Source organism: Chlorocebus sabaeus, chromosome 10 (assembly GCF_047675955.1).
Source record: "Chlorocebus sabaeus isolate Y175 chromosome 10, mChlSab1.0.hap1, whole genome shotgun sequence".
NCBI lineage: Eukaryota > Metazoa > Chordata > Mammalia > Primates > Cercopithecidae > Chlorocebus > Chlorocebus sabaeus.
This window is the reverse complement of record NC_132913.1, coordinates 86059648-86131736: the sequence shown is the minus strand read 5'-3', so window position 1 is coordinate 86131736 and position 72089 is coordinate 86059648.

Here is a 72089-nt window from a genome sequence, read left to right as displayed (position 1 = left end):
TTCCACTATTGTGCTTTTTCTGTTCCAGGGTGCAATCCTGGATGCCAAGGTTGCATTTTGTTGTTATGTCTCTAGTTTTAAAAATCTGTGACAGTTCTCCATCTTTCCTTGTTTTCCATAGTCCTGATGCTTTTGGAGTGTCCTGATCAATTATTTTTTCAAATGTCCCTCCATTTTGGTTTGTCTGATGTTTTCTTATAATTAGATTGAGTTCATGAACTGTTGAAAAGAATATTACAAAGCGATATGCCCTTCTCAATGCATGTCAGGTTATGCTTAATGTCAATACGTATACTGAAATTTTGATAGAATGTTGGCTTTAGGCACTTGGTTAAGGTACTGTCTTCCAAGATTATCCATGGTAAAATTAGTATTTTCCTATTTGTAATTACAATTTTTTGCATATTGTTTGTATATTATGGAGACTATGAGAACATGCTGCTTCTGCTTAAACTTTTGCTCACTAAATCTTGCAAAAATTAGGTGAATCTTGTCTATGTCTATTTCCTACATCATTTATTACTGTACCGTACTAATAGCAATTTTCTATTTAAAATTGTTCTTCTATATTTATTAAGTGGAATACTTCTATAGGAAAAAAATTTTTTTCTCTTCCATTTGCATATTCAGTTATTTATTTAAATCACTATGGTTTAATAACATATTCAGTTATTTACTTTGTTTTGCTCAAATTGTTGTGACGTTGACTATGATAAATTCTTTCATGTTGGGCACTGCATAGTTCAAAACTTAGACATGCCTCATTATTTTTTAGCACTTCTTTTCCTGTGGTACTTTTAGTTATCTCAGACTTATTTTATAATTTACCTTCTCAAACTCTTGAATCAACCAATTGTCCAAGGATGTCTGTTCTATTTTGTGAAGAATGTTATTTAGGAACCAAGATCTAGGTGGCATGCATATTCATTAGTATTGATATGTCATTGATCCAAGTCCCTCAGTGAATAGAGTTAGAAAATATATGTCTACATAATAAATTATGAATACACATTTTATGATTATTTCCTTATATATCTGTACACATTTTTAAAAAAATTATGAGTTCATATTGGTAGTGTTTATCATCAGCAGATACATATGATAAATTTTAAGAGAGCATTGTGACTGAGTAATGAATTGAGAATATGGAGCTGGAAAGAGATGTGCAAAATCAGATCACACAAATTGGCTTGAACACACCATAGGGTTTATTCTGTTAATCCAAGTATGGTGTCATTGATGGTTAATTTTAAGTGTCAGCTTGACTGGGTTAAAGGTTATCCAAATAGTTGTTAAGGCATTATTTCTGGGTATGTCTGTGAGGATGTTTTTGGAAGACATTGGTATTTAAATCAGTAGATGGAGTAAGGGAGCTCCACCCTCACCCACTGTGGGTGGGCACCATCCAATTAGTTTAGGGCCGAGATAGAACAAGAAGGCAAAGAAAAGGCAAATTCGTTCTCTCCTCTAGAGCTGGGGCTCCATCTTCTCTTGTGCTTGGGTGTCGGAAATTCAGCTTCTCTGGCCTTTGGACTCTGGGACTTGCAGCATCAGCTCTTGGGGTTCTCACACCTTCAGTCTCAAACCGAGAGTTATGCCATTGGCTCCCTTGGTTCTCAAATCTCCAGACTTGAACTGAGCTATGCCACTGGTTCTGCAGCTTGCAGATAGCATATTGTAGGACTTCTTAGCTTTGATAATCACATAAGCCAATTCCCATAATATATTTTCTCTCATATATCTCTATATATGTATATATATCTTATTGGTTCTGTTTCTCTGCAGAATCCTGATTAATACAGTCCCTTTTGGTAAATTTCAATGCATCCTTAAAAGTAATGTGTATTTCGCTATATTTTTGATAGAGTTTTCTATAAGTCACATTGGTTGTTAGTATTCATCTTTATCCTTACTGATATATCATCTTTTTTTTTTGATCACTCACAGAAACAGTACTGTTGAACTTTCCAACTGCAATTGTACATTTATTTGCGCATTTCTTATGGTACTATCAGGATTTGCTTTATATATTTGAAATTCTGTTATGGACTGTCTATACATTTAGGAGTGTTATGTATTCATGATGAATGGATCCCTTTTCCTTTATAAAATATCCTTCTGTAACTCTAGTAATATTCTTTGTTCTGAAGTCTACTTTGTCTGATATTAATTTAACCACTTTTTAATTTTTTCAATGATTATTATTATTTACATACAACTTAATCCTTCCTTTGACTTGACCCCATCGCCATACATATATATAGTGTGTATATCTATAAATACAAGTATATCTATGTATAGTAAATGTCTTGGTCACAGCATATATTTGGATTTTGCTTTACATAAAACACTAACAATCTTTTTCTTTTAATTGGAATGCCTGAATTGTTTTCACTAATGTAATTATCAGTATTCTTAGTTTTCTGTCTATTGTATTGTATTTGTTTTGCTTTCTCCAATATCTGTTCTTCATTTCTTTTTTCCTTTTCTTTTTCCTTTTTTTTTGGGCATGCTTTCCTTTGGATGAAATGCATAATTTAAGACTCATTTTTGGCTGGGTGCGGTGGCTCACGCCTGTAATCCCAGCACTTTGGGAGGCCAAGGTGGGCGGATCACCTGAGGTTGGGAGTTCGAGACCAGCCTGAAAAACATGGAGAAACCCCATCTCTATTAAAAGTACAAAAAAATTAGCTGGGCGTGGTGGTGCATGCCTGTAAGCCCAGCTACTCAGGAGCTGAGGCAGGAGAATTGCTTGAATCCGGGAGGGGAGGTTGTGGGTGAGTCAAGATCGCACCATTGCACTCCAGCCTGGGCAGCAAGAGCGAAACTCTCTCTCTCTCTCTCTCTCTCAAAAAAAAGACTCATTTTTAAAAATCTCTATTATTAACTTGTTTAGCTATGTTAGTAGCTTACTGAAGGCTTCATAAAATATATATTTATCTTTACAGTTTTTTTAGGTCTCAGTATTTTATTAGGATAAGGAATCAATTTACATTTTAATTAATTAACTAAATTAAAAAATGTATATGTTTGCTGTCCATAACATGATATTTTGAAGTATGTATACATTGTAAAAGGTTAAATTGAGCTAAATAACATATGCATTCTATGTTCACAGTCTAATTTCAAATAATGTTTCTCCTATAACTCTAATATAGGGAACATGCAATAATATAATTCTATTTTTTCCTCTTATTCTTTGTGTGCCTATCATACATCTTAGTTCGATATGACAACAATTCATTGTTGTTTTTCTTTAAAAAGTTTATCTTTTAAATAAGCTTTTTATAAATGAGAATTTTTTAAAGTTTATTTACATATTTACTATTTTTATCATTTTTAATTCTTTGTGTTGATCCAAGTTTCCATCTGGTACGATTTGCCTTCTTCCCTAAAAAATTCATTTAGCAGTCCCTTCCTTACTTTTCCTGTAGTGTAGATTGACTGATGACAATTGTGTTTTAGCTTTTGTCTGTCTGAAAGTCTTTATTTGTGCTCATTTTTGAAGGATATTTTTACTAAATATAGAATTCTAGGTTCACAGCTTTATTTTTTTTTCTTTTGGAACTTAAAAAATATCTTTACATTGTTTTCTGAATTGCATATTTTTTGTAAGAAGTCTGAATTATCTTTATCTTATTCTACCTGTTTAGTGTCTTTTTTTCTCTGCCTACATTTTTAGTGATTTCAGAAGGAAACTTTGCTTTTACATTCAGTAACACATAATTACTCAGATTACTAGTTAGAAGAAACTTCATTAAATAATACAAATAAATTATAATTTAAAAATTAATTTTGTAAATGACACCTAAAGGAAAATAACGTAAGTATTGTCAATATAATCTTTGAATCTTATTTGACCTATAACAATATTCTCTGCCTAATTTTAAGGGTTTCTCTTTATCACTTGGTGTAGTTATCTTTGTGTTTATTCTGCTTGTGACTTGTTTAGCTTCTTGGATCTATTTGAGTATAATCTTGAAATTTGAATAGTTTTTAGCTACATGTTTTAAAATAGTTTTTCCTTCTTCTTTCTCCCCTGTGGGTCCTCCCATGTTGTCTACCTGAGTCCTCCCATACCATCTGCCTGAGACTCCAATTATATATGTATTTGACTGCTTGATATTGTCCCATTGTGGATCTATTTATTTCTTTAAATCTTTATTTTTCTGTATCTTGGTTTGGATAGATTCTAGTCCTGTGTCATCATGTCCACTAACAGTATCTAATCTGGTATTCATATTAAGCAGTAACATTTTTACTTCAAAATTTTATATATCTCGAACAGTTTGATTCTTTTTCTATCCGTAATTTCTCTCCTAATTCCTTAATTACTTGAGTATATAAAGCATACTTATAGCAGTGGTCTTAAAATCTTTGTCTGGTATTTCATCTTGTTTGTTATTTCTTGGCCTTTTTCTGTTGATAATTTCTTCTTAAGAGTTGCATTTTCCTATTTCTTGGCATGTTAGACATCTTAATAATAATATTATCTAGCATCCAAACAAACATTATTATTTGACTGCATTTAGTTATATTTCTTTAAAGAATGTTGCATTTTGTTTTGGTGGCTTGTTATGTTACTTATAGATCAGTTTGTTTTTTTCAAGGCTTGTTTTTAAGCTTGAGTAGCGTGGCTCTAAAGCAGAATTTACTCTAAGATAGTCTAGCCCTACTACTAAAGCATGACCCTAATGAAACCTTTACTAAATGCCCCACATAGTCAATTAAGATTCTACTTTCACTCATATTTGCTTGAACATCTCTCCACTGTATGTGAGCTTTGGAAATTGTCAGTTTTTAGTTCCCCAGTTATTCTTTGCCTGGTCTCATAAAATTTAGCCCCATAAATGGATGGATTAATATTCCTCCAACACTCAAAGCTACCCCATGTAGATTTTTGTAGCTCCATTTTTACACAGCTCTTTCCTCTCCCAACCTCTGTCCCACAGCTTCCTGTTACTTCAAGATTTTTTCAGGACAGTAATAGAGTGTTACCAAACAATGGGTAAATAGATCTCCAATGATACATACCAAGAGTCAGTGTTGGTGGAGAGTTACTTTAGGACATAGCCATAGGAAACAGTAGCTAGTATCTAGCACTGGCATCAGTACAAGTGGGAGCCCCATCCCAGCGATAGAACTAGCTTCAGATGTAACATGACAATCATGGACACCTTCATGTGGCTTTACGTGTAGCAAAGGACCCTGGAGTTAACAGAAGCCAAGAAGAGCTCATGCCCTACAACTTTGAGAAGTAAGGGGCAGACATACTGGGAACCTCTTAAGAATATATGAGACAAAAATACAGAAAATTGAATAAGTATGCAGACATACACACACACATATATGTATTTAAAGAGGTACTTTTCTATAGGGCCATCTATTTCAACCATTGTGTCATATATGGACAGGCATATATGAAAGTTTCATTGTCATAAGAGCAGTACAATCTTAAATACTGTCACACAGAAAGGTTTTGGTAGGGCCTAGTTTTTAATGCAAATGTGCATAAATTTGTTGCAGAGACTTATCTAATATATTCTCTCCATCTGCAATAACAGAATTATTACTGGGCTGTGATTTCTTCAATATAGTACTTTTCTCAGCCCTCTTGCAATTAGGTATAGGTTTGTGATTAATCTCCCTTCAATAGAATGTAAGTTTAAGTAATGTATAACCTTCAATACTTAGCCACTAAACCCTCCCACATGTACTACTCCATGAGCTAGAATGGTGTAAACTTGGAAGCCACATGTAAAAAAAAACAGAGTTCCCATTAGTGTGGGGATTCTGAATGTTTGTGTCTACTCCATGTTTGGAGTAGAGTTGCAGTTCATACAATACTTACTATCTGTAATATACTGTATAGCAGTTTATGGATCCCATGTAAATGTATATGATTCTGTGACCTTAAAGAACTAACATATCAGAGATGTTTGTTCTATGGGAAATATCCTTCTATAATGTATTACTCTATCCTCTGGATTCTCAAAGCACTTGTTTCATAATTCTATTATAAAACTTACTGCCTGGTATTGAATTTATCGACGAATATTTTTTCTATGCTATAACATAAGGTACATGGGCACGGGGACATTTTCTTTACTTATCATCCACTTACTGTTTCAAAAATTATTTCTTGGCCTACTTGCTATGTGCCAGACACCTCACTGGTCACTGGTAATACAGTGAAGAAAACAGATGTAGTGTCTTCTCTCCTGGTACTTAAAATTGAAGAGGAAAGGCAGACAATAAAAACAGAAATCAGTGAATTAGTAAATCATAGGGAGGTGCAAGAATTTAAGGGAACATATTAGAATATTTCAGTATATGGCATATTCATGCAAGGCTGCCAGGAGTAAGCCATACCTGAATTTTGAAGAGTGAAATTGAATTAGTTTGGCAAAGGGATGCAGAAGGGTTAAGAGTATTCCAGGCAAAGGCATAGATGTGTAATAAAAAAGACCAGACTTCCCTTTGTATTCTGGCAAAGGATAAAAATAAATTGAAGTTGCCAGACTACGGTGATTTTAGTGTGGATGGAAAGAACATCAGGTTTAAGAGAGATTTAGGAAGAAGACATGACCGAAATTGAGAATACGCAAGAGAGAATGTTCAAGAATGATCCTTGGCTTGGAAGATTGGGTGTGCTTAGGACCACTCACTGAATTAGGGTACGTGAAAGGAGCAGGAGGTTAGGGTGACCAGTGCAGATGATGATCACATGAAAAGTTTGAATTGCTTGTGAGACACCTAAGTTAAGACACTCAGTAGGCATTTGGATACGAAAAGCTGGCCCTTCAAAAGATGGTCTGAATTAGAGTTATCTATTTGTCATCATTCGTTGGAGGATTGCAACTGAGGCTGCCGTACATGTGGGTAATATCATTCATGAAGATGAGGTAGGGCATAAATGGAGGAAAGCCATGGTTAGAATCATGAGGTACAATAACATTCAAGAAACAGAAAAAATAAGCCCCAAAAAGCATTTCCAAGAGAGAAAACATTTATTTCACGGTAAGATGAAGGAAGGAGATGCTTTAGTTGCAGGAAGAGAAGTAGTTCTGGGGGCCCCTAGTGGCAGGAGTATGGACTAGGGGTAGAGGTCACATGAGTGGATTCCAGGTGGGAAGCAGACATTAATTGGACTAGAGGTATGCCTGTGTTTCAGTAATTAAGTGTCTGAACCAAGAATCTATTGGCTGAACATCAGTTCTGGATATAGAAAGTATATAGCTTGAGGATTAGTAAGTGGAAGCATCTATCAAGTGAGAAGCCATAAACTTAGTATGCAGGAGAAGAAGGGGAAGAACAGTGCTTTGAATTAGGTGGGGAAATGTTTGAAATAACCACTGTGGAGGTCAGCAGAGAGAGATAAGAGAAATCGATTAGGATTTTGGGGCAGTGATATAGTTTCACTGAATGTGTTGATAAGTTAATTACTACTACCTATATATACCCAAGTGCTCAATACGTTCTTTGTAGTAACACTGTTTTCACATATTATTTATGTGAGAAATGTATATACAATATCTTTTTTCCTTCATAGGTTTTATGCTCCATGTGTGTAGAAACCACAGGGAGAACAACAGAGAGATTAAATCTCAAGAGTCATCTTTCCTGGGTTAGGTCCCTTTTTGGGTTTCACCAGCTCAGAGACTTGGATAGGTCACTTAACTTTCTTCATCTTGAAAATGTAAATAATGCAAGTACTTCTTATATGGGATTGTGGTGAGAATTAAGAAAATGTATGCGTATAAAATACCTGGCCACATAGTGTTAGCTATTATTGTTCACTGCTCTATCTCTAGTACCTGGAACATATCAGGCCTTGTAATGTACATTTGTGGAATAAATGTATGGGCAACTGAATAAATTAGTGCTGGCAACAAATGGCAAGGATTGAATGATTTCTTTTTCTTTACTGAATTAACAACTTAGACATGGATGCAAAAAGTGAGAATGATTAAATTTTTCTAGATTTAAGGTTTATTTCAAATGGGCTTACATTGTTCAAGGCAACTGAAGACACTGGTAAGAGAGGGGCTGAAATAATGGATTGTAAACTGTAAGTGGGGCTGAGAAAGCCCTGAAGCCTGGAAGGGTCCTAGCATGGGGCTGGCCGCCATGTGAATACTCAGCCAATGTCGATGAAATGTGGGAATGTAAACTGTGGCAGAGAAAGTGATATAATTTGTGAAAGAATAAAATCATGTGTTATACAAGTATTTGCAATCCTACCCCTTTTCTTCAAAACCCCTTCTAAGAATGGCAGATAGATCCTAGATTTTCCTTGTGGCTTGTTTGTTGTGGTAGTGGTGATAGTGTTTGTTTGTGTGTTTGTTTTTCTGAGCTGAATGATGGATGTGAGGACACAGGACTGGAGAGGTTTTCAAAGAGCTACATGGTTCTGTTAAGTATTAAGAAAGGGACCCCTCGGGAAGATCTCTGGGAATGAAGAGGCTGGAGCCCATGAGGCAGGAAGGTGGGGTGGCAGAAGGGTGATAGAAGAGACGAAGTGGCCCGCAGCTAAAGGGGGCCTTAAGGACCCAGGGAATAGGCAGGTCTCATGGGGATTTTTATATTGCATGTGTTTTGTTATAAAGTTTTGCTGAAAGATGTGATATACAAATTTCTACTCTAATTCCTTATCAAACATCAGTCAACTCTTAACATCCTCTAAGGTCTTGTGGCACTGCAGTTACTTTGAGTGGGATGTGATAAAGGTGGAGTCCTTCTTCAGGGTGAGGATGGAACAGCATTCAGCACATTGCGTGGCATCTGAGTATTTGCAGGGTGTCCACGAATCTTGTCAGAATGAATAATATCTTAACAAGGTAGATTAAGACGTCTTTGATGGCATTATATATAGTCTATTTTTCCACACTTATGGAAGTACTGTCATTTAACTTTGTGTGCTCTTCATATAGTCTTCTATAAGAGGATCAAAATAGCTTAAACTATTATTAAACATTACTGAGATATTATGCCAATTTTAGAAATGCCTTGTCTATGAATGTTTTCCTAGTATTTTGTTATAATGTTAGGTGAACTTCAACAACTTTTCAGAAACAATGTGTTAAGATTTCATTTTTTGTTGTCTTTGAGTTGGGTGAATGTGGCAGATGTCCCTTGTGTATGCACGTTGGGGTGGGGGAGGAGGAGGGTGGCTGTTCCATTACACAGCTACGTCAGGGCGATGGCTCAGCAGAGCTCATGGAGAAAGGGTGTCTTGTGGGGACTCCCTGTAGGAGCAGCAGCTGCATGAACACACAGGAACCACGGCCTCTAGCAGCACTTTCCCCTTCTCAAAATTCCACCTCCTTCTTTGTAACCATTTTTTTTTTCCAGAAGCTTCTTGTAAAAATTCAAAGAACAATTCCTTCTGCCAAACCTCCCACAAAGACTCATGCCTAAATTGTCAGTTAACACTTTTGTAGGGATTTCCTGACAATCAGTTAAAAGAAAAAGTTCCAAGAGAGCTAGGTGCTGGGGAGTGAAACTGACTCTCAGGGAAAAGATGGCTTGCTAATTTTGCCAGAAGCTGGCCTCAGCGGTTAAACTCAGCTGGCCATCAGGTACCAACCCATGGACAAGTATATAGCATGTGTTCGTGGTTCATTCTTGAGCTTCTCTTTGTATACATGTTCATTTTTACTTTCCTTACCTTTCTCAGATGTTCACTTAAATCACCTTAATATGAAGGAGTGTGTGTGTGTGAGTGTGTGTGTGTGTGCATGCGCGAGCGCCTGCTAACCTTTTCTTTTTTTAATATCAACTTTTCTTAAAAGATGGTTCAGGTAATTTTTGATGCACCATAGCTTTTTCTTTTTATTTTCTTTTTTTTAGTCTTATTGAGATACAATTTACATAAAATTCACCCATTAAAGTGTAAAATTATATGATTTTTAGTATATTCACAGATATGTACAATTATCACCACTGTCATATTTAGAATATTTCAGTCACCAAGAAAAGAAACACATACCATTAAGCAATTACTTCCATGTACCCAGTCTCCCTATCTCTAAGCAACTTTCTGTATCTATAGATTTGCCTATTCTAGACATTTCATAAATGGAATCATGTTATATGTGGTCTTTTGTTACTGACTTCTTTCACTTAGCATGTTTCCAAGATTCTTACATATTACAGTATCGTACTTAATGTTTTTATGGATGAGTATTATTACAGTATATGGATATATTACATTTTGCTTTCCATTCCATTCATTGATGGATATTTGGGTATCTTCACTTTCTGGTTATTGTGAATAGCACTGCTGTGATATTTTTATATGAGTTTTTGTTGGAACTCCTGTTTTCAATTCTTTTGGGTATATACTTCAGAGTGAAATTGCTGGGTCATGTGGTAATTTTATGTTTTAATATTTGAAGAACCACCAAAATTGTTTTCTACAGTAGCTACAGCATTTTACATTCCCATTGGCAAGGTGCAAGAGTTCCAGTATTATCACTACTTCATTAACTCTTATTATTTTCTTTCTTTCTCTTTCTTTCTTTCTTTCTTTCTTTTTTTCTTTCTTTCTTTTTTTTTTTTTTAAAAAATGTTATTATTATAGCCACCCTAGTGGGGGTAAGTGGTATCTCATTATTGTGGTTTTGATTTGCATTTTTCTAATGATAAATTATGTTGAGCATCTTCATGTGTGTGTTGACCATTTGTGTTTCTTCTTTTGAAATCTCTAAGTCCTGTGTCCATTTTAAATTGGGTTTGTCTTTATATAGTTGATTTGTAAGAGTTATTTATATATTCTAGGTAATAGACTCTTATTGGATATATAGTTTTCAGATATGTTCTTGAATTGTGTAGATTGTCTTTTTCACTTTTTGGATAACATTCCTTTATGCACAAAAGTTTTTAATTTTGATGAAGCTCAATTTGTCTATATTTTCTTTTGTTACCTGTGCTTTTGGTGTCAGATAGAAGAAACTATGGCCAAATGGTGAGGTTATGAAGATTTATCCCTATGTTTTCTTCTAAGGTTTCTGTAGTTTTAGGTCTTAACATTTAATTATTTGATCCATTTTGAGTTAGCTTTTGAAATAGTATGAAGTAAGAGTAAAACTTTATTACTTCACTTGTGGTATTCAGTTATTCCAATGCTATTTGCTGAAAAAACGATTACTCTCCCATTGAATTGTTTTGGTAGTCTTGTCAAAAATGAGTTGACCATATAGGCATGGGATTTATTTCTGAATTTTCAATTCTATTCCATTGATTTATATATATATGATTATTCTAATGTCACATTGTCTTGATTACCATTGCTTTGCAATTAAGTTTTGTTATTGAGAAGTGTGAGTTTTTCAGATTTTGTTCTTTTTTCAAGAATGTCTTGGCTATTCTTGGTCCCTTACAATTTCCATATAAATTTTAGAATTAGCTTGTCATTTTCTACAAAGAAATTACCTAGATCTAATAAGTATTACATTAAATCTATAGACCAGTTTGGGGGATATTGCTATCCAAATCGTATGTCTTCTGATTAATGATCATGGGATACTTTGTTAAGTATTTTCTTCTTTTTAATGTTATTATAAATTGATTTTTTCTTAATTTCTTTTTGGATTGATATTGCAAGTATAAGAAAGACAATTGATGTTTGTACATTGAAACCAAATTCTGCAATATTACTGATCTTGCTTATTCTATTTTTTAAGTGAGTTTCTTAGGATATTCTATATACAAGATCATGTCATCTGCAAACAGAGGTAGTTTTACTTTTTGTGGTTCAATTGCGAAGCCATTTTTTTGGTTTATTTTCTTATTTGCCCTGGCTAGAACTTTAGTACAATTTTTAATAGAAGTGGTAATAGGACATTCTTCTTTTGTTTCTGATCTTAATGAGAAAATATCCAGTCTTTCACCACTAAATATGATGTTAACTGTGGGTTTTTTTATAGCTATCTTTGACCAGGTTGAGGAAGTTCTCTCCTGTTCCTAGCCTGTTGAGTGGTTATATCGTAAAAAGATGTTAAATATTGTCAAATACTTTTTCTGCACCTGTTGAGATGATTACATGATTTTTGCTTTTTATTCTATTGATATGGGGTATTACATTATGATTATTTAACTAATCTCACACACTGGGGTAGATTTTGTCTTAGCAGTGGTATGTAATTCTCTTTTTTTTTCACTCAGTTTGCTAACATTTGGCTGAGGGTTTTTTGTGTCCAGATTCATAAGAGACATTGGACTGTAGCTTTCCTTTTTTGTGATGTCTTTAATCTTCTTTTCACAGTAACACTGGCTTCATAGAATGAGTTGTGAAGTGTCCCTCTTCGATATTTTGGAAGAGTATACAAAAAATAGGTATTAATTCTTCTTTAAATATTTCATAGAATTCAGTAGGAGGTCATCTGGACCCCTATGTTTTCTATTGTGTGAGTATTTTTTAAATTACTAGGTTAATCCCTTTACTTTTTATAGGTCTATTGATATTGCATTTTTTTCTTGAGTCAGTTTTGGCAGTTTGTGTGTTTCTAAAAATTTTTCCACTAACTCTCTGTTTTCTAATTTAGTAACATACAATTGGTCATAGTATTCTTTTATAATCATTTTTATTTTTGTAAGATCAATAGTAATATCTCTTTTTTATTTCTGATATCAGTAATTTATCTTCTCTCTTTATATTTTGGTCAACCTAACTAAAAGTTCATCAGTTTTCTTGACCTATCCAAAAATCAGTTTGGTTTCATTGATTTTCTGTTTATTTTTTTTTCTATTTTCTATTTCATTAATTTCCACTCTTTTTTTTTTTTTAATATTTCACTTCCTTTATTTGCTGTAGGGTTAGTTTGATCTTTTTTTCTAGTGGTTTAGGTTGAAGCTTAGGTTATTAATTTGAGATATTTCTTTATTGTTAATATAGACACTTAAAGCTACAGTTTCCTTTAAGAAATACCTTAGCTACATCATTCCATATGTTTTGGTATGTTGTGCCTTTAGTCCCATTCATTTCAAAGTACTTTATTATTTTCCTTTTGATTTCTTCTTTGACCTGGCTGATAATTTAGAAGTCTTATTTAATTTCCATACAGTCATGAGTTTCCAAATTTCTAATTCTGATTTCATTCCATTATGATTGGAAAACAGCTACATTATTTTTATACTTATAAATTTACTGAGGTTTGTTTGATGGCCTATTTGGAGTATGTTCTACACACACTTGAGAAGAATGCATATTTCATTGCTGGTTAGAGTGTTCCATAGATGTCTCTTAGGTCCAGTTGGTTTATAGTGTTCTTCAACTCTTTTGTTTCTTTGTTGCCCTTCTGTAGTAATGGATAGATAGTAATTCTATCCATTACTGAAAGAGGGATATTCAAGTCTCCAACTATTATTTTTGAATTGTCTATTTCTCTCTTCGTTTCCTTCAGCTCTTGCTTCATGTGTTTTGATACTGTGTTATTAAGGGAGTACATGTTTGTAATTCTTATATATTCTCAATGGATTAGCCCTTTATCATTATACAATGTTTCTTTTTATCTTTAGTAAAATGTTTTCTTTTAGTCTGTGATCAGTATTGCCACTCCAGTTTTCTTGTGGTTGTCACTTGAATGATATATATTTTTTAATGTTTACTTCCAATTTATTTGTAACTTTGAATCTAAACAGTGTTTCCAATAGACAGCATAGAGTTGGATCGTGGTTTTTTTAATCCAGTCTGACAATCTTTGTTTTTTTGTTGGATTGTTTAATCTATTTTGTTTGACTATCACTTAATCCATTTAACATTTATATTAATAAATATAGTTTACTAATTATACATAAATTTACTTGTGCCATTTTACTTTATATTTCCTTAGTATTGCTGTGAAGTTTACCACTGAGAAATAAAAATAAAATCATAAGCTCCCTGCAACTGACTGAATGGACCTCCTCTTGGCTAAGGGGACTCCAGAGAAACCTTAAAAACTGAGTTCCTAGCCAAGCTGGGATGGGAGTCAGATACATATAAATATACCCCCTCCCTCCCTAAGGGCCATTAGGCTTACTTTCCTAAGGGTTAAACAGAACCCAGCCCTTTTGAAAGCCTTGCCAGGCTCCCCTCCCTTTTTGCAGTTTCAACACAGTAATTGACCAGCATTTCTTCTTGATAAGGGACTACTACCCATAGAATGGTTCTGGCCAGTCTACAGAGGCTATGTACTGAGAGCCTTCATGTCCTCTGCTTCACCTTTTGACTAATAGGGTCTAATTTAATGCATTTAAATATTCAGTCTCCACCCCCAAATGATCATGGGATACATGTAACATGCATGTTTGTTTATTATGCAGGTACATGCTCTCTCTTCGTGAATATTAATAGCTTCTCCTATAACCTATTGACTGTGTATATATATTTAGCTAACTCATTCAGCAGAAATTACCTTCTCGCTCTTTTCTGCCTCAGAGTGCCTGCTTTTGATTTCTGCTAGAGGCTACACTTTCCATCTTGCAGATGGCCAGCTTGCATACAAAAACTCTTTATGAGAAATAAAGCTCTTCTCTCCAAATCTATGAAACTTGTGATTCTTCAGTTAACACCCTATGCATCTTAAATTATGAAAATTAGTTTTATATTTATACTATCTTCATTCCAGTGAGATATAGAATCACGACCACTATTTAGCAGTATTCCTCCCCCCACCTTTTTTGGTATTAGTATTATTATTATTATACCTATCTATTAATGTTATAACCACAATGATGCATTATTATAATTATTACTTGTTATAATGTTTTTGTCTGTTAAGGAAGCTGAGAGAAGATAGAAAAGCCATTATATCCTTATTAGCTTTCATCATATTAACCTATTTAATTAACATTTGTGGTTCTCTTTGTTCATCTATTCCTGTAGATTTAAATTACCATCTAGAGTCATTTCTTTCACTAAATAAAGCTTTGCTTCCACTCACTTTCTTTGTGCTTTTATTAGCAAATATACTACATTTCTATATATTATATACTCCACAAAACATTAAGTATTATAAAATTGTTTTAAAAACAGTTAAGAGTAGAAAGGAGAAAATTATACTGGTATATTATTTTCTGTAATTACATAATTATCTTCACTAGTGCTGTGTGTTTGTGTGTGTGTATCTAAATTATTGTCTGCAGTTTTCAGCCTGAAGAACTTTCTTTAGTATTTCTTATAAGACAGGTCATCTAACAACAAATTTTCTTCATTTTTGTTTATCTAGGAATGCATTTTACCTTCATTTTTGAAACATAGCTTTGCTGAATAGAGGAGTCTAGTTGACAGGTTTTTTTTTCTTTCCTCTGAGCATTCTCAATGTTATCTCACTGTGTTCTTGCCTCTGTTGTTTCAGCTGAGAAGTCGGCTGTTAACTTTACTGGGTTCCCTTGTAATTGACAAGTCATTTTTTTCTTACTACTTTCAAGATTTTCTTCTTGTCTTTGGCTTTCAGCATTTTTACTATAATATACTTATGAATCTGTTTGCATTTATCCCGCCCAAAGTTCATTGAGCTTCCTGGAAGTACAGATTGTTGTTTTTCAATAAATTTGGGAAGTTTTCAGTCTTTATTTTTGCTCCTTTTACTTTCTCCTCTCCTTCTGGTATTCCCATTATGTGTATGTTGGTGTGCTTATTGGTGTTCCTTGTTTCTCTGAGACTCTGTTTAATTTTCTTTATTATTTTTTCTCTCTGTTCTTCAGCTTGCATACTCTCTATTGATCTATTTTCAAGCTTATTATTTCTTCTGCCAATTCAAATTTTCCATTGGGACCCTCTAGTGAATTTTTCATTGTAGGTCCTGTACTTTTAAAGTCCAGACTTTCTATTATTTCTTCATAATTTATATTTCTTTATTGACATTATTTATTCAATGGGCTATTTTTATTATATATTTCTTTTGCTTCTTTAATTATGCTTCCTTTAGTTTTTTGAACATATTTATAATGGGTATTTTTAAGTCTTTGTTAAGTCTGCCATTTGGTTGCTCTCACAGGCAATTTCTTTTGCCTGATATGTTTCCAGTATATGGATCAGGTATATATCTTTGCATATCTCATAATTTTTTGTTTAAAATTATATATTTTAGATAAAATTTTGTAGCAACACTGAGTATTGATCCTCTTTCTCATCTGAGACTTGTTGTCATTTGCTTGTTTTATTATTTAGTAATTAGCTGGATTATTTTAGTAAAATTTATTTTCCTAGCAATGTTAAGCCTCTGGTGTTGCTCCTCAGCAGGGCGCAGTCAAGGTGTGACCATCACACTCTAGGATGATGGTGGTTTTGCCAGGTCTCTCTTTGATTGATTCTTTAACTACATACAGCTGTTAACCTCTATTCAATTGCCAGATGGTTGATGTATTTTTTTCCAACAGTAGCCTGGGGCATAAATTGGTCTACATACTAATCTAATCAATTTGGGCTGCCTAGAAGGAGTAGTTGCACAGGTCAGTGTTTGATATTTGTTTATGTCTTACCCTGGCAGGCTCCTCCCAGCTTTCTTTTTCTCAGGTTATCAACTCCCTCTCCTATTCCCCAGCAAAATTTCTGAGTCGTGGATTTGGAGTTGGAGTTGGAGATAGGGTATAATTCTCTTTGAGTGGCATCCCCACTGTAGGAACTGAGGTTCAGTGACAAGAGTAGTCAGTAGCCTCAAGTCTTCTTGGCCTGCCTCTTCTGGTGTGAAATCACTGTTATGGGCCAGGTCCCTGGTATTTTCAGTGGCACTGTGTCTAAGATAAAGCCTTGATCCTATCAGTGGGGGCTGGGTAGAAAAAGGGCACCCCTACTTCTCAGTCATGCTTGCCTGGAACTTAGCCTCAGCAACAGGTAGCTGAGGGCAGGATGAGAAATGCTGAAATCATGTAACGAAGATAGACCTTTGGCTGGTACCTGAGGTGAAAGAAAGCCATATTCTTGGCTGTATCAATCTGGAGTGAAGTTTCCATTTCATTGAGTTGAGAATCTCCACAGTTTTTGAGAGCACACTAAGGCTTAAACATCTACATATTCCATTTCAAATGAAGTCAGTTTCTCTGGCAAGAGATTAGGAGTGTCTGCCCTAAGGCCTGTTTCTATCCCCACTCCAAATCTCCCAGCCAGAGCTCTGGAGGTAGAAGTAGAAACAAAGACACCTTCTTTCCAAGTGATAGGCACTGCATACTCAGTGGAGGGTGGGGCAATAGACTGAAATCTTTTTAAGTATCCTCTCTCGGTATAGATAGACCATCCTATATGCCAGAACAATGACAATGGCCTTTCTTGCTTAGGAAAACAGTCCTCTGACTAGGAGATGTAGAGAGAGAGAAACTGTGCTTTTGGCCACACCTGTCTGGAGTGGATTTTCTATCTGGTTGAGATGAAAGATAGGAAGGATGGAGTGGAACCTTGTTCAAAGACCGCATAATTTTACCTTTAAAAGCTATAATAGATTTTCTTGAGTAAATATTTTTTCACTTCCTACATGACCCAGGACCGTTTCCAGAGACTTTAAGTTGTTGTCCTTTTATAATTTTCACCAGTTTGGCATGGGAATGGCTACATGGAATTCCTCATGCCATCATGCCAGAAGCAGAACTCTGCACCATTGGGTTGTTTTTGTTGTCGTTGATGTTTTGTTTTGTTTTTGTTTTTGTTTTGAGACGGAGTCTGGCTCTGTCGCCCAGGCTGGAGTGCAGTGGCCAGATCTCAGCTCACTGCAAGCTCCGCCTCCCAGGTTCACGCCATTCTCCTGCCTCAGTTTCCGGAGTAGCTGGGACTACAGGCGCCCGCCACCTCGCCCGGCTAGTTTTTTGTACTTTTTAGTAGAGACGGGGTTTCACCATGTTAGCCAGGATGGTCTCGATCTCCTGACCTCGTGATCCGCCCGTCTCGGCCTCCCAAAGTGCTGGGATTACAGGCTTGAGCCACCGCGCCTGGCCTGTTTTGTTTTTTTAAATAGAGTGTTTTGTAGTAGTACAAAAAATTTAGGCTTTTCCATAGTAAAAACAAATGATTTTGGTTATTACGTGTGGTGGACAGAATAATGACCCTCTAAGATATCCATGTTCCATTCCCCAGAACCTGTGAATATGTCACCTGACATGGCAAAAGGGACTTTGCAGATGTAAATATGGGTATGGATTTTGAGATTGAGAGAGTATCCTGGAATAGGTAGGTGGGCCCAATCTAATCACACTACACCAGAAAAGTAGAGGACTTCCTATTCCAGTTAGAAAGATATGTGATGACAAAAGAAGAGTTAGAGAGATGTGACACTGATAGCTTTCAAAATGGAGAAAGGGTTCCAGGAGCAAAATATTGTGGGTGAAGCTGGAAAAGGCAAGGAAACAGATTCTTTCTGAAAGCTTCAAGATCAGTACGCAGCCCTGCCAACACCTTGATTGTATTTAGCCCAGTGAGACCTGTATCAGATATTTGACCTATGGAACTATAATACATTTGTATTAAGTCATTCTTACGATAATTTGTTATAGCAGCAACAGAAATGAATAGATTTCAAAATATTTTTTTCTGTAATGCCTTAACAAGTACAAAAGGAATTGTGTGCTGCTTTCACAAACAGTAAGTGAAATGGAATATGTGGCCTATGCATTTAAATAGCCTGGTAGAGTGACCGCTGTGTAATCAGAACCCAATCCTCTATAGCCCCTCTGAGAAGTTCCGTAAGAGGAATCAGCATGCTCAGAGTTGTGTGATAGCTCTGGTAACAGTCCCTCCTGTCCAGCCTCGCATTGGTTGTCCTGACTTCTTGCATCCTTATTTGAGCACTGGGTCAGTGTTTGACATTAACTTATGATTTCCTGTAATGCTTTTGTTGCCATGACCTAGTCTCTTAGATTAGTGCTTCTCAGAGTGTGATCTTCAGACCAGCAACATCAGCATCACCTGGGAACTTGTTGGAACTGCATATTTAAGCCTTACTCTACCTACTGAATTGAAAGCTCTGGGGATAGGCCCCAGCAACATGTTTTAACAAGCTCTCTAATTAATTCTGATGCACGTTGTAGTTGAAGAACCAGTCTTAGATCATAAAGCGAAATTTGAGCCATTCACTTTATTTCCTGAACTGATTCTTTTTATCCTCAATTTCAAGCCTATCTAGCTCCATACCACCCTGGAAACCACTGAGCAAATGAACAATACACTTACAGATATGCTAAGTGTTAAACAGTCTCAAGATCTGCTCATCCAACAGTTGAAATCTCAAACAAGATTATTACAGACTTACTCTGTGCCCTGAATTTGGTGCTGGTTTTACTCCATTAATGATGGCAATCAGTACTTTCTTTCACTTGATCTTCTTTATGAGTAACAGCATATATATGTCAAGCTGGTGGAATTGGCTTGACAATGAACTATGTGGCATTGGATCGGATGACTCTAAGTAAGGATCATGTGCAACACCTGGTTTCAGAATTGTCTGATAACCAGCTGAACAACACTTTCTTTAATCGTGCTTGATTGCTTTAGACTACACAGTCAGATAATGCATATTTCAAAGCTCAATAAACAACCATTGATTATAAGAGAATATGCAAGTTTAGCAGTAATTTTTAATTTATTAACTTTTTTGAATAAAGTGCAGAGATGGAGGAAATGATAAATGAACTCTTTTTTATTACATCTGGCCTACTTTTAACTCATGATAGACCCATGTGCTAGGTTGTCTATTCAACAAAAAAATGGGGCTCAGCAAAGTTAAGTGACTTGCCTTATGTCACATAACTAATAAGAGATGGGATCAGGTTTGAGAGTGCTTGATCCCAAACCCTATGATCTTTTCTTACAGACTCTAAAATGCAGAAGAATGGCAATGTGAGTGTTTTTAACTTTTAATTTTGAAATAATTTTAGATTTACCGTGAATTTATAAAATAATGAAAAGTATAGAGTGTTTTCATATACCCTCCTCCTTGGAGCAGCCTGAGCTAATGTAGAAAGTCCCTTTAAAAATGATTAATAAAATGATTTAAATAATAATTAAATATTACATGATTAAAAAATAAAAATAAATTAAGCTCAAAATCAAGATGGAGAAATCCATTGTAATGAGAAATAGAGCTTCCTCAAAGTGAGAGAGGGATTGGGGCTCAAAAAATTCATAGCAGTATAGAAACCAGATATATGCCTTCAAGTTCGTGGCCTTAGGTTTTAATTTCTATTTAGGAAGAGTGGTACAGGACATAAGTCCTTGAGTTATGGAAGTAGGAAGGATTTCTTAATAATGAATGTAGGACTAGAGAATTCTCTACTGCAGGCTTTTGGAGGCAATTAGAATGCTTGTCGTTCATCTAGAACTTTGGATTAAAAAAATCATCCACTAGAAGGTAGAATACTAAGCCAATTTTCATCAATAAATAACAGCTCCTAGACACAGTAAGTACTCAAAATTTGCTGAATATTGAAACATTGTACAAAGGGACACTCTTCTCCTCCATTCCCAAAGACTCCTGTGAGTGCACATTTGCAATGAAGCAATACATATGTCACTTATGACAAGTACCAGAAACCTCAAGGCATCTGCTTCCCAAATAAAGTTGCACTTGGCCTTCATTTTGCCACAAAGTAAAGAGGTGTGTGAGTCGTTTCAAGGAGCACGATGCCACTGAGTGGCATTTGGGAGGCTAAGACCTGGCAGACACTGGCAGAAAGGCCCTGGTACTCCCTGGCTTGGCTGGCAGCTCCGTGCCTCTGATTTCCCAGCAGATGAGATGTCAGAGTCTGTGGACACGCACAGGGAGGAGCAGGTGTTGACCTCTGATCCACAGTCTTCTGGCATATTTCCTGTTTTTCTTCAATTGAAAAATCATTTATAGTAAATTGTTAACGTCCTCCTCATTCCATCCCGTCCCTAATGACACCTGCCGTTAGCCAGGGCTTCATATGGTACCACACAGACAATTTTTTCCTGAGAGAGAAGCAGAAACGTTACCTTTAAAGTTTGTCATATTTTCTATTCCCATATCTTAGCTTAGAGCATGAACACTTGCAGAATTATTATTATGTTTGAAAGAGAGACATGCATTTATTTTAATGTAGCAGAAAAATCCAGAGTTCCAGATGGAAGAAAACAGCTTCCTGTAAGGCTTGGAATCTGACAGACCTGAGTTTGATCCGTATCTGTGCAACTTCAAGCAAACTGCCTAACAGCCCTGAGCGTCACATATTATCTTACCTGTAAAAGAGAAATAACATCTTCCCAGTATAGTTGGCTATTACTATAATATATATTATTAATTATTATATAATATAATTAATATATATATAAAGTAATATATGTATAACTTGTACACTGTTTATTAAAATAATTAATCTTTGCAATAGTTACCTTTCTCTTTTCTCCTTTTCTTCTATCAGAGAATCTTCATTGGTTCTATAACTGAATTTGATGCGTTCCTTATTTTGTTTTGTATGGTACACTGCTAGTGATCTTCATGAGATGGGGAAGGTGAGGACTAGACTTCATTGTTTCTTCCTCTGTGTAGTTGTCTCTGGGATGAAGTTATTTTCTGTCCATGGTCTTTAATGAGGATGATCACAGGATAATTGAATACCCATTCACTATCTGTTGTGGGTATTATACATTCCACCTTTTCCTGAGACAAATCTTACTGCCCCCAAAAGAGTGTTTGCTCCAGTTGCTATTACTGTGTAACAAATAACTCCAAATATTAGTGTTTTAAAACAATGGCAACATTTATTCTGCTCATCAATCTGGAATTTGGATAAGACTTGTTGGGGATAGCTCCTCTCTGCTTAATCTTGGGTCATTTGAGGTAGCTTAAAGGATGATGGTTTGGATCATCTGAAGTTTAGTTCCTCTTGTGTCTGGAGGTTGATGCTGAGAGGACTGCAGCAGTTGGAATATAGAATAGGTAGGGAGCCGCAGGCAACTCTCTCTACCTTTATGTGATCACCTCAAAATAATCTCTTCGGGATGGCATCTCTGGAGTACCTAGGCTTCTTATCTGTGGGCTCTACTCTCTCAAAACACATGTCCTGATAGAGAGCTGGAAATGTATTATTGTATTAGTTTTAGACTCACCCTTGGAAGGCATACAGCACTGCCTCTGCCATAGTCCACAAATTGCAAATGAGCCACTAAGTCTGGCCCAAATTAGGTAAGGGAACTAGAAAGTACCTCTTAATTGGAGGAATATCAAAACTCTGTGAGAATTTTGTGGGACCAAAATTATTGATGTGGCCATTTTGGGATAATACAATCTGTTACATGGTTTAAGCAGATTTTTAATGAAAGAGATTGAGTAATTGCTCCAAAGATTCTATACTTTCTAGCTTCCTAACTTTCTCTTATTGAACAAAGTTGGAAGCAAACTGTCTAAATAAGCAGTTCTCAAACTTTTATGTCTTAGGGTCCCTTAAAACTCTTAAGAAATTATTAAGGACCCTTAAGAGATTTTGTTTATGTGACTCATACCTATCAATATTTATTATAGTAGATTAAACTGAGAAATATTTAAAATATGTATTGGTTTTAAAATAATAACAATTCTATTATATATTAACATAGATAACATTTTTAATGAAAAACAACTGTATTCCAAACAAAAATTTACCAATTAGAAAGTCATTATTTTACATTTTTGTAAATCCCTTTAATGTCTGACTTAAGAGGAGACAACTAGAACCTCATGTCTGCTGCTATATTCAATTTGTTAAAATGTTATTTTGGTTGTTAAAGAGAGAAAATCTAGACTCACACAGGTATGTAGTTAGAATATGGAGGTGTGTTTTGGTAAGTTCAGCAGATTGAGTGTGTCTCCCCAGAATTTATACAGGTTGAACATCCCTTATCCTAAACACTTGGACCCAGAATTGTTTCAGATTTCAGATTTTTTTTTTTTTTGGAATATTTGTACTATACTTACTGGTTGAGCATCCCAAATCTGAAAATATGAGATCTGTAAATGCTCCAATGAGCATTTCCTTTGAGCATTATGTCAACACTCAAAAATCTCAGATTTTGGAGCATTCTGAATTTCAGATCCTCATATTTGAGATGTACAAGTGTATGTTGAAAGCCTTACCCCCAGTATGATAGTATTAGGAGGTAAGTCTTTTGGTAAATAATTAGTTCCCCTGTGTGGTATTAGTTCTCCTATAAAAGAGGCCCCAGAAGCCTCCTTCACCCCTTTCCATCATGTGAGAACACAGCTTCCAGAAGAGGGCTTTCACCAGACACAAAGTCTGCTGGCACCTTGATCTTGTACTCCCTAGCCTCCAGAACTGTGACAAATAAATTCTACTATTTGTAAGCTACCCAGTCGTAGTATTCTATTATAGCATCCTGAATGGATTAACAATAACTTAGACCACTCAGATAACCGAATATACTGCTTTTATACTACACCAAAACTCAACAAGTTTCCTAAAGCTTAGTTGCAATGTAGAATCTGAAACCTTACCAATGAGTCTACATACCTGAGAGAGAATAAGAGAAAAATGAAATATTAATGTTATCATAAAAATAACTTTGCCCTTACAGACTTCCTGAAAGTGTCTTGGGAACCCCCAAGGAGGCTGAATCACACTTCAAGAAACACAGGCTATGATTTGTCAACAATTCTCCCCAGGCTTTTGACAATTGCCTCATATTGGCCTCTCATTTACTCTCTCTTTTTATGATTCTCTTTTTGAAGCCTTTTCTCTTTGACACCAATTCATCTATTATCCCTCCCTTCCTCCCCTCACCTACTGTCATTTCCCTGTTGAATTTATTAAGTCTGTAACCCCATCATTGCTAACTAGGGTCTTATAAATGTCATCACTTCAGGCTGTGAGTGTCAGCTGCATTTTCTACCTACAGTTACTGGTGCACTCACAGAAAGGTTTAGTGAGCGGGGTCTAGGTGACTCAGGTATCAATGGCTCATATGGGGAGAGGCTTAAACTCTGGTCCCCTGAAAAGGGAGGGACAAGGCAGAAATGGTGGGGGTCTTACATTATTGTTTGTACCTACTTTTCCTCTCGAGTAATTATAATCAAACATATCTCTTTTACCATTCTAGCATACAATTGCAATTTCTATTCACTTTATAACCTCTTACATGTTTTTATTATATTTTTGAAATTACTTTGCTTACTTGATTAGTGTTTCTCTTCCCAGGAACATGTCAGCTCTATGAGGGAATAGGTGATTTCCTTAATTATTTTATTCCCAGTTTTTAAGATAGTTCCTGGTACATAGTAGGGGTTCAATAAATATTCTATGAATAACTCCCTCCACTGAGAAGATTAGACCTCCTTGTGAAAACCTCCTATAGGGTACGTAACAATTTACATACTTCTTATATTCATGACTCTTCTTTTGTAGCAGATTATCTCAGGCTTACTTGGAGAATGTTTACAATGAAAGACTATATAATAGAGTGATAAAGAACCAGACTATGAACCTGAGATACCTAGGTTCAAATCCTGGCTCTCAGGGCCAGGCATGGTGGCTCACATCTGTAATCCTAGCACTTTGGGAGGCCAATGTGTGAGGATTGCTTGAGGCCAGGAATTCAAGAACAGCCTGGGCAATATAGTGAGGCCCCATCCCTACAAAAAATAAAATATTAGCCAGGCATGATGGTGTGTGCCTAAATTCCTAGCTACTGGGTAGGCTGAGGTGGGAGGATCACTTGGACCCAGGAGTTGGAAGCTTCAGTAAGCTATGATCACACCACTGCACTCCAGCCTGGATAACAGAGCAAGAACCTACCTCAAAAAATAAAAATAAAAATAATAATAAAAATAAGTAATTGTGGCTCTCTCAATTTTCAGCTTTGTGACCCTGGGTAAGATGCTTTGCCCCTTTCTCTCTGTAAAATGCAGATGTTACTACTACCAGCCTTATAGTGTAATAGTGAGCAAATGCTTAGACAAGCACCTGTCAACTAGGTACATGTTTACTGTTGCTATTAAGTTCTCCTGCTTGTGTTTCACCATGCTTTTTGGATAACGAAGAATGCCATGCTTTTTTTCTAATTTCTGGGAGGGAACAGCAGAGATATATCCTGTTCTTCACTAACTAATAACAGACAGCTCTTTTTCTTTCCAGGATGTTATTCCCTGTATTTACAGCTTAGAGGTGGTACATGGTCCTGGAGGTTGTAAAACCATGAAGCCACATTGAGTACAAGGCATGTAATCACGGGTATCTAGAGTGGTGAAAGAAAGCCTATGAATGACAAGAACTAATATTAATAGCTAACTTGCTTTGTGTTTTTACTGTGTGATATACATGGTCCTAAGCAAAAAACTAAATGTAAGTTAATATTTATTAACTTACTTGTAATTAAATTTTAATTCATTTAATTATCACAAGAAGTTGATGAGGTAGGAACAATTAATATCTCGATTTTTGTGACATATAAAAAAATTCCTGAGTACCTTCTATTCTGTGGATCGATAGCTGCACAAATTGGCGTAGGTCCAGGAAGAAGGAGAGCTGAACAGGGTCCTTCCCTAGACCAAAATAACTACTATGTAGGTAAGAGTTCCTTGGACTGTAAATCTGAAGTGTGAATAGCCATGATTCTCCCCTCTTCTTCTTGGCTTGGGAAAACAGACACATTTTTCATTTATCTCTGGGTGAAACAGGACAAACATTTGTGATGTGCACTTCAGCAAAGGTGCATGGTCTCTTACTAACAGTAAAATGAGAAACTGGGATGCTGTCATGAAGCAATCTACAAAGTCACTTTGGGATTGAACACCAAGGTGCATCTAATTATGAACACTATTGCTACTGTTAAGCACAAGTAAAGGAAGAATCGCCTCTGGAAAAGAGAGAGGCATCTTATGGTAATGAAATGGTCACTTGTCAGCCATTAAGTCTAAGAAATATGTATAAACAAAGGGCATAAAGAAACAATCAATTTCCCCAAAGACCTGGCTAGGAAATGACTGTACTTCACAGTTAATTGCAACCTGAATGATATTTTATTCCTCTCAAAGCATGTGAAACGATTTTGCCATTGGTATTTTTTTAATGAAGGAAACATATTACCTCCAATTAATGCAGGTTAATTTTATGTTTACCTGCTTTCCAAAGGAGATTCTAGGCTATTTAATGAAAAGCAATATTCTTCTCCAGAGAGGAAACTGATGATATCTTTTGGTCTTAGATAACTCCCAGTTGCTATGGAAGCATGAAACTTTGTACATCATGGGGTACAATGTAGTATTCTGGAAAGATCACTAATGTGTCCTGCTTCTCATCCTAATTTATGTCCAAATACTTGTATGATTCGATCAGATTGGTTTTCTTCAGTTTCCTTCTGTGTAAACTAACAGGAATGTTCTGTAAGTAAATTTCTACATAGCTCTTAAGTTCTAGGTTCTTTCTGAGATTATGTTATCAAAACACGATGAAAGAAACAGTATTGGAGCCTCTGGTATTGTTAGCCTACTTTTAATACTGCTCCTAAGGCCCTATCTCAACACTCCATCTCAGGTAACTGCTCCCCACTCATGTCGGGGGGGGGTGTATGGGAAAAGGGGAGATGTTTGACAAAGGGCACAAAATCTTATTTAGACAGGAGAAAAAAGTTTCATTGAACTATTGCATGGTATGGTGACTATAGTTAATAATAATGTATATTTCTAATTGCGAAAGAGTAGATTTTACTCTAAAAGTTTAGCCTAAAGAGTGAACTCAGTGTTACTTGCATTCAAGTGTGCTCACCACAAACAAACAAACAAAAAATGACAAGCATGTAAGGTGATTGATATGTTAATTAGCTCAATTTAATCATTCCACAATGTATGTGTGTATATATATCAAAATATGACAATGAACCCCATACATATATACAATAAAAAACTCTGGGTTTTTTGATCAGTAAACACATTTATAAATCATCTAGTTTTAATACTGATAAGCTACAAAGACATATTTAGTAGCTTTAAACTCAGAGCTGGATGAATTTTGCTCATGTAAATGTTGTTTTACATAATAATGGAGTTGGAGGAAAAGTGGTTCTTCCCAGGGCTTGGGTTTCCTCATCAGTAGCCAGGATTAGAGACAACAACTCTGCCTACTACAGGGGTTGGAAGATCCAATGCAAAGTTATTTTAAGCCACACTTAATTTCCCTACTAACTCTAGGTTCATGAAAGCAGAAACCTTGTCTTTCTGGTTCTCTCAGCATCCCTGAAGCCTAGACAATTCTTGACGTGGTAGACACCTAATGAGTAACATTTGTAAATGAATGAATTAAAATCGTTTTCCTGGACCTAACTCCGCTGAATATTTCGTGACTTTCAGAAACAACCCTGAATTTGCACGTCTATGATAAGTTGACTTGAATATGTATGGAGATGAGATTTGTGTTATGATGCTCATGGACAGATGATTCCTACTTAACCCTCAATACTCTTGATAACAACGATCTACTTGCTTTGTAATACGTTAGTTTGTAAAATCAGAATTCTCTGATTTTACTTTATAAATCAGATGATATAATTAGCATAGATAGAATTTTTTAATGTAAGTTTTAAAAAATTTTCCTTCTTTTAAATGAAAGCTTCAGGCAAACAAATTTTAAGTACAAATATTCAAGTTTGTGGAGGGTAGAATTGCTCATCTTTATTGTGAATTCTGGGTTCACCCATTGACAGCTTCTGGAAATTCCTTTCTGGTTGCCAATGTTTTAGTCTATTTCCATGGATGCATAATTATAAGAAGGTCTCATTTTGTGGAGAATTGATTATGATGTGGCATTTGTCTGCTGAATAGTGCAAAGCGAGGGTTTTGACTCAGTCTGTTCTTGGCCTCTTTTTTTAAAAAATAAGCAGCCTTATTTAGAAAGTTGGAATAGATACCTGTAACCAAAGTTATAGAAAAATAAATATGCCAGATTGAGAAATGATTTATCTGGTAAAAATGTAACAAATAAATTTAAATATATTTTATTTTAATTGAGTGAATTTGGTGATTATTTAAGGCCAGCTCCTACACTTTAGAGGATTTCATAGAGTTAAGAAACTTTTAGTTGAAGAAATATACTGTGCAACCAGAGTTCAGCTGGTAAATGATTTATTTAATCAATTCATTTGAATACACCATCCATCCTCAACATTTCTGAGGGCTGTGGATTATAACTATGTGGCTGAATATAATGCCTAATAATTTGCAAATTGCTTTGTTGGTCCTGACATATCTCTCCATTTATAATGAAGAGTCTCTTGTGAATAAGCATTGTAACCTTCACAAGCTCTTGAGAAGGCCAAGTTGAAGTAAAAAACAAAACCTTATAAAAACCACCCCACCATAAATTGGCTTTAATTTGAATGCTGTTTTCCTCAGAATGTAAGAAATGTATTTATTCTTGTCTTGGACCTCACGTAGCATTCCTCTTAGATTCTGCAATGAAGGATTTTATTGGGCTCTATTATTTGTTCAAGTGTTTTTATAGTTAGACAGTAAGGACATGAAGGTGTTAGAGAGATTAATAATGCAAGGAATGCATGCTGCTAACAGAATAGCGGCAATTTTTTAATATTGCAAAGTTCATTAATAAAAGACTACATCATAATTTTAAAAGCTGTGGCGGTGCCCATCATACAAGGACAATGTGAGCATTAGTTGGATTTTGTACATGTCTTCCACACAGTTCACAATGGCACTGTTAACAGCTGTGCCAACAATTTACCCTTCTCAAGGTTACTTGATTTTCTGTGTAGAAGTGTCTCTAACTTTCCTTGGAAAGGAAAATACAGAGGCAAAATTATAGGCTATTTGTAAAAAGTAAACTTGGGATAATAATTTCCTTCTAAAAGTGTGTTTTCAGTATTTTTATGACATCAGTATTTATTTTTCAAATGAAATCTATACACAGGAATATCAACATCTTTTATAAACATTTCTCTGCAAGGAAGCAAAAATATATAATGTGGTTATATTTAGTCACAGACCCCTTTGGACAAAAGATAGGAGACTTAGATTCTAGTTTTAATTTTGACTAACTGCTCTTGGGTTTGGGGCACATCACAGAATTGCGACGCATAAAATGTGAATGTAATCCTCACTGCCTCAAATTCTCCACAATGAAAACTTATATGGAGAAAATATACTGTGAAAACAGCAATGAAACAATCTATGTAAGGTGTTTAGGATAAAAATATGTTAATTTTAATTTACTTTATAAAAATAGATGATTTCTTTAGGAAAAATTTCTATTGCCTCTAAAATTAAGTCCCAAATTATTTACGTGAGTCTAAAGGTCCACTGTAATCTCTGACCCCACCTGCTTCTCCACCCTCATAAGCCATCATTGTTTCCTCGGTTTTCTAAATTCAAGCCATTCTAAATTTTAGTTCAGTGCTGTTCAGTGGAACCTACTGCAGTGACAGAAATGTTCTGTGTCTATGCTCTCCAACCTGGTAACTACTAGCTACGTGTTACTATTGAGGACTTGAAATGCACCTGGCATGACTGAGTAATTGAATTTTTCGGCTTGTTTAATTACAATTCGTTTACATTTAAACTTAGCCACACATGGCTAGAGGCTACTGTATTGGACAGTACGACTACAGTTCTCAAATGAGGTGCATTCTTTCTCATTTCCAGCCCTTTAAACTGTAAATGTGTTGTTTTTTTCTGCCTAAAACACCCTCTTTTATTTTAGGCAGCTAATTATCACTTTTCCATAGTATTACCTCCATGGGGAGGTCTTCCCATAACATAAAGACCAATATGAGTGCCCCTCTTATGCATCTCCTTGTCACTCTACAACCTTATTAAGAATGGTTAAGGTAATATTTATTGCAGAATCATTATATTCTAGTTCGTTTACTTCAATCAATCCATGCAGAAACTATAAGAGAAACTTGATTCTTTAATCATATGATTTGATTATCATTATCCTTATTTTACAAATGAGAAATGGAGGTTTAGGTAGATTAAGCAATTGATGCAAGGTGAGTTTTCCTATAACACTCATCATACTTGTGATTACATTTTATAATATCTCTATTTGCTTTCATTAAATCCTAGACTTTACTTCTTATTCAGGCCTGTATGCCTTGCTCTGAGTATTTGGCACACGGTAGATATCCAATTGTTTATGGAATGAGTGAATGAACAGTCATGAAATGTGCTATTTAAATATGAAAAATTATGCTATTATTATAATTCTCAGTTAATATTCTCCTATCATTTAAATTTGTCCTTTATTGAAAATGTATACTAACTATAGAGAAGTTTCAAATTATGCTGTTTCTCAACAATGCTATCCCATTTAAACATTTATATATTTAACATTGTTTATAGATACTTATTAGTTCATATAATATATATCTAGACAATTATATATTTATTGAAGTTCTATATGTTATGCAAGATGGTATAAAGAATCCTGGAATAGGAATAAAGACATACATGTTTTTGCCTTTTTCTGCCCTATTAAGATATGTAATCCTGAATAAGTGACTTCTCATTTCTAGGATTCGGTTTCCTCAGTCATAAAATTTGTGGATTAGATTAGATGATCTTTAAGATCATTCCTGGCTCATGTATTTTATGATTCTGTGTGTGGTGACATTAATTGTGATAAATTGAACTCTTAAAATGACAGAAATGATTGGATAATGTAAGTAATGTTTTAAAAATAACTTTATCAAATAGTGTTATTAAAGAGCCAAGTATATGCATTTAAACATTTATTTTTTAATAGTAATAAACTTTCAATAACATTTCCAATAAACAAAAAGAAAATTGTAGCAGGGTTATATTATTAACAAGTTTACCAACTGCCTCAGTCGAATTCTTTCCTACCTAGTGTGTGGATCATAAAAAGCTATTTCTTGTCTGGGTGCTGTGGCTCACACCTGTAATCCCAGCACTTTGAAGGCCGAGGTGGGCGGATCACCTGAGGTTGGGAGTTTGAGACCAGCCTGACCAACGTGGTCATTTTAGGGGCTTTCTAGACAGCTCTGTTATATGACTTACAAGTAGGTCCTGGCTGTTGGCTGGGAATTCAGCCAAAGCTTGGTTTCTCTCCACATACAACTCTCCTCAGGCTGCTTGGACTTCTTCATGAAATGGTGAATTGGTTTCAAAAGCAAGTATACCAAGAAAACATAAATGAGAGCATACTGTACTCTTTATGCTGCCTCTGACCGTTTGGGATTAGGTAAGAGGAGGAAGAAGGGGAGGTAGAAGTGAAAAGATACTTGGTTCATCACATAGTAATTTAGTATTAGTGTTCTCTGGGTTTGGAAAATGGCCAAAAGCTTGCTCTTTATCTTCTGGGAAAATTTTGTGGGCTTTTCACATACCCATCCTTATAGGTGACTTCTTCCACTGTTTCCTGAAGCAAAAGATAGTTCTGCAACTGGTCCTCTAGGAGTTCTTCCTTTAGCTCAATTTCGGCTGGTACAATCCACAGAGACTCTTTTCTGCAGTGACCTAGCTCTAGCGTTCAGAATTAATGACTCAATCTGACTCAAGCCCAACTCCTTTAAAAGCGTTTATTTTTGTCCGTCACTGACAGAGGTGAAATTTTCTCACACTATAGTTGCTTTTCTTATTATTATGCCACTAGGAGCAGCTTCAGGTCTTTTAAACTTTTCTAAGTAGGAATCAATAAACAGTGTTCAAATCATGTAAGACTCATTTCAAACTTTCCAGGAAGTTTAAAAAATCCCTCTGCCCAAAGATGTGTCTGAAATTGGTGGAGGGCAGTTTTTCTCCTCTTAGGAGAAGAGAGGAAACACAAAATATTTCCAACAACTTGATCCTTAGAGATTCTCTCTCTTACATTGAACCATCTTAATCTATCCCATCTCTTTCTTTTATATGGTCTAGAGGTAGTGATAGGCTAAGACTGACAGAACTAATTTTTGTCTACTATACGAATAAGTCCTGTATAGATAGATATTCTGGCACCACATAGAAGATATGGTCATTTAGCAACTTAACACTTTTGTTCTCAGTGTGTGGCACTCAACAGGAACTGTAATAACAATGTCCCATTTTTACATCCTGTAATATATGCATTTTATTTAAATGTTAGAAATTCCTTGATCATATTTTTGGGGGCATTCTGAGAAATCATGTATACCTATATCAAATGAAAGACTCAAGGGTTGAAAAGATGTTTACCTTTCTAGCAATAGTTTCAAGCCAATTCATATTACCAAAGGTGTGTTTCCAGTTGGCAAGTCTTGCACTGAAGTATTCAAGTTCTTATAATATCATTATGGTAGCTACAGTTTTGTGGCACTGTGCAGAGTCTGGAATAAAATTAGCCATTGTTTCAATGCAGTCAATAACGTAAGTTGGGCTCACTGTATTCACAAAGCAAGCATGTGTAACCAGCACATCTGGCAGTGTCTGCAACATAAGTGAATCCCCAAAGACTGAAATTCAATTTCCTTCTAACCTGTGGAGTGGTGAACTGTACCCATTATAGTCCGTAGACCAGAAAGAAACTTCAACATTTTTAATTGAGAAAGGGCCACAATGGTTTGAGTCCTTTAAGGCTTCAAAACAGAAATAACAGGTAGCTGAAACCTGGTCTTTGGTATACAAAGTATTTATTGAGAAAATACTGTTTGAACTATCTGCTAGGCAATGAAGAGAAGAGCAAGTATGATCCCCCACTCCCGTGATCCCTGTTCCCATTAAAGAGCTTGTATTTTTTGTTAGAAGATAGGTGGTATGAATAAGGCTCAATCAGTGTATGTCTGCAAGAGCTGAATATCAAATAAGTGTTGAACAATAAATATCTACTACAATGCAGGTCACTAAGTAGGCAGGCATTCAATAAATATTTATTAAATAAAATAAATAAGGAAGAGGGTGAACTGAACTGTCCCAGGGTATCAGGAATATTCAGAAAAGATCATATGGGTCAAAAGGGAGGTTCTTGATGTTTTATTTTACTCATTAACTCTTAATTGATGTGAGTATAATATGATGAATGAAATTGTTTTGCTTGGATAAGATAGATTTCATTCTTTCAATGACTTCCACAGGAAAAAGATTGAGTCACTGCCTTGGGAATGAAATAGATGGAAGAAAGGAAGGAATAAATCAGGTGAAGATGAAAACCCTCAGCTTGGGGCTGTCTTTATATTCAGTGTAAGAATCACTGCAGACTCTTCCCCACTGTAATTTTCAGGTTAATCTGCCAGACACAGTTCATAAGTGGGAATAGAGGTAGAGTTTTGCTTTGTTTATTTCTAATGTTGATTTTTTAAGTCTGTCAATACACAGGTGGTAGATTTGGCCAGGGGCTGCAATTGAAACTCTTCTTTCTTTTAAGTTTTGAAGAGGTGCAGAGTTAACCTGACTGAAATTTATTGTGAGAAGTTTTTCCTAAATGAAATTCAGGCTTTGGAAAGGGGAATTTGAGCCATAGAGAAGTGGGAGAGAGGTGGAGGGCGTTTTATTTAACCAGTGCAGTGGTCCACTGCTTAAGGGAAGTATAGCTTGGACCTTCTAGAAATGAGGCAAGAAAGTATTTCTTTCAAAATGAAAAATACCATGAAGAAGCAGACTGTAACTGAATCATTACTATTACATGGTGAAGGTTATTTAAAATCTTAGCTAGTTGGCTTTTCTGTGCTGTAAACCTTACTGCTGATTTTCTTTCCTAAATGTATTTCCCAGTCTGTAGGTACCAAATGGGTGGAGGGCTTCTAAATGTCAAAACCTGGAAGAAATTTCTTGCTTTGTTGCTTCTATATTACACTGTTTTTGATGAGAAAAAATCAATGGAAAGATTTTTTTCTTTGTTTCCTGTCTTAAAAGAAATAACTTCATTTTAACAGGACTATTTTGCTCAATAGGTAGTTTATGCAAAAGTACCTTTGCACTCCAGCATCTGAGAGCTTGTTTTCTTGGCATTGTATATGTGTTAGAGAAATCCTGGTGTGTGAACTTGATTGGGAGGGTACCTTCTTCCTTCAGAAAAACTCTCCATCCTTCCCACTCATGAAGGTTCTGATTTGTGTTTAAATATTATTCTAATTTGTGTGTGTATGTTAAAAGCAGTTCTGTTCAACACAAGACTGAAAGGTTGTACTGTTCTTCTTTATTCATGTGTTGATGTTTGTTTGAATTTGTGTATTTGAGCTCACATCTCTGTGGTATATTTTAGGTTATAAATTCTTAAAGGACAGGAATTGTTACTCTTCGATTAACTTTGTATATCTTCCAGAATGGGTCTATGTATATACAAAAGCTTAATGCATTCAATCTGTTGAAAAATTACCAGGCCTGGGATTCTTCAAGGATAAAATTGTATTCTATGATATTCTTAGTTAAACATGGAATTCATCCAGACTGATTATTTCACAAAGCTGTCCTAATGTAAGGTTATATACGGACAAGAATGAAAGCAAAATGCTCTCATCTCCCCAACATGTAAGAGCAGAGGGGGAGATAATTCACACATTCACCCATAATGTGCATCTACTATGTGACAGGTAATCTAACTGCTCAGGTTACCTCAGTTACCGTTCACAAGGCAAGAGGTAGAACAAGTAAAGTGTATCTGAAGGACCATAGCATTTCGAATAGACTTAGCTGCATTTGAATTCCTGTTCTGCTACTTTCTAACCTATGTAATCTTGGGCACTTTACTTTTCTGAAACTCTGTTTGCTTATCAGTTCAGAAAAGATGGGGAATATACAGAATATATTTTGTATTAGTCAGGATCTGATCAATGCACAGAAACCACACAGAAAACTGAGCAAAGTTTAATATAAAGAATTGTTAATTAGCACACAGAATTAGAGTAACAAGATTAGTTAATAAGACTTAAGGAGGATTCTAAAGAATTAAAAAATAGCAGACTTAAGGAACAATCACTAGCTCAATGACAGAGCACCCAATGTACAGTTCCCCACACACAGTCTCCTTGCCCTACTCAGGGCTGATTCAGACATTGTTGGAGAGACATAGTTATGGATCACTGAATGGTAGAGAGGCAACTGTGGTGCTACACCAGTGGAACTTGCTGGAAATCCGCCCTTTAAGTTGCTGGGGAAAGATGTTCAAGGGATGGTGTCTTGCTGGAGGCACATGACTAAAAACCACCCAAGTAGGACACTAAGGGAAGTGGCTAGCTACTAATTTCTGATCACCGTATGCTTCAATAATTAGATGCTGAAGAGGCTGCCCAGGCTGCAAAAGCTGGGCTGAGCAAGTACACCAGAACCAGGAAAGAAAAGTCCTTGCTCCTATAATGTTTCTCCAGTGCCATCTACCAACAATATTAGCATCATGCCAGATGGCAAAGGAAAAATATTTAGAGGACCCAGTCCCATTTTCTCAGAGCAGACAATAAGTGATGCACTTGTACTGAGAATCAATAAATGAACAGATTGTGTATTATAACACAAATTTGGAATTAACTTGGGAACACCAATGGGAAGTTATACCCTTTAGGGTCTTATCCTTCCTGGCACTGTTACTTATGTGTTTACATAGCAATATCACCCACTACTGGCCTCATATATAAAATCTACCATGCACATCTAGTGTCACATTTTGTACTTTTAATGCTATTTTTTTTTTAATTAAAAGAACCAAGGCTCTAGAGAGAGGACTGTATTTTGTGTTAGAAGAAATTTGTGGTATCTTAATATTGTCAGAAAGTAAAAGTCATTTTTAAAATGTTTGAAAAGACAAGAAGCCAGCTTAGCTTGTTTTTCCCCTAGCCACATCAGGAGAATTTGAGCCTTAAAAGTTCTGTGAAAACCCATGAATCCAGTGTTATTTAAGTTATGCATATAATAGATATATGCATAAAGAGATTATTTGATTTTTATCTGTTACAGACTATGTGAACTGTATACCCAATTCAGGTTAGTGAAAACCAGACGAAATAAGTTTAAAGTCCATACATAGTTATAGGATAGTCTCAATTGGAATTAGGCACTTAAATATGAAATAAGTTACAATAAAAGTTGTGAAAGAAGAGTAAAATTAAAATGATCAAGTGCTTGTGCCTGATGTACCGGGTTGCATGAAGATGAGTAAGACTGCAAAAGAAGCTCAGCTCAATAGTAGCAATTCAGATACAATTAGCAGATATCAAATTTGTAACCTAGCACATGATCTCTGATGGTTACTCAAATCTACAACCTCTATATTAGAAAAACTTTGCTCTTTTATTATTTTGTCATCATTTGTAATATCCATTTTAATTCTACTAGGTTTTCTTTTAAAATATACATATATACATTCAAACATTTAAACATTCAATCATCAGTGTAAAATGACTTCTGCCCTGATATGATAGTCCACCCCATTCACCTAACCCATTTCTGGGTTTTCTTTTCATAATCTATAAATTTTAGGTCAGATTGTTATTATTAATTTTATCCCTCATTAATCATTTTTGTTGCTTTCCTCTGAAACTATTTATAGAATAGATTTCAATGATCATTGAAACCTCTTCACACACAATACATTTTCCTTATTTGTGAGTTAGTCATTTTGATACATCATTGTTAAAATACACTTTTACAAATAGCTTATTTATAAATGTTATGACATGCTTTATTTGCACACTCATACATGAACATTCAATAATGTCTCTCTATTAAATTTAGGCATGCATCACGAAACTGTATCCTAGGCTTCATCTGATTTCTTTCTTTCTTTCTTTCTTTCTTTCTTTCTTTCTTTCTTTCTTTCTTTCTTTCTTTCTCTCTCTCTCTTTCTTTCTTTCTTCTTTCTTCTTCTTCTCCTCCTTCTCCTTCCTTCCTTCCTTCCTTTTTTCTTCCCCTTTCCTTTCCTTTCCTTTCCTTTCCTTTCCTTTCCTTTCCTTTCCTTTCCTTTCCTTTCCTTCCCTTCCCTTCCCTTCCCTTCCCTTCCCTTCTTTCCTCTCCTCTCCTCTCCTTTCCTTTCTTTCTTTTTTCTTTCCTTTTTGATTTCCAACTTTTATTTTAACTTCAGGGATATGTGTGAAGGATGTGAAGGTTTATTACATTGGTAAATGTGTGCCATGGTCTCTTGTTGCACAGATCATCCCATCACCTAGATATTAAGACCAACATCCATTAGCTATTCTTCCTGATGATCTCCTCCTCCCCCTACCACCCTCCAACAAGCCTCAGTGTGTGTCGACCCCACCCACCATATGTCCTTGTGTTCTCATCTTTCAACTCCCACTTGTAAGTGAGAACATACAGTATTTGGTTTTCTGTTACTGCATTAGTTTGCTGAGGATAATGGCCTCCAGCTCCATCCATGTCCCTGCAAAACACATAATCTTAATGTATTTTATGGCTGCATAGTATTCCATGGTATATACGTACCACATTTTCTTCATTCAGTCTATCATTGATCAGTATTTAGGCTGATTTTATGTCTTTGCTATTGTGAATAGTACTGCAATGAACATATTCATGCATGTGTCTTTATAATAGAATGCTTTATATTCCTTTGGGCATAGACCCAGTAATGGGGTTGCTGGGTCAAATGGTATTTCCGCCTCTAGGTCTTTGAGGTCTTTGAGGAATTGTCACACTCTCTTCCACAACGGTTGAACTAATTTATACTGCCACCAATAGTGTAAAAGCGTTTCTTCTGTTGTTTTTTGACTTTTAAATAATAGCCACAGTGAGATGGTATCTCATTGTGATTTTGATCTGTATTTCTCTAATGATCAGTGATGTTGAGCTTTTGTTTGTTAGCCACGTGTATGTCTTCTTATGAGAAATGTCTGTTCATGTCCTTTGCCCACTTTTTAACGGGATTTTTTTTCTTGTAAATTTGTTTAAGTTCCTTAAAGATGCTGGATATCAGATATTTGTCACATGGTTAGATTACAAAAATTTTCCCCGTTCTGTATGTGTTCTGTTCACTCTGTTGATAGTTTCTTTTTCTGTGCAGAAGCTCTTTAGTTTAATTAGATCTCATTTGTCAATTTTTGCTTTTGTTGCAATTGCTTTTGGCATCTTTATTATGAAATATTTGCCTGTGCCTATGTCCTGAATGGTATTGCCTAGATTTTCTTCTGGAGTTTTTATAGTTTTTGGTTTTACATTTAAGTCTTTAATCCATCTTGAGTTGATTTTTATATATGGTGTAAGGCAGGAGTCCAGTTTCAAATTTCTGCATATGGCTAGCCAGTTCTCCCAGAACCATTTATTAAATAGGGAATCCTTCCCCCATTGCTTGTTTTTGTCAGGTTTGTTGAAGATCAGATGGTTGTAGATGTGCAGTCTTATTTCTAGGTTTTCTATCCTGTTCCATTAGTCTATGTGTTTGTTCTTGTGTCAGTACTATGCTATTTTGGTTACTGTAGCCTTGTAGTATAGTTCAAACTCAGGTAGCTTGACACCTCCAGCTTTGTTCTTTCTGCTTAGGATTGTCTTGGCTATTCAGGTTCGTTTTTGGTTCCATATGAATTTTAAAATAGTTTTTTTCTAATTCTGTGAAGAATGTAAATGATAGTTTAATGGTAATAGCATTGAATCTATAAATTGTTTTGGATAGTATGACAATTTTTATGATATTGATTCTTCCTATACAGAAGCATGGAATGTTTCTCCATTTGTTTGTATCCTTTCTGATTTGAGTATTGGTTTCTAGTTATTCTTGAAGAAGTCCTTCACTTCCCTTGTTAGCTGTATTTCTATTATTTTTTAAATTCTTTTTGTGGCAATTGTAAGTTGAGTTCATTCATGATTTGACTCTCAGCTTGCCTATATATGTATAGGAATGCTAGCAATATTTCCACATTGATTTTGTATCCTGAGACTTTGCTGAAGTTGCTTATCAGTTCAAGAAGTTTTTGGGTTGAGATGATAAGGTTTTCTAGATATAGGATCATGTAATGTGCAAGCAAAGATAGTTTAACTTCCTCTATTCCTATTTGAATACGCTTTCTTTCTTTCTTTCCTGATTGCCCTGGCCAGAACTTCCAATACTATGTTGAATAGGAGTGATGAGAGAGGGCATCCTTGTCTTGTGCTGGTTTTCAAGGGGAATGCTTGCAGCTTCTGTCCATACAGTATAATTTTGGCAATGGGTTTGTCAAATATAGCTCTCATTATTTTGCCATATGTTCCTTTAATACCTAGTTTATTGAGAGTTTTTAACATGAGGGGATGTTGAATTTTATCAAAGGCCTTTTCTGCATCTATTGAGATAATCATGTGGTTTTTGTCTTTAGATCTGTTTATGTGATGAATCACATTTATTGATTTGTGTATGTTGAACCAACCTTGTATCCCAGGAACGAAGTCCACTTGATTTGGTGGATAAGTTTTTTGATGTGCTGCTGTATTTGTTTTGCCAGTGTTTTGTTGAGGATTTTTGCATTATTGTTCATCAAGGATATTGGCCTGAAGTTTTCTTTTTTTTTTTCCTTTTCCTTTTTTTTTGTCATATCTCTGCCAGACTTCAGTATCAGGATGATGCTGGCCTCATAGAATTAGTTAGGGAGGAGTCTGTCCTTTTCCATTTTTTAAAATAGTTTTAGTAGAAATGGTACCAGCTCTTCCTTGTACCTCTAGTAGAATTTAGCTGCGAATCTGTCTGGTCCTGGCCTTTTTTTTTTTTTTTGGTTCGTGCGCTATTTATTGCGGAGTTAATTTTAGAACCCATTATTGGTCTATTCAGAGATTCAGTTTCTTCTTTTTTCAGTCTTGGGAGGGTGTATGTGTCCAGGAATTTACCTATTTCTTCTAGATTTTCTAGTTTATGTGTATAGAGGTGTTTATAGTATTCTCTGGTGGTTGTATTTCTGTGTGGTCAGTGATAATATCCCCCTTATCATTTCTGATTGTGTTTATTTAAATATTCTCTTTTTTCTTCTTTGTTAGCCTAGCACGTAGTCTATCTATTTTATTTATTTTTTTCAAAAAACCAGCTCCTGAATTTGTTGATTTTTTAAAGGTCTTTCTGTGTGTCTCTATCTCTTTCAGCTCAGCTCTGATCTTGTTATTTCTTGTCTTCTGCTAGCTTTGGGGTTTGTTTGCTCTTGGTTCTCTAGTTTTTTTAGTTGTGATTTGAAGTTGTTAACCTTGAGATCCTTCCTATTTGATGTGGGCATTTTAGCGCTATAAATTTCCCTCTTAACACTGCTTTAGCCAGGACCCAGAGATTCTGCTACATTGTATCTTTGTTCTCATTAGTTTCAAAGAACTTCTTGATTTCTGCCTTAATTTCATTATTTACCCAAGGATCATTCAGGAGCAGGTTGTTCAGTAGTTCCATGTAGTTGTGTGGTTTTGAGTGAATTTCTTATTCCTGATTTCTAATTCGATTGCACTTTGGTCTAAGAGGCTGTTAGGACTTCTGTTCTTTTGCATTTGCTGAAGAGTGTTTTACCACTAATTATGTGATCAATTTTAGAATAAGTACTATGTGACGATGAGAAGAATGTATATTCTGTTGCTTTTAGGTGGAGAGTTCTGTAGATATCTATCAGGTTCACTTTATCCAGAGCAGAGTTCAGGTCTTGAATATCTTTGTTAATTTTTCTATCTCAATGAGCTATCTAATATTGTCAGTGGGGTGTTAAAGTCTCCTACTATTTTTATGTGGAAGTTTAAGTCTCTTTGAACGTGTCTGAGAACTTGCTTTATGAATCTGGGTGCTCCTGTATTGGGCACATACATATTTGGCATAGTTAGCTCTTCTTGTTGAATTGAACCCTTTACCCTCAGGTAATGCTCTTCTCTGTCTTAAATTTTCTCTTTCTTTCTTTCCTTTCCTTTCTTTCTTTCTTTCTTTCTTTCTTTCCTTTCTTTCTTTCTTTCTTTCTTTCTTTCTTTTTCTTTCTTTCTTTCTTTCTTTCTTTCCTTCCTTCCTTCCTTCCTTCCTTCCTTCCTTTCCTCCTCTCTCTCTCTCTCTTTCCCTTCCTTCCTCCTTCCTTCCTTCCTTCCTTCCTTCCTTCCTTCCTTCCTTCCTTCCTTCCTTCTTCCTTCCTTCCTTCCTTCCTTCCTTCCTTCTTTCTTTCTTTCTTTCTTTCTTTCTTTCTTTCTTTCTTCTTTCTTTTCTTTCCTTTCTTTCTTTCTTTCTCTTCTCTTCTCTTTCTTTCTTTCTTTCTTTCTTTCTTTCTTTCTTTCTTTTCTTTCTTTCTTTCTTTCTTTCTTTCTTTCTTTCTTTCTTGATGGAGTCTTGCTCTGTCACCCAGGCTGGAGTGCAGTGGCACAATCTAGGCTCACTGCAACCTCCACCTCCTAGGTTCAAGCCTCATGCCTCAGATTCTCATGCCTCAACCTCCTGAGTAGCTGGGATTACAGGCATGCACTACCACGCCTAGGTAATTTTTGCATTTTTAGTACAGATGGGGTTTTGCCATGTTGACCAGGCTGGTCTTGAACTCCTGGCCTTAAGTGATCTGCCCACCTGGGCCTCCCAAAGTATTGGGATTACAGGTGTGAGTCATCATGCCTGACCCTTCTGTCTTTTTAAAATCCTTGTTATTTAAAGTCTATTTTGTCAGAAATTAGGACTGCAACCCCTGCTTTTTCCTCTTTTCCATTTGCTTGGTAAATTTTACTCCATTTTTGAGCCCATGTGTGTCTTTACATGTGAGATGAGTCTCTTCAAGGTAGCATACTATAGGTCTTGGATTTTTATCCAGCTTGCCATTCTGTGTGTTTTCATTGGGTCATATCGCCCATTTACTTTTCAGGTTAGCATTGTTATGTGTGGATTTGATCCTGTCACCATGATGCTAGCTGGTTATTTTGCAGACTTGTTTATGTGATTGCTTCATAGTGTCACTGGTCTGTGTACTTCAATGTGTTTGTGTAGAGGCTGATGATGGTTTTTCCTTCCCATATTTAGTGCTTCCTTCAGGAGCTCTTGCAAAGGAGGTCTGGTGATAACAAATTCCCTCAGCATTTGCTTGTCTGAAAAGGATCTTATTTCTCCTTCACTTATGAAGTTTAGCTTGGCCAGATAGGAAATTCTGGGTTGGAAATTCTTTTCTTTAAGAATGTTGAATATTGGCTCCCAATCTCTACTAGCTTATAGGGCGTCTGCTGAGAGGTCCACTATTAGTCTAATTGGCTTCTCTTTGTGGGTGACCAGGCCTTTCTCACTGGCTGTCCTTAACACTTTTTTCTTTCATTTCAACCTTGGAGAATCTGATGATTTTGTGCCTTGGGGATGATCTTCTCATAGAGTATCTTACTGGGGTTCTCTGCATTTCCTGAATTTGAATGTTGGCCTGTCTGGGTAGGTTGGGAAAGTTCTCCCGCATGATAATCCTGAAGTATGCTTTCAAACTTTGTTCCATTCTCCCCGTCTCTTTCAGGAACTCCAATCATTTGTAGATTCAATCTCTTTACATAATGTCATATTTCTCGGAGGTTTTGTTCATTATTTTTCATTCCTTTTCTGTCTATTCTTGTCTGCCTGTCTTATTTCAGAAAGAAAGTCTTCATGCTCTGAGATTATTTTCTCCCTTTGGTCTATTTTACTATTGATACTTGTGATTGGATTGTGAAGTTCTTGTAGTGTGTTTTTCAGCTCTAACAGGTCAGTTATATTCCTCTCTAAAGTGGCTGTTTTGGCTGTCAGCTCCTGTATTGTTTTATCGTGATTCTTATCTTCTTGGCATTGGGTTACAACATGCTTCTTTAGCTCAGTAAAGTTTGTTATTACCCACCTTCTGAAACCTATTTCTGTCATTTCAGCCACCTCAGTCTCAGCCCAGTTCTAAGCCCTTCCTGGAGAGTTATCATGATCATTTGGTACAAAAGCAGCGCTCCGATTTTTTCAGTTTTCAGCATTTTTGCATTGATTCTTTCTCATCTTTGTGAGCTTATCTACCTTCAATCTTCTAGACTGCTGACCTTTCGATGGGGTTTTGTATTTTGTTGTTGTTGTTATTTGTTTTTCTTTCAACAGTCTGGCCACTCTTCTTTAGGGCTGCTGAAGTTTGCTAGGTGTTCAGACCCCAGTTGCCTCAGTTTTTTCCCTACCTGGAGGTATCACAAGTGAAGGCTGTGAAACAGCAGATGGCAGACTGCCCCTTCCTCTGGGAATTCCATCCTAGAGGGGTACTGACCTATTTCCAGCCTGAGCATACCTGTAGGAGGTGGCTAGAGACCCTGGTTGGAAGGTCTCACCCAGTCAGAATGAACAGGATTAGAGACCTGCTTAAAGAAGCAGTCTGGCTACCTTTTGGTACCCTTCAGCCCCTGATCAGTTTGGGCTCTCCCAGGTCTCAGGCTGAACCAGCTGAGAAGACTGAACTTCTTTCCTTTTTTTTCTTGAAACTTGTTATGCTAGAGAAGTCTGAGATCAATCTGATTTTGGTCACTTTGTATTTGCTTATTCTATCTGTAAGATTTTTTACTTTATGCTTGAAATTTTAAAATACAGCAAGATATACCTATTTTTTTGTTAGCATTGCTCACTATATGTTGAGTTTATTCACTTTTTCAGATTAATGCTGATTTATTCTGGCCCCGTTCAAAATAGGTAACTCAACATGATGACCTACCTCTTCTTCCCTAAGTCCCATAAACAGGAACAACAACAACAACAACAGAAAGAAAACAATACACTGCATCATTGGAAAGTCATGAAGGTGTCCACAGAGCTGTGGAAGTTACCACCTTAAAATTTGACAGAAGTAATTTAGTTTTCAAAGGAACCCAAGGAATAGCTCAAGGTAAATAGCTGCTTTCTTTACTGGTCAAAACTCTTTCCATATGCTTTTTATTGTCTATAAAAGCCTTACTTTCTGAGCTGTGGATTGAATATCATCTAGTTTTCTAGAGCTTCAATATCTATCTTTAGTATGTGTCTCTAAAATGGAATTTCTGATAAAAAATACCCTTAAAATTGATCCAGAGAAGTGGGGGCAATGTCTGACTAGCTTATGAATACATGAATTATTTAAACAATTTACTACCAAAACTTTATCCTCTAACTTGTATTGTTCCTGGAGGTGGACAATGGTAATAAGATCCTACATTTATTTTTAAGCAAACAGGAATTCCCACTGGACTGAATAAATAAACTATATCTACTACAACTATTGATGTGATTTCACATCTACAAACATGAACAGACAATAAGGAAAGCATAATGATTGAAGAAGAGTGGCATCTGAAACACATCTAACTCAACAAAGAGTAGAACAAACTCTCAATAATTACAGCTAATAGAGGGAATCAAATCAACTTTGAAATAATTGTGGTTAATGTTAGCTAGGGAGTTAACAGACTTTTGTACCTATTACAAAAGGAAGACTGCCATGAAAAAGAAGCAGAATTCTTAGAAATCTGAAGTATGTTTGCTAGAAAATTCTACTTGTGGAAATATTATAGGACAGAGTGCCAGATGAGAAGTATGTAGTCAATGGCAAGAAAGAGGAAGTAGAGTCAATGGTTCCAACAGTTTTTTAACAGGGGAGACCCAAGAGAATAGAAAAAAAAGGAATGACCCAGTAAATCATAGAAGAAACATTTTCTGAGCAGAATGAAGACATTTTTGTTATAAGAATTTAAAACAAGACTAAAATAAAAACTAAAACAACAGAAGCTAAAAGGCAAACAATGCAAAATAAGGAAACCCTCACCAAGAAATATTCTGGCTGGATACAGTGACTCACCCCTGTAATCCCAGCACTTTGGGAGACAGAGGTGGGAGGATCTCTTGAGCCCAGGAATTTGAGATCAGCCTGAACAAGCTAATGAGACCCTGTCTCTACAAAAAATTATTTAAAAAAAATAGTCAGGTGTGGTGGCATGTGCCTGTAGCACCAGCTACTCAGGAGCTTGAGGTGGGAGGATCACTTGAGACGTGGAGCTCAAGTCTGCAGTGAGCCATGATCATGCCAACTGCACTCCAACCTGGGTCAAAAAAAAAAAAAAAAATGAAGAAAGAGAAGCATTCTAAGCAAATTTTCTTTTTTTTATTTTTAATTTTTTATTATACTGTAAGTTCTAGGGTACATGTGCACAACGTGCAGGTTTGTTATATACGTATATATGTGCCATGTTGGTGTGCTGCACCCATTAACTGGTGGTTTACATTAGGTATATCTCCTAATGCTATCCCTACCCCCTACCCCTACCCCACAACAGGTGCTGGTGTGTGATGTTCCCCTTCCTGTGTCCAAGCGTTCTCAGTGTTCAGTTCCCACCTATGAGTGAAAACATGCGGTATTTGGTTTTCTGTTCTTGTGGTAGTTTGCTGAGAATGATGGTTTCCAGCTCCATCCATGTCCCTACAAAGGACACGAACTCATCCTTTTTTATGGCTGCATAGTATTCCACAGTGTATATGTGCCACATTTTCTTAATCCAGTCTGTCATTGATGAACATTTCGGTTGGTTCCAAGTCTTTGCTATTGCAAACAGTGCCACAATAAGCATACGTGTGCAAGTGTCTTTATAGCAGCATGATTTATAATCCTTTGGGTATATACCCAGTAATGGGATGGCTGGGTCAAATTTTATTTCTAGTTCTAGATCCTTGAGGAATTACCACACTGTCTTCCACAATGGTTGAACTAGTTTACAGTCCCACCAACAGTGTAAAAGTGTTCCTGTTTCTCCACATCCTCTCCAACACCTGTTGTTTCCTGACTTTTTAATGATCACCATTCTAACTAGTGTGAGACAGTATCTCATTGTGGTTTTGATTTGCATTTCTCTGATGGCTAGTGATGGTGAGCATTTTTTCATGTGTCTGTTGGCTGAATAAATGCCTTCTTTTGAGAAGTGTCTGTTCATATTCTTTGCCCACTTTTCAATGGCGTTTTTTTTTTTTTTTTTTTTTTTTTTTTTTTTTTTTTTTTTTTTTGTAAATTTGTTTGAGTTCTTTGTAGGTTCTGGATATTAGCCCTTTGTCAGATGAGTAGATTGCAAAACTTTTCTCCCATTCCGTAGGTTGCCTGTTCACTCTGATGGTAGTTTCTTTTGCTGTGCAGAAGCTCTTTGGTTTAATTACATCCGATTTGTCAATTTTGGCTTTTGTTGCCATTGCTTTTGGTGTTTTAGACATGAAGTCCTTGCCCATGCCTATGTCCTGAATGGCATTACCTAGGTTTTCTTCTAGGGTTTTTATGGTTTTAGGTCTAACATTTAAGTCTCTAATCCATCTTGAATTAATTTTTGTATAAGGTGTAAGGAAGGGATCCAGTTTCAGGTTTCTACTTGTGGCTAGTCAGTTTTCCCAGCACCATTTATTAAATAGGAAATCCTTTCCCCATTTCTTGTTTTTGTCAGGTTTGTCAAAGATCAAATGGTTGTAGATGTGTGGTATTATTTCTGAGGGCTCCGATCTGTTCCATTGGTCTATATCTCTGTTTTTGTACCAGTACCATGCTGTTTTGGTTACTGTAGCCTTTTAGTATAGTTTGAAGTCAGGTAGCGTGATGCCTCCAGCTTTGTTCTTTTGGCTTAGGATTGTCTTGGAGATGCGGGCTCTTTTTTGGTTCCATATGAACTTTAAAGTAATTTTTTCCAATTCTGTGAAGAAAGTCATTGGTAGCTTGATAGGGATGGCATTGAATCTATAAATTACCTTGGACAGTATGGCCATTTTCACAATGTTGATTCTTCCTATCCATGAGCATGGAATGTTCTTCCATTTGTTTGTGTCCTCTTTTATGTTATTGAGCAGTGGTTTGTAGTTCTCCTTGAAGAGGTCCTTCACATCCCTTGTAAGTTGGATTCCTAGGTATTTTATTCTCTTTGAAGCAATTGTGAATGGGAATTCACTCATGATTTGACTCTGTTTGTCTGTTATTGGTGTATAAGAATGCTAATGACTTTTGCACATTGATTTTGTATCCTGAGACTTTGCTGAAGTTGCTTATCAGCTTAAGGAGATTTTGGGCTGAGACAATGGGGTTTTCTAAATATACAATCATGTCAACTGCAAACAGGGACATTTTGACTTCCTCTTTTCCTAATTGAATACCCTTTATTTCTTTCTCTTGCCTGATTGCCCTGGCCTGAACCTCCAACACTATGTTGAATAGGAGTGGTGAGAGAGGGCATCCCTGTCTTGTGCCAGTTTTCAAGGGGAATGCTTCCAGTTTTTGCCCATTCAGTATGATATTGGCTGTGGGTTTGTCATAGATAGCTCTTATTATTTTGAGATACGTTCCATCAATACCAAATTTATTGAGAGTTTTTATCATGAATGGCTGTTGAATTTTGTCAAAGGCCTTTTCTGCATCTATTGAGATAATCATGTGGTTTTTGTCTTTGGTTCTGTTTATATGCTGGATTACGTTTATTGATTTGCGTACATTGAACCAGCCTTGCATCCCAGGATGAAGCCCACTTGATCATGGTGGATAAACTTTTTGATGTGCTGCTGGATTCTGTTTGCCAGTATATTATTGAGAATTTTTGCATCGATATTCATCAGGGATACTGGTCTAAAATTCTCTTTTTTTGTTGTGTCTCTGCCAGGCTTTGGTATCAGGATGATATTGGCTTCATAAAATGAATTATGGAGGATTCCCTCTTTTTCTATTGATTGGAATAATTTCAGAAGGTATGGTACCAGCTCCTCCTTGTACCTCTGGTAGAATTCAGCTGTGAATCCATCTGGTCTTGGAATTTTTTTGGTTGGTAGGCTATTAATCATTGCCTCAATTTCAGAGCCTATTATTGGTCTATTTAGGGACTCAACTTCTTCCTCGTTTAGTCTTGGGAGACTGTGTGTATCCAGGAATTTATCCATTTCTTGTAGGTTTTCTAGTTTATTTGCACTGAGGTGTTTATAGTATTGTCTGGTGGTAGTTTGTATTTCTGTAGTGTTGGTGGTGATAGCCCCTTTATCATTTTTTATTGCATCTATTTGGTTCTTCTCTCTTTTATTTTTTATTAGTCTTGCTAGCGGTCTATCAATTTTGTTGATCTTTTCAAAAAACCAGCTCCTTGATTCATTGATTTTTTTGAAGGATTTTTTGTGTCTCTATCTCCTTCAGTTCTGCTCTGATCGTAGTTATTTTTTGCCTTCTGCTAGTTTTGAATGTGTTTGCTCTTGCTTCTCTGGTTCTTTTAATTGTGATGTTAGGGTGTCAATTTTAGATCTTTCCTGCTTTCTCTTGTAGGCATTTAGTGCTATAAATTTCCCTCTACACACTCCTTTAAATGTGTCCCAGAGATTTTGGAATGTTGTGTCTTTGTTCTCATTGGTTTCAAAGAACATCTTTATTTCTGCCTTCATTTCGTTATGTACCCTGTAGTTATTCAGGAGCAGGTTGTTCAGTTTCCATGTAGTTGAGCAGTTTTGAGTGAGTTTCTTTATCCTGAGTTCTACTTTGATTGCATTGTGGTCTGAGAGACAGTTTGTTATAATTTCTGTTCTTGTACATTTGCTGAGGAGTGCCTTACTTCCAACTATGTGGTCAATTTTGGAATACGGGTGATGTGGTGCTGAGAAGAATGTATATTCTGTTGATTTGGGGTGGAGAGTTCTGTAGATGTCTATTAGGTCTGCTTGGTGCAGTGTTGAGTTCAATTCCTGGATATCCTTGTTACTTTCTGTCTCATTGATCTGTCTAATGTTGACAGTGGGGTGTTGAAGTCTCCCATTATTATTATATGGGAGTCTAAGGCTCTTTGTAAGTCTCTAAGGACTTGCTTTATGAATCTGGGTGCTCCTGTATTGGATGCATATATATTTAGGATAGTTAGCTCTTCCTGTTGAATTGATCCCTTTACCATTTTGTAATGGCCTTCTTTGTCTGTTTTGATCTTTGATGGTTTAAAGTCTGTTTTATCAGAGACTAGGATTGCAACCCCTGCTTTTCTTTGTTCTCCATTTCCTTGGTAGATCTTCCTCCATCCCTTTATTTTGAGGCTATGTGTGTTTCTGCATGTGAGATGGGTCTCCTGGATACAGCACACTTATGGGTCTTGACTCTTTATCCAATTTGCCAGTCTGTGTCTTTTAATTGGAGCATATAGGCCATTTACAGTTAAGGTTATTATTGTTATGTGTGAACTTAATCCTGTCATTATGACGTTAGCTGGTTATTTTGCTCATTAGTTTATGCAGTTTCTTCCTAGCATCAATGGGCTTTACATTTTGGCAAGTTTTTGCAGTGACTGGTACCAGTTGTTTCTTTCCATGTTTAGTGCTTCCTTCAGGATCTCTTGTAGGGCAGATCTGGTGGTGACAAAAATCTCTCAGCATTTGCTTGTCTGTAAAGGATTTTATTTCTCCTTCACTTATGAAACTTAGTTTGGCTGGATATGAAATTCTGGGTTGAAAATTCTTTTCTTTAAGAATGTTGAATATTGGCCCCCTTTCTTTTCTAGCTTGTAGAGTTTCTGCTGAGAGATCTGCTGTTAGTCTGATGGGCTTCCCTTTGTGGGTAACCCGACTTTTCTCTCTGGCTGTCTGTAATGTTTTTTCCTTCATTTCAACTTTGGTGAATCTGACAATTATGTGTCTTGGAGTTGCTCTTCTTGAGGATTTTCTTTGTGGCATTCTCTGTATTTCCTGAATTTGAATGTTGGCCTGCCTTGCTAGGTTGGGGAAGTTCTCTTGGATAATATCCTGCAGAGTGTTTTCTAACTTGGTTCCACTCTCCCCGTCACTTTCAGGTACACCAATCAGGCATAGATTTGGTCTTTTCTCATAGTCCCATATTTCTTGGAGGCTTTGTTCATTTCTTTTTACTCTTTTTTCTCTAAACTTCTCTTCTAGCTTCATTTCATTCATTTGATCTTCAATCACTGATTCTCTTTCTTCCAGTTGATCGAGTCGGTTACTGAAGCTTGTGCATTTGTCATGTAGTTCTTGTGTCATGGTTTTCATCTCTATCAGGTCGTTTAAGGACTTCTCTGCATTGGTTATTTTAGTTAGTCATCCGTCTAATCTTTTTTCAAGGTTTTTAGCTTCTTTGCAGTGGATTTGAACTTCCTCCTTTAGCTCAGAGAAGTTTGAGTGTCTGAAGTCTTCTCTCAACTCGTCAAAGTCATTCTCCGTCCAGCTTTTATCCATTGCTGGCAAGGAGCTGCATTCCTTTGGAGGGGGAGAGGCACTCTGATTTTTAGAATTTCTAGCTTTTCTGTACTGCTTTTTCCCCATCTTTGTGGTTTTATCTACCTTTGGTCTTTGATGACAGTGGTATATAGATGGGGTTTTGGTGTGGATGTCCTTTCTGTTTGTTATTTTTCCTTCTAACAGTCAGGACCCTCAGTTGCAGGTCTGTTGGAGTTTGCTTGAGGTCCACTCCAGACGCTGTTTGCCTGGGTATCAGCAGCGAAGGTTGCAGAAGAGTGAATATTGCTGAACAGCAAATGTTGCTGTCTGATCATTCCTCTAGAAGCTTCGTCTCAGAGGTACACCTGGCTGTGTGAGCTCTGAGGTGTCAGTCTGCCCCTAGTGGAGGATGCCTCCCAGTTAGGCTACTCGGGGGTCAGGGACCCACTTGAGCAGTCTGTCTGTCCATTCTCAGATCTCAAACTCCATGCTGGGAAAACCACTACTCTCTTCAAAGCTGTCAGATAGTGACATTTACATCTGCAGAGGTGTCTGCTGCCTTTTGTTTGGCTATGCCCTGTCCCCAGAGGTGGAGTCTACAGAGGCAGGCAGGCCTCCTTGAGCTGCAGTTCAAGCTTCTTGGCCTATTTGTTTACCTACTTAAGCCTCAGCAATGGCAGGTGCCCCTTCCCCAGCCTTGCTGCCGCCTTGCAGTTAGATCTCAGACTGCTGTGCTAGCAATGAGGAAGGCTCCGTGGGCATGGGACCCTCTGAGTCAGGCACGGATATAATCTCCCGGTGTACCATTTGCTAAGACCCTTGGTAAAGTGCAGTATTAGGGTGAGAGTGACCTGATTTTCCAGGTGTTCTGTGTCACGGTTTCCCTTGGCTAGGAAAGGGAATTCCCTTCCCCCTTGTGCTTCCCGGGTGAGGTGATGCTTCGCCCTGCATTGGCTCCAGCTCGTTGGGCTGCACTCACTGTCCTGCACCCACTGTCTGACATGCCCCAGTAAAATGAACCTGGTACCTCAGCTGGAAATGCAGAAATCACCCATCTTCTGTGTTGCTCACACTGGGAGCTGGAGGCTGGAGCTGTTCCTATTCAGCCATCTTGGCATGGATACCTCAGCAAATTTTCTTAAAGAGAAAAGCATGCAATGTTTTTCAGAGGGAAAAAGAGAATTTATAAGAAATAAGAACAAAAAGCTTTTTTTTTTTTTTTATTTGATGGGATGCTAAAAGACAATAGAGAGGCCAGGCGCGGTGGCTCAAGCCTGTAATCCCAGCACTTTGGGAGGCCGAGATGGGCGGATCACTAGGTCAGGAGATCGAGACCATCCTGGCTAACACGGTGAAACCCCGTCTCTACTAAAAAATACAAAAAAATAGCCGGGTGAGGTGGCAGGCACCTGTAGTCCCAGCTACTTGGGAGGCTGAGGCAGGAGAATGGCATAAACCCGGGAGGCAGAGCTCGCAGTGAACTGAGATCCGGCCACTGCACTCCAGCCTGGGTGACAGAGCCAGACTCCGTCTCAAAAAAAAAAAAAAAAAAAAAAAATAGAGAACGTCTTCAAAACTGTGAGGGAAGATGTTTATAAAACCAGAGTTTTATGCCTGACCAAGATAGAACTCCACACCAACCTGAAAGAATTATTTTGTGATATTCTCATGTCAAATAATGGTTTCGTTCATTTGGGGACTTAAACATAACCTAAAGGACTGAGCTTCTTTCTGTTTTCCTTTCTGCCATCTTCAGAAGGGGGCTTGTCTTCAGATCAGAAGATAGTTGGAAGATGGCATCAACTTTTCTGGATTACCATATCCGGTTAGAACAACACACAGTGGAAAAGGAGAGTCTGTGTCTTCGTGTGTGTGTGTGTGTGTGCATGCACGCACATGCACTTGCATGTGTGTTTTGATCAATAAAGATGTTTCCCAATAACCCTCAGGTAGATTTAGCTTCACAAGACAGAAATAACATCACATGACCAAGATTAAAGCGATCATAGTTTAAAGGAGTGAGACTTGACTTGAACCAACGACAAATCATTCCCATGGGACCTGCTTGCTCTGAAGCATGTGGGTGTGCAGCAGATAATGAATACTTAGATTAAGGCAAGGTTCTTTTACAAAGGGTGGGAAGAGAGACATATGAATGCTGACAGAAAATATTCAAGCTACTAAAACAATAAATAAGGATTCAATAAATTTTACTGAATTAGGTTTTAAAAACTAGTATTAATGCACGAAAAGAGCAATAGCAATAAGGCATAAAAAATTTAAAAAGTAATATGTCAAGAATAAATTTAACATATCAATGAACACAGTACGTATAAATGGATCAAATTCAACTTTTAATACATATTTAGTATGGGTAAAAAAAGAATACACACACACACACAATTTGGAAGAGAATTGCCACAAAGAAAACAGCATTATATTTCACACACACACACACACACACACACACACACACACACACACAATTTAGAAGAGAATTACCCAAAAGAAAATGCCATTATATTTCAAAACAAAGTTCACTTAAAAATTAAAAAAAATTTAAAATGACATAGAAAGTTTAAAAATAAACAGAAGAATGCTAATGAAAAGAAAGTAGATATGACTATGTAAGTAATAGATTATACATGATGCAATCTACCAAGCTAGGAGCTAGGAGGTAAAATAATGAATTTTTATGTTGGAAATAATATAGCATCCAGTACATGGAAAAATATTAGAAATGCAAGGAAAAATGTAGTATTTCAATGAGTAAAAGACTTCAAAATGATTATCTGAGTATTCAAAAGGTCAGTTTCACAAATACTATATAAATAAGGATTTAGAATTTAACTAACACAATAAATAAAATAAACATGCATAAACTATGTGCACACATTTTTCAAATGTGTATACAAAATACATAAAAATTGTCCTTGAGTACATGGCAATTACTGTGTACCAGGTACTATTCTAAGCATAAGCCTGTACTCTTAACCATTATGCTAGGCCACAAAGACCTAGCATTTGAAATAAATTCTTCAAAGCAGAAGTCATGTTGTGTGTGATTTCTGACCACAGTGCAATAAAATTAGGAGATAGAATCAAACAAAAATAAAAAATATCAATTGACTTAATCATTTTAAAACCCTCAATAAATAATTCTTGGGTTAAAAGGAAAATAAAAATTCAAATAAATTATTTCAAATTGAAGCATGATAGCATTACAAATAAAATCTCTATGATTTGGACAAAATTATTGCTGAGAGAAGAAAATTATGACCTTAAATTTTTTATAAGGAAAAAGGAAAGATGAAAACTGAATGGAGTATTCAAATCAATGAGCTGGAAAAATAATAAGAAAGTAAACAAAATGAAAATAGGAGAAAGTTAATAAACAAAAAAGCAGAAATCCATGAACTAGAACACAAACCACCAGACTTAAAAACAGAACACTTGATTAATAAGACTAAAAGCTGTTTCTTTGAGAAAAATAAAATACACCAATTTTTGGCAAGTTTGACTCAGAAAAATAGATTTTAAAAACATTATTATAAAGAAACATTGCAGAATTATGGATATAGACTAGATTTTAAAAGAAAATTTATTCCTCAAGAAATATAAATTGCCAAGAGTCTCCAAAAGACCCAAAAGACTAGATAGATCAGAAATCATAAAATCAATTAAAAAATTAGTCAGAGTTCTGTCCTTGAATAAACATTAGACCTGGACAGTCTGTAAAAGAGACTTACCAATGTCTTTCCTATCATGTACACTCTATGGCCCAGATCAGAAACTTCTCCACTCATTTTATAAGACAAAACTATTATGATACTGATAATTAGATTGTGAATACAGAAACAAATAGATCTATCTCACTTCTGAAGAGAGTGAAAGGTTCCGAAAGAATAAAACTGAACAACTTAAATCCAACAGTGTATGCATAACAATGCAGTAGGATTCCAAGTAGGGCGGGTTTAAGTTTAGGAACTCGAAAATATAGTTGGCGACTTTAACTAGTTACAGAAGAAAAACTGCAGTATCAACTTAAAAGACCCTGAATGGGTATTCCTGAGCTCAATCTAAGACTAGAGGAAAACTCCCTTGCCGTGATAAAAATATCTATTTGGAAGATTCCACCAATATGGTGAAAATTAGAAGGATTCTAGTTAACTGAAAACAAAAATAATAGCAAAGGTGATCATCACTGCCACAGAAGGCAAACCATGCGCAGGTATATTTACTGTTCTAATAATTTTCTCACATGGTATCCGATTGACTCTTTGCAATATCGCTCTGTGGCAGATACTATTATTATTAAAACAACAATATTAAAATGAAGAAATGAAGCTATTGAGGTCCTTCTATTTATTTAATCTTTAACATTGTGTTGATAGCTTAGGCAATTCAGTGAGATGGGAAAAATAATTAGGTATGTAAGATCCCAATTTTTGTCACAGATAAAGTGAACGTCAATTGGAACATTCAAGAGTTAACTGAACAGTATTATAAAAAGTAGGTTCAGTAATGTGATCACTATTCCACAACTGGGATTTTCCTTACTTCTTAAATAAATAGCTAGAACAAAGTAATAGGGGGAAAATCAGTTTAAAATAACCATGAAACCTACAAAGCCTAAAATATATAGGGGTAAATTGAAAAAAATCGTGCAAAGCGTAAATGATGAAAGCTACAAAAGTTCATGGAAAGACAGAAAAGTACATTTAGACTCCTTTTTAAGTTGTTGTCATTTGATCAGATGTTTCATCTCGTACTTTAAAGAGGTCACGTCTTCTTGAATTTCATCAGGAACATGAAAAAGGTACTTTCTAAAATTTAGTGCTTTTTTAGTAGCTAACCTTTGCTTAAACACAATTCTCTTCTGATTTAGTCACTATCTTCTGCCTTATTTTATGTTTCAGATTTCTTTCACTTGTGTGTGTGTGTGTGTGATGATGGTCAATTTTGTTGTTCTTTTGCTGATTCTTCCTCCTTGAATAGGAAGAAAATAGCTCTCATTGGTGTGCTTTGCAGTCCTCGTGGTTGGTATTGGCCCCTCTCTGATTTGAAGTTTAAGGAGGTGTTTGCTGTGTGCATCCTGAGCTTAGTGTGCAGTGCTCAGGCCTTATTTATCTGGCATGGCTCTCCTGGGCTGTGGAGATTCGTGACAAGATGGTCAGGATGACCATTGCTGAGTACATTAATGCACGCTGTAGCCTTCTCTGTCCAGTGGAGCTGCGGGACTATCTAACTAGAGTTTACAGTGCTCCACTCTTACAATCTCCTGTGTTTGCCCTTTCAGAGGATTGAATTTCTCTCTCAGGATGAAATCCTCCATCACATACCAACTGTTGTCCTCAAAAGTCAATATGAAAAGATAACAATTAAATGATGGAGATTGAGATGTACAAAATTGTAGGAAGAGTGCCTTATCTCCCCTTGTCTTGTGGAAAACCCTGTTTCTGAGCTAGATGGAGGCCATTCTAAGTAAGTGAAACACTTTAGTTCTGCCTCAGAAACTTTCCGTTAGTCACAGGCAGGCAGGATGGGGTGGGAATCTGATGTTGATAACTGATCATTCCTCATAGCTTACAGTGCTATGAAACTATTTTACCTTTTCAGGATTTAATCAGTATTTCAATAGGAAGATGAGGGTAAGTGAAATAAAACAGTTTTTCTTTATATTTAGTTATTGTTTTGGTTTAGAAATAAGATTATTTTATTTTCCAAATATAAAAGCAATGTATGTTCATTAGATGGCATTTGGAATACAGAAGAGTGATGGAAAGAAGACACTTAAAATTCAGCCACACAAAAGAAAATTACAAGAGCATTTTTATTTATATTCTTTGATGTTTTTCCTGTATCTAATTTGTTGATAGCTTTGATCACATTATATAATCAAATTTTTATATTTTCTTTTACTAATCATTGTACACATATTTTACCTTGGTACAAATGATTCATTAACATCATTTTAAAGAAAGTACATTTTATGAGGTTAGGAACCTTACCTGCTATGTTCATAACTGTATCCAAAAGACAAGCATGATACCTGGCACATGAGAGGGAATACATAAATATCTTTGGGAAAAATTAATTGCATAACCTTCCTTTATTTAATCATTGACTAGCTGTTGAACATTAATATCATTTTATATTTTCTATTATTAATAATTTTCTATTGAAAAAATCTGGGTAAAGGAGTTTACTTCTCAATTTTACCATGTTCCTTGGCATAAATCCTTAGAAGTTTAATGTTTATGGAACTGTGTAAACATTGGTAAGTCTTTTGATATAAAAATAAAATATTAATAACATTTAATTCGATACCAATCAGGCTTTTTTGAGAAAAAAAACTGAGGAGTTTTTTCTTCATAATGAATTATTGTGATTTTTAAATAAATATTATGGATTATAATATTATTAGGTACCTTTCATTATTTCAAATATTAAAACAAATTACAAAGCTACTTTTAATTTTAAAAAGTTTTTTAAATTTACATTAGTTTTATCTAATTATTTCATTATGGTAATCAAAATTTGGCTCAACAAGTTGAAATTAAATAAATGGTACTTTATTCTTGGCTAAAAGAAGAAAATATTCAAACAGCTTTACATTAACTCCCAAAAGATGTTTATTTGCTTTCATAACACATTCTATGTAACACTAAAGGCTAGCTGGAAATGTACTTAATGTCTATTTTTAACATTCTCTATATAATAAATGGAACAAATGAAAATACCCATAAAATGTTATAGAGTTAGATGAAAAATAATTTGGTTTTTACCAGTGTGAATTCTACTTTGCCATGTGCTGTTGAATGCATCACTATGTAATTAATATAAAACTATGGTACTTTTTAAATCTATGTGAGCTAAAACTTCTGGGATGTTGGGGAAAGGATATTTATCAACATGAAGTAAAAATAAGTAATTATCTAAACCTTTAAGCCAGTCAGTGTCATGAAAAAATAAAATCAAATCAGTTAATAGATCTGGGGAGAGATTTTCTTTTTGCATTTGAAGGTGATATTTATGAACTATCATTGGTATATCAGACACTTGTACTGTTTTTCTAATATCACTGATAGATTTGTGGTCTTGCTCATTCATAAAACATTTGGTTAGAGTTAAGGGATTCAGTCTGTGGCCGCAGAACAGAGGGAATCCATGAACCCTCAGATGTATTAAATCCAGCATTTAGCTGTCAATTAGTGCAGTGCTCTGGCCAACAGAATACCTAAAAAGATCAATGACTGACTTTTACATTTTTCAGACACAAACTTTGGCATAATATACAGTAGAGCTCTGTGTCTTAGTAGGTATATTCCTTTGAAGTTTCTCTGTTAATATATTTGCTGGAGGGGAACAAATAATCATGACTTCATTTTGGTTATGGAATAGTCCAGCTCTTTCTAGAACATTAGGTGGCATGTAGTTCTTAAAGATATAACAATGAAAAATTTTAGGTATTCTTTCTCCTCATAGCTATATAATTGGCTAAAAAATGTTAATTTTCAAACATCCTTACATTAACTTCAAAAGATGTTTATTTGCTTCCACAGATATTCTGAGCGTAACACCGAGGTCTCCCCATAGATATAGATAATATAGATATAGATATAACCTATAGATATAGATACAGTTAGCTAAAATATATTGTGAATGCCACAAAATGTAGTGCAAGTCCAAACATGTTTTAAAAAATTCACTTCCAAAGCCTGATAATCTAAGGCAGGACTGCTCTGGTTGAGCCAGGGCCTGGTCAAGGCAGAGCTGGGAGCCTGTAGGGTGATGAGTCTCTTCTCTGAGATGTTGACTCTGAGGCTGTCCTAGGCAAGATGGCTTCTACTCATAGTTTGTGGTTTGCAAGGCAGGAAGTTTTGATGGTAGTTGCATGGATCATTGGAAACAGAGTGTACCACCATTGACAATCCAGGCAAAGAGAAGGGCTTGGCAATTTTGTTTTAGTACACAAGATTGAGCAATCTGATTGGCTTTAATTTTTTGCAGTGCAAATTAGAAAAACCCTCTAATACTGGGGAAAATAGGAAATGACCCATTGTTTTAAATAGTTTTTGAAATACATCCATGAGATGTATTTTTATTTGTCTTTTAGGAGATCTTTGAATCATAAAAAGGTGAACTTTTTCTAATTAAAGCCTATCTTGATGGCTATTTATGCTATTGGATTCAATTGTATCGCTGCTATTGCTGATGGTACAGGAACTTACAGGTTTTGAAAGCTCTTCAGCGCATGACTTGGCTTTGTTGGCTTCTCATTTTCTATTTAAAGAGATATTTAGGAATTACTAAATTATATAAGACCTTTGGGAGCAAAAGAATTGTTAAAGCGAAGGCTTAAAAAAATTGGACAAAGGCACTAAAATAACTATGATATTCTAAATAATTATATGGAAGTAAAAATGATGTGTATTTGATTTATGCTTGAAAACAAAACATAATTACTTCTCTTCTTCCATTTTAATCTATATAAGTCTATCAAAATTTTAGTCATTTCCCCTACTCATCTGTATTAGTTATCTTTTGCTGCATAACAAAATATTCTTAAATTTAGTGGCTTGAAACAACCCCATTTATGATTGCAGTTTCTCTGGGCCAGGAATCCAAGCACACTTGGCTGGGCCCTTTGGCTTTCAAGGTGACATCAGGGCATGGACTCACAACATGCATTTCATCAGAACAGCAAGTAAGGAGAACCAGAAAGAGAGAATGCTGTCAAGATGGAAGTAACCATCACTTATAACCTAATCCCAGAAGTAAATCCATCACTTGTGCCATAGTTTATTGTTAGAAGTCAGTCACTCTTTCTAGCCAACACATTTAAGAGGAGAAAATTATACCAGGGCAGGAATACCAGGAGGCATGGATCACTGGGAGCCAGCTTAGAAGGTTCACAACCACACTCTCTGATGAATTCTTGGTGCTCTAAACCTGATTTTATCCACCTCTCTGAAGGAGATTCTGAGGATCAACTACAATATGGCATTGGGTGTTTTAGTGTGTTAACGTCTTAAATTTACACGTTACCTTTTACATGCGTGTTAAAAGCTTAAAGGTAACCTGTAAAAGACTTGAAATATGATAAAACATGTCAAGACTGTAACACAGATACTGAGTTGCCATATAGGGTTTTGAACTTGACACTACATCCTATTTTCTTATCCCAGAGCCATGTAAGGAAAATCCAAAACCAATCCAGTTTTATATATTGAAATTTTTTAGGACAATAAATGGAACAGCTAAATGACTAGTTACAAATAGCTCCAGACAACTTTTTTGTATATGCATGTAATACTAATTTTAATTGATATCATCATTCCTGTTTTTAGACAAAGCTATGAGAAAAGAGCAGTGGTCACCTACTATGTCTCAGGCACTGTGTTAGGCACTGCTGTTTTGTATAGTCCTCACATATATCCTCTAAAATAAGTATTGGTTTATTTTACATAGGAGGAAACTAAACCTTTAGGAAGTTATTAACTTGGCTAAGTGTAAAAGCTTGCAGGGTTGAAGATGCAATTCAAACAAGATATAATTAAGTCCCTGCTCTCCCTCCTCTCCTACAAGTCTAGGCTCTTTGTATGATAACATGCTTCCTCTCTGAAAAAGTAAAAGATGGGGAGAGACAAAGAATCAGTATTTTCTGAACACGTACCCTATTGTTCTAAATTCCTATCTACCTTAATTTATCTCCAAAAGGCCTCCAATACTAGGAAGTATTAGTATTCCTAATTTAAAGATCAGAAAACTGTGTCAATTTGATTTTGCTTTTGTATATGTACATGTATATATTCACATATGTGCATATATGTGTGTATGTGTACATATATAGAAAGACATGTTTTTAAAACTGTGAGAATTACCCTGCATTCTAACATACTTAAAGTACTTAAATGACTTTGAGTCATGAAGGAAATACTCTTTTTAAAATATTATCTGAGCACTTACAAATGGATAATATGTGAATACTATCTATGGTTGTTCCTTGTTATTCAGAGTGCTGAATTAGAACAAATTACTGTGGTTACTATGTGTAGCCTGCAATAGATGCTGAATAATCTGACCACCCCAAGCCTCATAATAGTTGAAAAAAAAAAAAAAAAGAGTCAGCTTGAGGTAAAATAATGAGTTAAATAGAAGTAAGGGATTTTTGTCTACTTTTTTAGAAGATTCTCTTCTACTCAAAGTAGGAGCCATAAAAGGAGGCTAAGAAAATATGTGCCCTCCGTCACTTTCCTTTGGCCAATGGATATGCCCATCCTGAGACTATGTATCTATTCCATGAGCACCCATTTTTATGTGCATCAGACAAGCATTCATACTTTCCCACAGCCAAGGCCTGATTTTCTCAGCCAGTCTGAATCTGTAAAGTCAACTATTTTTTTTCATAGTCAAGTGACAGTCTCTGTGACTCATTCTTTTTAAAAACACAAATAAGCTTGAAAATTTGTTCAAAATGAGTTTCTAATGAAAAGATACAATTGTACAATTTGATTATTATATAAACATACTAAAGTATATACATAAATAAAACATAAAATATCTCATAAGGTACTAAGTTAACTATTAGTTAACTATTATATATACATCAGATGTTATCACATTATTTTTTAGTAGTTTTTGTTTGGTCGGTTGGCTGTTTTATAGCACTTGGAAGAATTGATTATTTCGTTTCTTTAAAATATTAAACTTTTTTTTCCAAGTGGCTTTTGCCTTTATTAGGGTTTTATGCATTTTACTGAGGGGTGTGGTTTCTTTTTAAAATTAATTCACTATTCTTTTCCCCTTCCTGCTCCAGTTAACTGAGTCATTTGTAATTTTGTCTGATTTATTTATCTATTCAAGGCACCAGATTTATCCTTAAGTCATTCCTTTAAACAGCAAAAGAGACCAAAAAAGAAAACATTAAAGGACTCAAGTGCTCTCACAAAGAAACTGCCAGTTTGGTCAACAAAATTTAAACTTCCAGTAAAAACAGAAAACTCTCTGAGGTGTAGACCCCAATGGCTAAGAAAAACCACAAGTTCAACTTGACCTCGCCAAAAGCATTTATACTTTTAGCCAAACTTATTAAAAACAAAATTCATTTGAAAGGGAGAAAAACATGCTACTGGGTTTCATAACATCAAGATGACAGGCTACAAAGGGATTTTATTTTTAATACTATTGCCTATGAAACACTTCTCAAAATCTGTTTTTCTTTCAAGTTCCTTTGTTTCCCACTTTTCAGCCACTCCTAGAATAGGCTGTCTACCCTTGTGACTAGAAAACAAAACATCAGTTCTGATAAAATTCCATTTTCAGGAAGTATTCCTTTTTTTATTCATATTAGAAAGTAAAGATTTTCCCATCTAATCCTAGGATGGCAGATAAACCAACATTAGAACGAATACTTTGAAAAGACAATAGCTGACCAATGCTCTCACCTCAGGAAGGTCTAAAATGGTTCAAAGGCAGAGTCTAAACTTAAGATGGTATGCTTCTCTCTGAAACCTGGCTTTTCATTTGTGTTATGTGGGGAGAAACGTTATTTTAAAGTTGTTTGCGTTTCATAGGCTATGGCTGGCAGCTGGAGGAAGCAAAGTCACTCATGGACAAAAGGAAAAGGATTTGGCAGGACTTGTGAAGTTCACAGTCAGCACTGATGGTCTTGAAATATAATTTTCTACAAGAAAAACTGTGACCATCATCATTCTAGTGGCACTGCAAATCAGGTGGAGATGTACCCAGTTCCAACATTCTCTTTTCTGACCTACGCTTTCTAATCGGTAGCCAGTATTGAGATGACATTGTCAAATGAAGGGAAATGGGTGAAGGCTGGGCATTGGTGGCTTTCGATGGTCATTCAGGAGATATCTGAGATGCTGAGATGTAATCTGAACAGTAAGTTTGAGATGGGTTATGAAGAGCCTTTATTTACAGACTAAGATTTCATCTAATCATATAGAAGATTGGTGGAAGACATGTTCATGTGTATGGCTTAGAATGAAGAGCCCTCTTCCATCTTCTTGGGAAACACAGCTAGAGAATGGTATATAAGATACTGGGTGGCCTTCTCCTTATCTCTTACCATAGGATGACTTTTCAGATCTTCTGTCTTAGCAACATAAGAACAAGAGGAAGAATTAAGAAAACAATTCTTACCTATGTGCAAGGAGACCTAGAAAGGTGAGATGTTAACTTTTGGGAATACTAAAAATGTCTTGAGCAGGAGAGCAGTTAAATGAAGACATTACATAGGGATACAGAATAACTTATTTACTTGTTGATTATTAAAAATAAATAAAATAATGTGATCTGCTAACCTTAATGGAGCAGCTACTACGTAAAGCTCTGAGGCATTTTCTGTTAAAGGTTTATGTTTAAATATTTCTGATGGCAGTGAACCTACCATTTCTAAGACCTTGAAGATTATATTTCTTCTTAAAATGTTAAAAATATAATATAATGTCTGTACCTTAGGTTCTTTTATGGTCAATGAGAAATAAATTTTGTATTTTTATGAGGGGTTATCACAGCTCAAGTCTTCTCTATTGAGATTTCTCTGAATATCTTGAAAAATAAATGTGGCGGATAAATTTAATGTGGCCGTGGTTGTTCTGAGAAACACTATGATCTATGTATAAACCAGAACAATTATTTTAATTGGCACACAGTTTCACAGATAATTTTTATATGGTGCAGGAACCAAATTTGAGCTTATAAACTGCTACTATGTGCTAGAAAGATATATATCTATATATATGTATATATGTATATATATATGTACATATATATATACACATTTACATTTATTTGAAGGAAGCATATTAAACATTATTCAAAAGCCCTCCCTGCATTTTCCTTCTCTTACTCACACTAAATTATCCTTATGTCTTACGGGGCAGTAGATGCTAAAAGAAGAAACTTCTGTGGGTTTTATGGTGTAGCTGTCAGGTGTAAGTTATTTAAAAGGCAGGATTGATATAATCTTATATACAATACCTGTCTAATTCTCTTCAGAGATGCAAAAAGAAGTTGGGGGAAATCCATCTGAGAGTGAGCAGGAAAAATGAATAAACTTGAATAAGGTTCCAGAATCTCAGCATACCTCTAAATGTGTCTATTGCCATAATTGTCAATACAAGTAATCTTTGATTGTACACCAGGTCTATTTTTCATAAAGCATTTGCAATTGATTATTTCTGAATGTTGACAGATATAAATCTTACTTCTCTAAAAATCAAATTCTGTGAATGCAAAGATATTTTCTCTTTTATTCCCGATGTACTTCAAGTACCTAGAATAGTTTCTGACACATATTAGATATTCAACAAATATTTGCAGAAGAAGAGTATAAATAAATAAAAGGAGATTTAACTGGAGCACTATCCTATAATAATTTTCTACAAATGAAATAATAATTATTACTTTAAAAAATAAATCTAGGTTTTCAGTAATCTGGTTTATTTAAAAGAAGTTACAACTGTAGTAAAGGATATTTGGTGTTTTGTCTTTGTTATTTTCTGATTTTGATAAAAATCTCCTCAAAATTAAGGAATAAAAGACAACTGGTAAAATAATGCTTTGTAAATGTTGCATGCCAGTTCTTAAGCTCTTATCTCTTATCATCAATGTCCCACTTCTATACTCTGTTTTGTGACTCTGGGACTGGGCCTCTGCCAACCACATTTCTGCCTGGCCAGCTGGTTCTCTGTTAGGCTCAGCCAATAGGGGATGCTGGAGGGAGAATGGAAGGCAATTGCTTCCTGTTTATATTCCCATTCCTGTTAGCGCACATCACTGTCTTAGGGACTTCCTGTCTGTTCCCTGTTCTTGTGAGTGTCTTCCCAGTAGCACTTCTTCACGTTGAAAGTGCCTTTCCATAGCAGCACATGAACACAGTCTGCAGATTATCCAACACTGATAGAACTAGCCTTATCAGACACTCAGAGACACCAAACCAGCCAAGCGTTCCTGCTCAGAAGTTTGAATTTCAACTCCACAGGAACTCTACTCCAATCTAATAAGTTTAACACAGCAGTTCTCCTTTATCCATGGTTTCACTTTCTGTAGCTTCAGTTACCTCTGATCAACTGCAGTATGAAAACATTAAATGGAAAATTTCAGAAATAAACTATGTAGAAGTTTTAAATTGCACACCATTCTGAGTAGTGTTTTGAAATTTAGCAGGTGAATTGGCTCTTTGTCCAGCACATGCATTCTCTCTATACTCCCTGCTCATCAGTCACTTAGGAGCCTTCTCTGTCATCAGATGGACTGTGGTGGTATCATAGTGTTGTGTCCAAGTAACCCTTATTTTAGTTAATAATGACTTCAAAGTGCAAGAGGAGTGATGCTGTCAATTCGGATATGCCAAAGGGAAGCCAGAGAGTACCTTCTTTAAAGAAAAAAGTGAAATTTCTAGACTTAGTAACAAAAAGGTTATATACTGAGGTTGCTAAGATCTATGGTGGGAATTAATCTTCTATCCATAAAATTGTGAAGAAGGAAAAAGAAATTTGTGCTAGTTTTTCTGTCACACCTCAGGCTGCAGAAGTGATGGCCACAGTGCGTGATAAATGCTTAGTTAAGATGGGGAAGGCATTGCATTTGCGGGTGGAAGATATAAACAGAAATGTGTTCCAATTGATGGCAATAGTAGTCGATATTATCCATGGTTTCAGGCATTCACTGGTTGTCTTGGAACTAATCCTTTGAGAGTAAAGGGGGGACTACTGTTAATTCCAGCCTCTTGCCTTTATTACCTCACCCAGAGGTAAGATAGCTTCTTTCTACAGTTGCTTCTACTATAACTTACTGTTTCCTTGTTACTCTTTCATTTATTTAGTGAACAACTTTATAACCAGTTAATAATTCTATGTATAAAATTCTGTCCAAATAACTAGTGTGACTTATGTCTCCTAATGATGCCCTGACTGGTACAAATTGGTTTTTCTAAGTCTCTTCCTTTGATTTCTTTAGTTTGTACATGCTACTTGATTAAATGCCAACAAAAAGCTAATTTTTAAAATATCACAAGATTTGATGTCAGCAAAATTCAAAATAAATGGAATGTCCTGAATGCTTCCACCATCTTCCCTGGCTCTTTTTTTTTTTTTTTTCTTGCCTCATCCTATCTCTTTCTTTCTTCCTCCTCCTCCTCTAACATTCTTCCCTCTGGGTGTTGTTTCCCTCAATCCTTCCTCTACTCACTTTGCAAATTTTATCTTACCTTATCGTCACCAACCCGGTGCATTCCTCATCTTTTCTTCTATTCAAGAGACCTTGAGCTCAGTTCTTTCACTCTAACTCATCAAACACAAGTTAGGTCCTTTATCCCATGGAGGACAGAGAGAAGCTGAAGTTCCTACACATTAGAACAAGAGTAATGGGAAATTACCTGTCTATCCCCAACAGTGGAGAGGCTTTAATTTTGTCAGGGTCCTTTGAGATATCTTTCAATGAAACCTTATCCGTGGCCATCTGGTTAGCTTACAACTAAGACCTAACCCCAGCTTATACCTAAGCAACGAATCCCTTCCTGTTTTCCCTTACCTTTGGTGGCAGATAACAGAAGAAAGCAACATTCTATCCTGCCAGAGAGCAGGAAGAAACTGTGGCTGGATGAGCCCCTGGCTAAGAAATACAAAGCTCATGCAGCTATTTCCTCCATGAAACTGCCAGAATCACACTCTCATCTTAGTTCCTTGGTTCCCGTGGAGCCTTCCTTATTGCTCCGCCGCGGGTGCTGGGGTTTCTATTCCTCACCAACACCTGGAAATGAGAATTTTCTTTCGGATCCCAACTCTTAAGGGTATTACCCTCAGTGAGCTTTCACATAGGAATAATTTGCTTTCCTAATCTGTTCTAAGGTGTTGTCGGTTTTATATGTTAACATTTTCAAGAATATTTGTATTTTAACAGAGTATGACCAGAAACCTGCTGTCTTAACGCAAATCCTAAGAAATTGTAAGAGGTGAATTTTGGCCATGAAACAGGAGCTGATTTGGGATACTTTTTACAGAAGTTATTTCTTCATTCTCAAATCAATCAACCTAAGAGGGAGGCCAGTCTAAACTAGACTTCTACTCCTGGAATGCAGCTTTATGGATTGGAAAGTTTAAACATCCTATAAATATATAAATAAAGATAAAATAATGTGCTTTTACATCTTACTAGAGATACATTTTAAAAGACAATGACAATATAAGAAAAATAGTCTGTAGCTTATTATGGTGGAGTGTAAATCAATGTAAGGTGAATTTATTTTTATTATGCTAATTGCCTAGAATTCATAGTCTCAGCCAAGAAATAGTCTGTTTTTCATTTGCTCACTGACAAAATTTGACAAATAAAAGTTTGGTTGCGGAGCAGAATGGAGCTAGAAATAAAATAGCAATGGCTATTATAAGATACTTTTGGGGAGATGTTTGCAATGACTATTACTTAATAGCATGTACTATTTTTTGATTTTTAAGAAAAACCTATTTCTGAACCAAAAAAAAAAATGGTTGTAAGCTTATTATTAAAATTGTCCTTACATACATTTCCTAATATAGTCATGCAGACTCATACGTGTCTCAAAGTAGTGTTTTACCACCAAGTATCAGAACTTTTTAAACTGCACTGTGGCTTCATTTCTGAGAAATGTTCTCTTTTTCTTGACGTTTATGGTATCAGGTAGACTAGTTTTAGAGAACTCACACCTGAAGGTCATGAAAGGCAAAGACAAGAACTGACCTACTTAAAGTGGAGTTTTTACCACCAATGTCTCACTTTCATCTACTTGGCAGAATCCTTTGACTTCTAGAGTACAAATGTGGGAAAATTAGCTATCTTAAAACTCCTTTGAGGTTTCGTGGATGGTTTCACCAAAATTTTACTTAGCATTCTAGGCACTCATTCTAAGCTCTAGTGGGAGAAAAACAGTTTTCTCTCTTTCAGAATGTCTCCTGAAATCTGTGTAGCCTGTATAAAAGAAGACATAAAATGTAAGGTGTTGAAATGTAAGCACTATGGATAATAAATGAGGGCCAATGACAGCATAAGAAGACACACATTTTCTGATGAGAAATCTCTGCTCTTCAGAGGAATGGCTTCTGTGTATGCATGCACACACACACATACATTTGAAATTCCAGAAAGAAAGCTGAACATCTGGTCACTTCATTCTAGTACTTCTTAATTTATAAGGATATGAAAATTTGAACATACCATATCAGAAAGTCATCAATCTGTGATAAGTTTCTCATTCTCTTTGAACAGTTTTCTTGTGAATATGACATGGAACTATTATTATGGAAGTTTCATTTGTGACTCACTAGAAAAACATAGCTCTGACGTGAATATGTAGTCCATTTATGACATTAAGCCTAGCATCAGGCTCACAAAATCCATTGCTGTCATTGCCGCTTAATTCAAGATTCTGTGAACTATGTATGTTTCACACGGCCTACAAAGAAGCTTTTCTGAAAGTAACAAATATAAAGTTTGAAGAGTTTTCAGGATCTTTGCTAACCTTTGTGGTTTCAATATTCCAACATCTCTTCCTTGAGTTAACTTTGGCCTACTCATTCTTTTTTGAATAGAGAGAATATGCTAAACTGAGTGAGAAGCACAATATAAATCCCCCATCATTGTACAAATATCTTAATTAGTTACTTGGCTGTGCATAGTTTACTCATGTTCAGGCACTATATAGTAGAGAAGAAAGTGTACTGAGAGTAAGGAAACTAATTCATGGATATTAACCAATACATTTCATATCCAAAATCTGTTTAACCAGCCATAATTTATAATGATAGGACTGCTGACAAATCAATTTCTTTGCAGTTCTCAATATTAAAATCGATCTGAAGCATTTAATTAAAGATAATAAATACTGAAAAAATTAGACGATATGGAAAGCATATAGAAGTTATTAAAGGAAACACTTTAAATTCTACCATATATAAGAAAGCACAGTCAATATTTTATAAATGTTGTTCTAGACTTCTCTTCATGATTGAGCACCTAACTTTATATACATAGGAGTACACTATTTGTATTAGTCCTTTCTCCCATTGCTAGAAAGACATACCTGAGACTAGGTGACTTATAAAGAAAAGAGATTTAATTGGCTCGTTGTTCTTCATGTTGTAGAGGAAGCACAGTTGCTTGTGCTTCTGGGGAGGCCTCAGTGAGCTTCCAAGCATGGCAGAAGGCAAAGTGGTAGCAGGTGTCTTAGAAGGTAGGAGCAGGACTGAGAGAGAAGGGGGAAGGTGCCACCCACTTTTAAACAACCAGATTTCATGAGAGCTCACTCACTATACAGTACAAAGTGGGGACTGGTGCTAAACCATTCATAAGAACTCCTCCCCTACGATCCAGTCACCTCCCACCCGGCCTCACCTCCAACACTGGGGATTACAATTGAACATAAGATTTGAGTGGGGACACAGATCCAAACCACATCACCATGTAATATATGTTGCTCTCAAACCTTCTTTTTTATTGTATGTATTGAAGGTGTACAGCATGATATTTTGATATACATACAATGAAATTTCTCAAGTTTTCTTTTTCTATTTAAAATAAGTCAAAAAAGAACTTTCCATGTTAGTGAATCTACATGTACAACATCTTTTTTTAAAAAGATACAGATAATTCTAGTGTATGCATGTACTTAGATTACTCAACATTTCCTCTTGTTAGATAATTAGATTCTTCTCAGTTTTCCTTCTCATAAACCCCATTGTGATGAATTTTTTTTGTGCTCCTGCTTTTCTACATATGTGCATGATTTATTGTTCCCTTGGAATAAATAATCAAGAGAGAGATCACTGGCCCAAAGGATATGTATACTTCTAATACATATTGCCAAGTTGCTCACCATGAGGTTTAGTAAATTAACTTTCCCACCAGCAAGGTAGGAGAGTGTGATTTGTTTTTTCAGCCTTATCAACAGTCAGTATTTTATTGAGAATTGAGAACCTGACATTCAAAAGGTGTTAATTCATTGTTTTTTGCTTGCATTTTCCTTATTATTAGTGAAGATGAACATCTCATGTTTTGATCTATCATTTTCCTCACTTCTTAATTGCCTGCTCATATGCTTAGCCCACATTTTTTTTTCTATTAGGATTTTGGTATTTATTCACACTTATTTACAAATCAGATGTTAGTTTCTGGTAAATTTATTACAAATGTCTTCCCCAAGACTTTGTCTTTCAACATTGTTTATAGTGTGTTTGAAGATAATGGAGTGATTTGCTTGAAGCACCTTCCTTGCGATCTATACTCCTTGGCAATATGGTGGTGATATGTTGAATGTCAAGAATTTAAGAATTTGGGAATTAAATTGACTTCCCTAGCCATTTGAGGTGCACAAAGTCAGGAGAAAAAATTCTCCAGAAATAGGCATGGCTCATGTCCCATATTTGCCCGAAAAGTGTTCACTTCTTGGTTTTTATCATCTATGATTTAATTCTCATCCAAAAAGTTCAGATTGGATAGCATTCAATGCTTTTAAAAAAATGGACACACATCCGAAGTCATAAGAGGTTGGTAGATTTTTATTATTTACATTTGCAAGTAACCAAAATTTTGGTCCATAGAGACAAAGTATTTACTTCCTTAAACAATATAAATAAGCTAGTCAAGCTTCCGTAAACTAGGTGTTAGAGATGCTTCTCACATTTTTAAATAATATAGTGTTTCAAAAGTTATTTCATTTAACATATACTTAAATACCTATGCTATATGAGAGTAGCAGAGTGTAGCAGAAATAGAATTGAATTGAGATCTGGCTCATCCTTCCAGTTTTTTCCAATGACATGCTGCAATTTTGGTAAAGGGCCAGAATTTCTGTATTGGTCAATCTGTTTACTTTTAAAAATTCTTCTTCTTCGTTTTTACACTGAAGACCTTGCCATTTCATGCCATGCAGATTATTCTAAAGTCCTTTGGGGATTTCTAAGAGCCAAATAATCATAATGACATTTGATCAGGAAGGAAGATACCTTATAAGCAGTTAGGTTTATGTAGATGGTTTTGTGGAAAGAATATTCCCATTGCTCTCAATTCAGCTGCAACAGACTTAGATTATTTCCCAGCCTTAAATACTTTCCTGCCTGCTCCTTTTTTCAGCTGGTGAGCTCACCTTGTTCTTAAAAAGATCAAGGCTATCCCTCATTGATTCTTATCTTCATCTCACTCTATTTTCTTCCACTTCTACAGACATCTCTCCAAATTTTCTGTCTCAGCAAACTCTCAGAAGTGCTAGCTTCACTCCTGATCATTTGATTGATCATTTAGCTCCTTACTTGTTCTTTTCTTCTCCATTCTGTTTCTTTCTCCTTTAGTTTTAGTAATGTGCATCTCCTACTTTGACAAAGGACTTTACTTGACCTTGGTACCACTCTTGCTTCCAGTCAATTTCTATCTGCTTTATTTTTGTGACAGACCTCTATCTATGTTGCCCCATTATCACTCCTGTCCTTAGCTCTGCAGCATGGTTTTCATCCTACTCACTTAACTTTTACAAAAAATCACCATCTTTGTTGTCAGCTATAATGACAAATGCAGTCTCCTTGAACACTGGTCACTTTGCAGGGTTTGTTTTTGTTTTTGTTTGAGATGGAGCCTCACTCTGTTGCCCAGGTTGGAGTGCAGTGGCACAATCTCAGCTCACAGAAGACTCTGCCTCCCAGGTTCAAGTGATTCTCCCGCCTCAGCCTCCTGAGTAGCTGGGATTACAGGCCTGCGCCACCATGCCTGGCTAAGTTTTGTATTTTTAGTAGAGACAGGGTTTCACCATGTTGGCCAGGCTGATCTTGAACTCCTGGCCTCAAGTGATCCTCTCACCTCGGCCTCCCAAAGTGTTGGGATTACAGGCGTGAGCCACTGTGCCCGGTCATTTTGCAGTTTTTGACAATTTTTAACATAATTCCTTCTTGAAACTGTCTACTTCTTTGTCCTTAGTGAAATGGCACCCCACTAGTTATTTTTCGTCTACTTACTCCTGCCCTTTTCTTTATGGGATGATTTTCAATTCATTTCTCTGTTTCTTTCTAAATATTCTGTCAGTTATCTTACAGTATTATAAAAGAACCAGAGTTCAAAACCAGATATAACATTAATTTTTGATGTTACTATGGGAAAGTAACTGTGCAGCATGAGAATGAGACAATGAGGATTAAAAGAGAACCTGGCTGGGCACAGTGCTCACAACTGTAATCCCAGTGAGAGGTGAAGCCAGTTGGGCTTCTGGGTTGGGTAGGGACTTGGAGAACTTTCCTGTCTAGCTAAAGGGTTGTAAATGCACCAATCAGCGCTCTGTGTCTAGCTAATCAGGTAGGGGACTTGGAGAACTTTTCTGTCCAGCTAAAGGATTGTAAACGCACCAATCAGTGCTCTGTGTCTAGCTAAAGGTTTGTAAATGCACCAATCAGCACTCTGTAAAAATGGACCAATCAGCACTCTGTAAAACAGACCAGTCAGCACTCTGTAAAATGGATCAATCAGCTCTCTGTAAAATGGGCCAATCAGCAGGATGTGCGTGGGACCAAATAAGGGAATAAAAGCAGGCTACCGGAGCCTATTGGGGCAACCCACTAGGGTCTGCTTCTACGTGTGGAAGTTTTGTTCTTTTGCTCTTTGCAATAAATCTTGCTGCTGCTCACTCTTTGGGTCCGCACCACCTTTATGAGCTATAACACTCACCGGGAAGGTCTGCAGCTTCACTCCTGAAGTCAGCGAGACCACGAACCCACCAGGAGGAATAAACAACTCCGGAGGCACCACCTTTAAGAGCTGTAACACTCATTGCAAAGGTCTGTGGCTTCACTCATGAAGTCAGCGAGACCACGAGCCCACCAGAAGGAAGAAACTCTGGACACATCTGAACATCAGAAGGAACAAACTCCAGACACACCATTTTTAAGAACTGTAACACTCACCATGAGGGTCCGCGGCTTCATTCTTGAAGTCAGTGAGACCAAGAACCCACCGGAAGAAACCAATTCCGGACACACCAGCACTTTGGGAGGCTGAGGCGGGCAGATTACCTGAAGTCCGGAGTTAGAGACCAGCCTGGTCAAAATGGTGAAATCCCGTCTGTATAAAAATTAGCTGAGTGTGGTGGTGGGCACCTGTAATCTCAGCTACGTGGGAAGCAGAGGCAGGAGAATCTCTTGAACCCAGGAGGCAAT